Raw genomic sequence first — 71181 nt, 5'->3', positions numbered from 1 at the left:
GAGTATCTCCTTTGTTCGTCTATAGACAAAATACTGCTGCTAACGGCGGCAGAAATAAAGAGGGAAGTTCATGGAAAGATCATATCATATACCAATATAAAAGATATAAATGAATCACAATTCACAAAGCAGATATCGGACGAAGGTGTTTTGCACCATTTTTTTCACCGTTCCATTCGGCATCTTGGCCGGGCGCACGTAGTAGCTGTCGGCCCGCGGGGGAGAAATGGGCCGCGAAGGACATGGCCGAGTAGTGCACAAACTATTATTTTTCAATTTGCATATTTTTTCATGAATTGAGACTGATTTATTTGTCCAACAAATAAACCATAAACTAAAATTTTTTTACGAAAGAATTAGATGGAGGAGGAATTTAACACGGTGTCAATAGTCTGAAGGATCCAAGAAACATCAAATGGAATTTTTAGATTTCATAAATTTTGAGAAACGCTTACGCAGATGGTCCGTTGGAGCAAACATATAATTCCGCTTGCATGTTTATCAGATGGCCTGTTGAAGCTGTACAATAGTCTCACACTCTATCATCAATCTACTTTGTCTAGAAATTATATGAAATTTCTCGAACAGAAGAATACAATTTCTTTTAAAAAAACTGACAAACAACTAAAACACATTTCAGGTGAATCATTTGTATCTTATTTATTTTAGTCTAACAATTTTTTAGAATTTATTTGTAAGGAATAAATTCAATATGAAACAGATACAGGATTTCTAAAAAATGTATAAATTTGACAAATGCCTAAAAAGTTTTAGAAACTTCTGACTATTACTAGTTTGGAAACATATATTCACAGCAAAGTCTGATTTCTATGGCTTCCCTAGTCCACCTATTTTTTTATGAAACATTATTTTTAAAATTTATTCATCCAAAGAAGAAATTCTATTTTTTAAAAATATTCCAGATGAAATATTCCTCTATCGAAACACATAAAGTGCAACTTTCAAATTCAGAAATTTCTGACAAATGATATTTTATAATAACAAAGGCATTTAAATTTTATTACTTTATGTTGGAACCTGAAAATAAAAAATGCGGAAAAATTCATATTTATGCGCAATTACTTGTTCTTTCTACTTAAAATATATAGTGGCATATATTATATAATAATTAGGGTCGTATTGCAATGAATTCGAAATGATTTGAAGAATCAGTTGAATTCATAATTCACGTTGGAAGCTCATGATTCAGCTAACGGGTGCAGAAATATTGGTCAATAATTACTTTTCTAAATATAGTTCAAGCTAGAAGGAAAAACTCAGTTGATCGAGAAATGGTGCAGACCACCCATCGGCCATATAAATGTTAACACTGATGGAGCTTACACAGCTACAGACTCCTCAGGCGCCACAGGTGTGGTAATCCGCAGGACGGATGGCTCCTTCCCAGCTTTGCCACGTCGTCTGGACTCGGTTGCTTTTGCTTCGCTTACCGAAAAGCTGAAGCACTCTGGGATGGTGTTCGACTAATTCCTCAGGGGACACTGGAGCGGGTGCTAGTAGAGACAGATTCTCAGGAGCTTGTCTCTATGGCGATCACGTGGAGAGGATAGGTCTGAGTTAGTTGCAATCTTCTCTGATGTTCAGGATCTTTCGGCAATGCTTACATCTTTCGAGCTTGTTCATGTGAGGAGGTCGGCCAATAACGCTGCTCATTTGTGCGCTAGAAATGCATGTAATTCTAGTTCAGCTTTAGTTTGGGTCGAGCAACCCCCTAGCTTCTTCCAGCACTGCCTGCTAAATGATTGTAATGATGCTGCTTAATTAATAAAGAAGCAATATTCCCAAAAAAAGGCGACATAGACCGAGATGATGGGGAATTGAAAGCCAGCAAATTCAACTATTTTCCAAAATGAAAAAAACATCGGAAACAATGACGATATGTAGCAATTAATTCAATCATGTTCATAGCTCAGATAATCATGCATGCATCATTTGCTACTTAATTAAGGTTACTATAAACATATGGAGTTACTACACATGCCATAGGGACGCGCGCGCCGCCTCCCAATAATACCATTTCCCGTGCAAACAGAAACCAAAACATGAACTGATTTGCACTTGCACCCATGAACCGTGCTTACAGTTCAGTAGCCAAAGAAACTGCTGCCATGGCCGTGCCGTTCAGCGCTGCTTGGCGGCAGCGGCGGCGGCGGCGGCGGCGGCAGCAGCTGGTGACGATACTTGTGGTCGTCGAAGCTGAAGATGTGATCTATCACGTTCACGGCCGCCGCCCTCCTCCGCTTGTAGCTCTCTTTGAAGAAGGCCTGCCGCAGCTTCTTGGTCCGCTCCGTCAGCTCGATCGCCGGGTTCTCCTCCATGAGCGCGCAGTACGTCTCGAGCGCCGCCAGCTCCTGCTGCACCGCCGCCGGGTTCATGCCGGTGCCCATCTCCTGCACGCACGCGCACACGCATCCACGCACGAATAATGGTGACTGGCCACTCGGCATTCACGGCGAATCGATCGTACGTGTGGCTATCTCGCTCTGCACGCATGCGCCGGCATCTCGACGGACGCATGGTTCGTTCGTGGGCAGAGAAGAAATTAAGCGTGCGCGTTGCGGATCGGAGGAGGCGATCGATCGTCACCTGGACGTTGAGGATGAGGGACTTGAGGCTCTTCATCTTCCGGTGCGGCCACCGGGCGATGCCGAGCTCGCGGCAGCGCTTCTTGAGGACGGTGAGCCCCACGTTCAGCTCCCGCGCCGCCCTGGTGATGGGCATGTAGAAGTATTTCCTCAGCTCGTCGAAGCCGATGTGGTCCAGCCTCGTTTTCCCGTGTGCCGCCGGAGCTGATCGGTGGTCAACGACGCTCCTCTTACCGCGCGGCCGCGGCATTGACGGCGGCGGCGGCGGTGGCAGCACTATTGCCGCGACTGAGCTTGATTTTTGGTGCTCCCCATGGCGACTCATGGTCGTCTCGAAGGCAATGGCCCTTGGTTGGAAAGAGTCCGCGATGGCGGCCATGGGCTTCTGATCCGCGTGGCCGACGTCGTCGAAACCTGCATATTCTTGGCCGACGGTACGCTGACCTGCCGGCACGATCACCTTGTGCTCGTCGGCATTGTCGAAGGCCTCCAGGTCAATGTCCCCTAGCGGCAGCAGGAGCGCGTCGTCGAGGCCCACCGTTGCGCCGTCCACAGGTAGGGGTGGGAGCTGATCGGAGAAGTACGGCTCGCCGGTCAGCGGCGGTGCGGAGAACAACGGCAACTCGCAGTAGCTCTCGTCCCCCCTGAAAAAAGCTGCCGACTTGTCAGTTCATAATTTCTGGAATGCTGAACTACGAATCAATTCGTACGTGAACACGATCGATTCGAGCGAGACTCCATGATTGCTGGAGCAGAAGTACAAAGTACAAAGTACAAAGTACAAAGTGACCTCATCAGATTCATCAGAGCCGAGGACGGGCAGTCTGCCGGGGCAGCAGCGAGCGCGCCATGGCAAGAGCCCTCGATGAGTCTGCCGCCGTCGCTGCGGCTCAGATTACCGGGAGGAGCGGCGGCGATCGGCAGACGGCCGTAGTCTTCCGCGCTGACGTACGGCAAGAGAAGAGATCGAAATAGCGTCGATTAAACTCGCCGGAGGAGATAACGAAGACCGATCGAGCGCGCGACCGTTCTCCAAGAAATTAATCGAAGCTGGAGTCTGTACGGTACTGACCCCAGTAAGGCGAGCGGCGGCGGCGCTGAACACAGCGGAGGGAAGTCGTCCAGGCCGTACTGGGACCAGTCGTCATCGCGGCCGCCGTCGTCGCAGCACGGCGCCATCTCCGATGATAGCAAGCACCACAAGGATTCGAGCGAGCGAAGAAAAGCTTCAGATGGAGGGGAAGGATCCTCTAACGATCATGAGGAGATGAGAATGAGAGATGATGGGAACGGGAGAATGAAGTAGTGGCGCAGTTACTGCGCGGTGATATGATCTTGGGTGGATTCTGGCTGCGAAACGGATCCCGGCATTAAACTGGGGCATTGCATTATTAGGCATGCAGGCGTAGTGACAGTGGGAGCACGCGTGCGCGCGTTCCCAAAGCCGGCCCCGAGAGCGGGCGAGATCGAGCTCCCTCCCTCCGTTCACTCTCCCGGCGGCGCAACGCGCGCTAGCTCTCGATCGATCGATCGGATGGATCTCAGGCGATTCACTGCTCCTCCGGTGTTCGTGCGGATGCGCGCGCATGCATGCATTTATTGCTCGCCTCGTGGCGGTGGTAATTGTGTATTTACATGCGTGATTAACTCTCTCCGCGCCGCGCCTGGGGGCTGGGGCACGTGTTGATGACCGATCAAGTGAAACGTACACATCGTCTAGTTCATACTTCCTGCATATCTACGAGGGGACGTGACACCACGAGAGAATGAAACTTTAATAAAGTGCAACAAATAGCTCAAGCAGAACTAGACATAGGGTGTGTTTATATCTTTTTGGCGTAAATTTTTGGAAGAGAATCTAACAAACATCTTGTGAATGGTGATCTTGAAAAGCGAACTCCAAGTGATTACAGCAAGCACATCTCTGGAGAAATTGATTACTTGGACGAAAAAATGTGCATCGACCTATTTCTGTCATCAGGAGAAGTGCAAAGCCTCCTGTTCCTGACGATGCCTATGGTGAGGTGCCTAACAGTCGGCGGAAGAAGGCACTCAAGCAGGCAGAAATGGTTCTAAATTTGCTCATGACCCAAGCAGAAAAATGACATCAGATTTATCTGTGATTGATGGGCTTGCTCTGGATGGAGGATTCTCGACCTACGTTCTTGATGGCATTTCATCGACCAGTTGGCGGGTGGCTGGGCGTCATCCACTTAGATGAGGCAGGGACGGGGCTCCACCACTTCAGGGTGTTGGTGCTGAGATCTCGGATCCTTGGCGAGCAGGAGAGGGAAGCAGGTCGAGCGCACCTAGGCGGAGTGCGGCCACGCCGGCAGGAGGCTCGGAGACGCCGATCGCGGTAAGCCGTCGGCCGAGCTCGTCGGGATCGGCCATGGCGTGTGCAGGATGCGGGTGGGGAAGGGGACGGCCATGGCCCTGTCCGGTGGCGGTCCTGCCACGCCCTGCCCTAGTAGGAGGCTAGGAGGGAGAAGGGGACGGGAGGACCGTGGATGGGGGCTGCAAGCCTGTCTGCAAGAGAGGGGAGGGGCAGCGGAGCCTGGAGAGTGGAGGCTGCAGGACTGGGACACGTGGATGGAGGCGGATGGCCAGAGCGGTCGGCGGCCGGAGCCCCCTGATTCGGATGAACGGGGTCGTGAGCCCGGACTCGCGGCCATCGAGCAGCAAGCGCTACCGCGCGGCGGGGCAAGATGCAAGAGGGGAGGGAAAAGAGTGAAGAAATCACGCACCTTAGGGCATCCGATCGTGGATGTCGGCTCGGACGAGAAGGAAGCATCAGTAGATACGAGAGACGAAGGGGGCAGGTAAAAAACATTCGTCTTCTTCACTTTAACGTCTGCTGAGTTCTAGAAGAAAATAGAACCGGTAGATATATGTGGCTACGTTCAATCGGTTGATGTCGTTGGTATTTAATCTAACGGCCGATGAAAAATTGATGACGTGGCCATATGAGAAGCTTGCGTTTGGTGCGTGAATCGTAAGTAAACATATATTACTTTAGTGATGAACTTGTTTAATTCAATTTACTAGGCAATCATTTATAGAATAGATAATGTATTTACTTTACTTCATAAAGTGAACTGGGTGGCAGTTTTTAATTTCTAAACTATATACATAAGGATACTTGCAAAAATTACAACCAAAGCTAGAAACATGATCTGATTCTGAAAATTTTACACAATTCAGAACAGATACTCTAGAATTTGCAATAAAAATTTCAGGTAAAAACAGTAAGATATGCAGTCATGAAAAATGATTAAAACAAAACATGCTAGAATCAAACTAAATTTGTACAGAATGATATATAAAGTCTATAGAGCACAAAATTTTATAGCACACACTACACATTATATCCTAAGCACTGTAATTGTTCCAGAATTAAATTAAGCATATATCTCGAGAAATAAAATTGACAAGTAATACATCAATATACCAAGATCAATTTCTACAGAGAGCTATATAATGTTTCTGTATCTCAAACTTTTACCAGAGTTTAGTCTACTCCTAATCATGTTTCATTAAAAATATCAGCCATTATATACACCAATACATTTAACAGGAAATATATACACATGAGAGCATGCATAATTATTCGAGCTATAAACTATTAAGAAAAGTATTCCAAAATTTGTACACAGGATCAGGATACACATATTAAGCATAGGCACAGATATCTTAAGCAGATATGCAGATTTTAACTAGGAAAAAAATAACAAATCTAGCCATGTGATAAAATGCATAAAATGTAACTCAAGTTCTGCTCAACAAATGGATCTCAAATTTTACAGGCATGATTATATGACCAAAAGGGAGTACCACTAATGTTTCTAGATTTTTCTAAGAAGAGGAACTATTTATTACAATAAAGTGCTTCTTAACATGGATTAATTCAAATATATAGCTACACTGATCCAAACATTGCCAAACTTGCGCATTTGTAATAATTTAGTAACATGAACTTAGGGAAAAAGTTTCATGCATAGTATTCATGTATTTCTACCAAAACAATATATGAACTATACTAGTAGATCCAGGAAAAATTAAGTTTTCACCTAGTTACAGAGATCCAATTGAGTTCAAATATTTACCATGTACTAGAAATAGCATGAGTCACCATCTAGCTAAAACACAGCTAAAGTTACTGAGTACAACTCCTAGAACATTTATATCCTATTTATTCTTGTATTTCACATAGAAATAAAACTATTTAGATTCAATCAAAGTGGATGTCTATAAAGTTGTAGGTTTAAGTTCAGAGAGTCCAAAACATTTGAGTTTACATTTTTAGGATTTTTCTATGATTTTATATCGATTTTACAAGTTCACTGATTCAAATCTAAGAAGTTCATGTATATTTGCGTTCGGACCCCTAGAACAAGTTTTATATTTACATTCGGGTCCCTAGATCTAACATCCAGGTCCTTTTTGATTGCATATCGGCCCTTGGCCGGTGTACTAAGGCTCGTCGGCCTTGTTTCGGCGAGGTAGCTCGCCGCCGGCGGGGGCAAGGTTGGGGAAAAAGGATGAGGGGGTCGATCCACACCATTTGGTGCTCGGGATTGGGGTCGAGGAGGTCCGAGGCGGTGGCTCGAGGGAGACCGGGTGGCGGTGGAGGGCGGGACTCAGCTCCGGTGAGCTCGGGGCAGCGTGGTCTGGTCCAGAAGCTTCAGTGGAGCTTGGGGGGAAGGTGCTAGGTTCCTAGGCTGGGGCAATGTGGGTACGGAGAGGGGTTGTCGATGGCGGAGCAGAGCTCGCCGGCGTATGGGGCGCAGAGGAGGAGGAAACAGGACACACACGCGACCCTGGACGACGGTGCTCTATTTATAGGCGTGTGAGGCTTCGAGGCTAAGAGAACGGCGCCTAGGGGAGGTCGATTTGGGCCTGGGGGCTCTCGACGGTTAGGTGGCGGCGCTGGAGGACTTCGATGAAGGCGGCGTGCGGGCAGCACGACAACGCCTGAGCTGGCCAGGGCACGCATCGGCCTGAGGAGGCGATAGGGCGGAGTGGTTTGGCGCAAACCAGGGGTGGCGGGGCCACTCGATCGGCCGCGTGCGCCGTGGATGGTGTCCACCGGCGGCGTACGGCGCGCTGGAGAGAGAAAGGGGGGGGGGAACAGAGCACTAGGGACTCGGTTGTAATTTCTAGAAATATGGACATTACTGTAAACTAAAGTTTTATCTATCTTCCTGGACTCAAATGAAAAACTTTTGATAACCAATTTTGTATAGTTTTTCAAGATTTACAACTTTTGTTTCAGGCACTTTTTCATTTGAGCTTTAGTTTTTAAACTGTTTTGTAATTACCATCTTGCATAAAAGGGCCTCAAGATTTACACATTTTTGAATTGAATTTGGCTGAAACCACTATTAGGCACATATTACTAATGGGACCAAAATCAGCCCACAATTACTTTTGTAACTTGTTTGTATCATGATTTGGGTTTTAATAAATGATTTGCTCGCTCACATGAGTTATTCAAATTATGAGTTTGAATTTGAATTGAACTTTATTATTTTATTTAACTTCTTGCTCTCACATTTGTTATGTAATTTAATTTGATTTGCTTAATTGTTCTTTTTAAACACCTAGGGTGTCACAGTTGTTGTGGACCGTGCTGATTCTTCAGACATGGAAGGTGTCTTCTGGCGTAGAGTAGATTGCGGCATTTGTAAGCCGAGTGCTTGCCGCTTGGGTGCCAAGGGCATTGCTTGTGGAGGGATCACTCAAGGCGTTCCTGGGTGAGGGCAGCTTTCTTGCCCTACCACGAAAGTGGGGCAGGCTTTGAAGGGCCGGCTTTGGAGTCATGGGCACCTGTCTCTGGTGGTCGTTGATGATGCGGTAGTTGGAGGAGTGGCAGTAGGCCTCAGTCTCCTCGCATTCTTGGTGCTTGGAGATGATGATGGTGCGGACGTCTCGCTCGATGTTGATGACGTTGCGGAGATCATTGTTGGAGTAGTCGTGGGGCTCTCCAACATCTTCCTGTAGTCGATCGAGTAGTCGCTAGCGTCGTTCGACGCGCTTCTAGTTGCGGATCCTGCGGCGCGCCGTCTAGTCCACGAGGTCCTTGTCCTCCAATTTCACTGTGACCGTGATTGCTAGAGGGGGGGGGGGATTTCTGTATTCTGGGGTCTTTGCTTGGGTGGTGGCTGGGTCGTCCAGCATGTCTTCGTCGGAGAGGTACTGCTTGTAGTCTTCGGAGCTGTAGTCGTCGAGGTTGACTCGCTCCATCGAGTCGTTGTCGTCTTCAATTCCAGGAGACGTACCATGTTGATCTCTCCGAATGGATCCTTGGTACTTCTTTCTTCTCGTGGAGGGGGTAGCGCCGGTCCTTCTTGGTACGGTAGCTCCTCGTGGCTATCTGGCCAATTAGGGGTTTGGCCTCTGGAGGTTGGTTTTTTGTCGGGGAAGGACTAACGTGGTTTCCTTCCTCGTTGGTTTCTCCTGATCAGTTGCCAGAGCAGCGGGATTTCCGGAGATCTGCTCGTGCCCAATCGGGAGTAAGGGATCTAGATCCTTTTCTAATTTAGTTGGGAACTTAGATATGGCAGCCTCCCGGTAAACGGTGGTCGAGTTTTTTCACCCAAAAGGAATGCTTGGGAAATAATAAGTGGGTTCTGGAGGGGGAAGTCCCATCCTCGCCTGTGGTGCCATGTGGGCTGACGCGTGTACCATTTGTATGGTTGTAGGGTAGTTGCGTTGAGCAGCGGGTTGCGAGGAACGCTGCTGCTCGTGTTGTTCGTGGAGTTGGAGATCATCCCACATTTTTTTGGCCTTTGAGATGTGCCACAGTTCCTCGATCTTGTCGGGGTTAATCAAACTTTCCATGAACAAGTCGATGTCATCTGACCATTCTTCCAGGCCGTCGAACTTATCTGGTGTTTCAAAATTGTTTAGGTAGTTAATGAATTCCCGATCATCATTGGGATAGAGAAACTCGAGGTTTATCTGGATGGATTCTGAGGCGAGTGGCTCAAGTCCATTCATAAAGTTGTCAAAGCCCTTATTGAATTTCGCCTCAAAGGTATCTTGCTCCTTGGCATTCAGAGTGCTTTCTGCTAGGCTGATGCATTCTAGCAAGGTTTCGTCTACTCGGTTGACTTGATCGAGTAGATCGTTGGGCAACAGGTAGTGTGACCTCGTTATTCATGGTTTTGCTGTGCTTGGTGCACATTCTTTTCCTAGAGTGCCTTGAGCAGTGTTGATGCAATCTAGGAGGGAGTCGTCCACTCGATCCAGATAGCCAGTGACGTGCTCTGGTTGGTGGTGCACAGTGGGGGTCGTGACGTACCAGCGTTGGTTGGGCCAAATTGACGCATTTGGCAATCTTATCTGAGAACTGATCTCCTGTTGTGGCTAGATCCAGATTGTAATCATAGGAAGCAAGCGGCACATCGGGGTTAGCCCGGTATTTGTTGACCAGATAAGATTTTTCTCCTTCCTGGGGTCCTCAGGAGGGTTTCCTACGCCAGCTGCTGGAGCTACCGAGTTGTTAGGAAAATGCTGGTTGGTGGGAATGGGCTCTATAGCTTGACAATCATCTAGGTGGCTGATGAAACCACCCGATCCATCGGCGATGCAGGTCCATGACCCGAAAGTGAGAGCCATACCTTTCTAGATTGGGGGACGCCATCGAGTCCATTGGAGGATCGTCGGAGACCAGCCCTACGGTGGGCACCAACTGTCGGTGTTTTACTGTCACGTCTACCTAGGGCGGATATGCTTAGATAGAGATATGATCATGGGGGATCGCCGAGATCAAGAACACAATGTCACAAGCAACACAAGGGTTAGACAGGTTCATGCCGTAAATGTTGCGTAATACCCTACATCCTCTTTGGTTTGTATTACCTTGGATACGCGTAGAAAGGAAGTCTCTATGCGTTAGGGGTTTAGGGTGATGTCTAGATGAATGAAGGGGGTCCCTGCCCGTCCTTGGGGGAGCAGGGTTACATGGAAACCCTAAGTCAGTTTGTCTCCTAGAGTTTATCTCGAGTAGTTTCCATCTAATCCGACTGTTACAAGATACATCATGGGTGGTTACATGGTATATGATATTTCCTACCCTATATCTCACACAGGATCGTGCCACATGAGATATCCTGTGGCCCCGAGCCTGACAATCGATCCGACCCAGTTGTGGTGTTCGACTGTTTGAGGAAATAAACAACAAAATATCAAAATCTCATTGACATCCTCCAAAAGGCATGGGCTTGCTTCCTCAAATTACATATAGGAGTCACAGACAAGCCATATGATCTTAATTTTAAACTTAACTTTCCAATATGAATACATATCGTACATCGATTGTCATTTCTTTAAACACCATGAATATTTCATAACCCAACTATATATAGTGTTTGAGATAGGTGGAAGGAAACAACCTATATGACTACTATGTATGTGAGTTCATCCACACGTTTTGTGGTGGCACCAAGAGGATGACAAAAGACGAATTCGATGTATGTATAAAATTAATAACAATTTTCTTACATTTAATTATGTATGTATTGATTAAAAATATTGATGTTTGCATGTGACAGATTTAGAAAATGAAAGAGGACCTCATTGAACTAGAAAGATTTAGGGCAATTCAAGAAGCAATATGTTGATTCCTACTGGATTTAGTCATAAATCCAAGCGAGAATTTTATGCTGATAATAGGATAAGCATGGGTCACCTTGATTCAGATAGGGAAGACAATGAAGACTCGTAATATTTAAAATACTAAAAACAACTTTTGTGGATGGCTATTTGTAATTTTTGATCCCAAGTGCATTATTACCTAAAGTAAATGTAATATTTTAGGGGTATAAATTATATATATATTCTTTGCTTATCTAGATATAAATATGAATGCTAGATACGAATATGAATACGAATATGAATCAAATAAAAATTAAAAGAAAAAGAATAGAAATATAAGTGAACTAAAAATACAAAAGAAGAATTTAGTACGGGCCAAATCCTCGTGTGTGGCAAGCAGTTTAGTACTAGTCCTGCATTTAGTACCTGTCGAGGTGAACATACTAGACAGTTTTAGTACCAGTTATCCCAACCAGTACTAAATGCAGCCGTATTTAGTACCAACTAGATGCGGAACCGATACTAACCACTTTCGGTACTAACCAATTCCGGTCCGATACAAATGCTTTCTCTAGCAGTCAGACATGACCGAAGCTAGCTAGAGGCATCGTGGGGCGACTAATAGCTAACGACACACATCAAAAGTGGCAGCTACACAGCCAATTAGCTAGGAGGCTAGGACTTTGGCACCTGACGAACCCATCAAAAGGAAGCGCCGGACTGTCACCACACGGACCTCTCAATCTATCCGTCCATCCAGCACCCTGATCCGGCGCGAAGTGCGCCAGTTCCCCGTTGAATTTATTGGCAGATCCGCGTACACCCATCACGGACACACATGATCCAGATTGCAGCAGGCATCCATCATCTGAAACAGAGGAAAGAAAAAGGACCAAAAAAAAAAGAACAGGAACAAACAAGGGGAAATCTCGATCGGTAAATAAACCTTGTGGCATGGGGTGGGATGGGATGGGAGTGAGAGGACGAGTCAGGGCTTTTCACTTTGCTTAAAGGTAATCATGTCCCAAACATCAGAGACATTTGGTAAATCCCATGCGTGATGATGCATTGTTCCCAAGGTTTGTTTTTGTACAACTCTTTCCTAAATTGTACGGACGAGCACTTTCTTTGGATCTTGTTGATAAAAATTGTAGCCAAGAATTTATTTGTACGTTTCAAAGGAAAAAGGGATGTACAAGATAACAGTGTCATTTGCTGATAAGAAAAAAGAAATACTAATTCTTTTAGAAAAACATATTGATTGCGTGCTTGTGATGGAAACGAGGTGTTGATGTCTCATAAGGATGTTGGGGATTTTTTTCCAAAAAATTAGAGAAAACTCATGAGGAGGGCCCCATATGCATGGGGCAGAAATGATGGCCATGCACTGATGCACAGCAGCACAGGGATAGAAAGAGAAGAAAGGTGAGAAAGAAGAGTTCAGTTCAGCATCCCAACGAAATCTCATCCTTTGGAGCTTTTCATCACCTGCACCACAGTCGGTGTGAGTGAGCTAGGCCCATCCATCTTGACTGCTTAACCAACTGAAGAGCACCGAGGTAAACCGGTCCCTGTGGATGTCGTCCCTACCAAATTCACTTCACCCTGCTGCAGACTGTTCATGGCAGTTGATGTAGGGGTCACTTTGATCAGGACCTGATTAGCCGATGATAGTACACTGGAAGTGATTGCCACCATAAAGTGTGGACTGACTAACAGTGTACTCAAGGAGTCAGGACCATCCGATTTACCATGTTTGCCGCTCGTTCACTCACCAGTGTGACCACCCGGTAAAAAAAAATAGTAGCAGAAGCAGTCGTCGCTTGTCACATTGGCTTTGCCTTGAATTGCATTATTATATAGGGCTGTTCCGGCCGCTGCCGGGGCATCACCACAAGTCCACAACTACTTTGCTTGTTAAATATCCGTCGTGCTCATGACATGCTTGCCTTCTTCTTCCCCCCAACAAGGCAACAACGCATGGTCTTCTTCCCAGCGCGACGTTGAGTTCCTCCCCATCATTGCCTCTCCCCTACTTCGTCACAATCATCGAAACATTCTTCGCGTTCTTGTTCAGCACCTCTTACCTCAATTTGGCTCTGGTCTGGGATCAAAGAGGGAACCAGGAATACAGGCAAAACCAAAACAGAGGAGCTCGTTTAAGTTGGCAAGAATGGTGGAGGCCGTGGGTTCCTTTGGGAGCAGAGGCGCCGGCATTGCGGGGATGAGCAGCACGCTGGAGGAGGTGCAGATGCAAGAGACCCTCGTCTTCTCCGACACAATCGAGGTCAGCTCACCCTTCCTCCAGATTCGTGTTCCTGCATTCTTCTTCAACCCCTTCTTCTTCTTGTGTTCCTACTAGCCAATCCAACAACTGTATATCTTGATTGCCTCAAACAAAAAAAAAAAAATAACAACAACTATATATCTTGCTCGCATTTTGGTTGATCAAACAGATCATTATTAACACCACTCATTGCTGTCTCTAATTGCAGGATCTCAAGACTCTGAGGTCACAACTCTACTCCGCCGCCGAGTACTTCGAACTTGCCTACATGCAGGAAGAGGGGAAGCAGGCGTATGTGCTAAACCCATGCTCCATCCCTTCCATTTCCTACACGAGATCACCAAGCAAAACTCCAACCAGAATACACTTCCACTTAACCTTTTTGACTCGTTGAGGCTTATACTGCTCTGAATTTGCTGATAATCTGGATACATAGGGTGATGAGCAACCTCAAGGAATACGCCGTGAAGGCCCTTGTCAACACCGTTGACCACCTCGGCTCCATGTCATTCAAGGTCTCCAGCCTCATCGACCAAAGGTTCGGTGAGGTCGCCGACGCCAATCTCCGGGTTTCTTGCATCCAGCAGGTTTTAAAAGCAACTCATCCCGGAACCTGTATTAGTCCCATCATCTATCTCTCTCTCTCTGAATTGGTTTTAATAAAGTGGTTGGTTTCAGAGAACTCAAGTTAGCCAAGCCTGCATGGACAGAGAAGGCCTTTCACAGCAATCCTTGGTGATCACTGCCCCTAACTATCACAAGAGATACATCTTGCCAGGTAAAAAAAATATAGGAATCCTCACTTTTCAGCACACTCTGAAAGCAAGAGATGATTTATAATTTATTTTGGTGAGGTGCTTCAATTCCATTTCGCAAATTTCAGCTGGAAACCAGTCAATGCCCAGTGCCGTGCCCAACTTCAGGGAGATGAACAAGGTCACAAACAGGACTGCGCAGATGCACCAAGTATTCAGTGGTAAGAATGGACTCTTCATATCTTGCAATTATCCATCGTTTCAATTAACCAGTGTACAAAGGCCATACGTGTTAACTTCGTACTGACCTGAAATGTGTTGCATCAGCGGCCCAACCAAAAGCCAAAGAGAAGCAGCCATCATTCAGGTAAGTCCCTGATGTACAAACAAAAGCATGGAAACCTTTTCGCCTTGCCTCTCTGTTCGCAGCTAGATTGACAAACTGAAATTTCTAATGTTCGCAGCAAGTTGCGATCAATTGCCCGTGCACCTTCACAGCGTGCACGTTCAGCATCACCAGCACAGCGTTCGCATTCCGTGACACCATCTGAGACTGCTATACCCACCAACAGAGGTACAGCAATCAATACTTGAGCAGCTCATTCCAGCAACCCAGATTTTTTTTTTCGTTTATGAGTAATGAGCAGCCAGTTCCAGGACAAAATGGATCCTGGTCTGCTCATACAGTTTTATATGATGATGAATTGACTCATGTTTGGTGCTCAATGTGCTTACGGAAAGCAGATAGGCGATCAGATTCGCCAATACCTTCAGCAACTCCATTGACAAGGTCCGGATCAGTCTCAAAGAAGGCATCCTTGCTCAAGACGTCAAGTGTCAGGGTTCAGGTAATTACACGTGTTTGAAACGCAGTCTTCCAAGAAATGATGTACACAACACATGCATTTTCATCTCTTGTTACTGAAAATGCAGACAACCTCGCAGCCCAAGAAATTGGCACCACTGAGGTCACAAGTTGGCAGGAGCAAAGACACTATGGATGGTGAGCATACCCCAAAGAAGGGCAGGAAGTTCCTCAAGTCCATCCTCAGCAGGCGCAAATCCAGAAAAGATGAGCCGCTGCCCAGTTATTTCGATGACTACTGAGCCTTTACTACCAGATTAGGTGGCAACACTATCTCTGCATACTCCAGCAGCAGTGTTTTCAGACAAAGTGGTATATGTATATGTCCTCAATATAAATATTGTCATTGTATAGCAGTAGTATAAAGGTTGGTATATAATGTAAGGTGAACATGGGAAATTTCAACAAGACATCTCACCAACTTGCCTGGTTTCTGTAAGAGCAGCATGAGATCGCAAGTCTGTATTTGTTTGTAAGGCTCATTTTCGTTCGTAGAATTTAGCTGAAATTCATGATCAACAATGGTTCATGTAATGACATCATCATTTCGCCATAATATTACTTCTGGAACTCTCAACAAGATAAAGGAAATAGCAACACCTAGGAAATATATCATGAAACTACAGAAAGGCTGTAGAGCCGTAACAAGTACGTAGCACCAGTATAAAAGTAACACTGAAACAATATCAAGTGCAACAATTGAAGAATAAATGAACCAAGTATCCCTTGCACATTGCGTTAAAGCATAACTACAAGATTTCTTGAAATATGATAGATATATAAAAGTACAGAGTAGGAACCTAAAGCTTAATACCAGTGCTCCACTGCTTTGCATAACGAACACAAATACTCGTACTAAATGTATCTTGCCCAGCCATTGTACAGCATGAATCAGCCTGATTACCCAACAATTGTGTATTAAGTAAAAAAACTACAAGAATGTAGTTTTGGTATCTACCTACTTCTAGTTTACAATTTTACATCCTCCATCATAGACACCCTGGCCAGCAAAACAACATAACTGACTGTACATGTTTCCAGAGATTTGTGGACGACGCTGCCTTATGTGAATAGCAAACAGGCATTACCTCAAGAAAAACACCTAACGCCAGTATAAAGTACAAGAGGCTCCCATCAAATTGCTTAGATATTTTCCTGCTCTTACAGTCCATGCTTGCTATGCCATACTTGACATAAGCAAAACATCTGGACAAAAACAAATTGAATGATATCAAATGATTAACAGCGTTGGCCATGAGAAAACATTGTGTAACATGCCTCTTACCCCCTTCCACCTTGCTTGTTTTATTGTTGATGTACTACAGGAAGATCATCTTGTAGCTGAACGAGCTTCACAGAACCATCACCTCCACACGAAATGAAACCATGAGACAGCAACTGGATGTCTGTTACAGCAGCCTGCAAACATTTAGGTATGATTAATAAAAGAGATGTGATATAATACTCTTCTCATCATAGTTCAACCAAAATTTACTAATGAGGTGACAGATTGTATATTCCGTCTATAATATTACATACCCTAACAACACCACCAAAACCCCTGGAAGATGGTTGAAAAAAGGTGTGTCGTTCATGCAACTTTGGCCAGTGAAAGACCAGCTGAGAATTTTTCGCATCCCAAAGCTTTACATCTCCATCTTTGCTTCCAGTTAAGAACAAGCTCGTATTTGGGATAGCTGTTACCTTGGTGACACTTCCTGCAGATGGGCAATCAGATATCAGACAGAGAAATCAACTGAAATTTGAACAGTGCCATGCAGAATCACAGTTACCTAGATGAGCCTTTGGTATATGCCAGACCATCCCATTAGCAGTACCACCAGAAGTACCAGATTTGATATCTTGCCTGGCAGTGGAGATTCTATTATGCTGGGACATTCCAGTAGAAAGGAAGCGGAAATCATGCAAAGCTACATCTCCACTTTTCCCACCAGTTACAACCAGTGGTGAGATAGACCCACAACCTTTATCACTATCAAACACTGAAAGAGACCGTGCTCCTCCTGCAAGTTCAAGTCCATGGTGAGCCAACATTATTCTATGTAAAAGTGCACCACAGCAATATGATCAATAGTGACAAGTAGAAAATAGTCTTCCTGTAGGCATGAATCGCCATACCATTACAAGTCATAGGAACTAAAATGTAAATCTTTAAGAACTCAAAATATTTCCCTTTCTTTCACAGAAACTGTGGGGAAAAAATCCATTCTACATCCTGAACTGTGTAAAAGTCTGCTTAACTCCTAAACTAAAAAACAAGGTACTTTACCCTCAATACTTACAAAACTAGAGCAATGTACAAACTACAGTGGGTTCCAAAGAGGTTTAGCTAGGGATCCAACTTGGTGGTTTCTGCCACATCAGTTTCCGTAGATGAGGTTCCCAACAAGAGGGAGGACGAAGAGAAGAGGAAAGATATCGGAGAGAAATAGAGTGATCAAGAGGAAAGAAGTCAAGCATATGAATGTAATCATCCTCAAGTTACCCAATAAACAAACCTAGTGATATGGCTGCAGGTTGCTAATGTAAAAAAATACCACCTTCAGTAGGCTTCACGTCATTAAAATCACCTTCCAAAAACCTGGAGATCACAACTCACAAGCATAGTCAGGCTTCTGTACACAAGCCATGTGGATCCCTTATGGTTTACTATTCCACTGTCGAGCTTCAAGACAATTTCACCAGGCTGCCCATGTCAATTTGGTCTATTCATAACTAATTAATATTATGCAGCACTTTATTTAATCATATATGGATTTGACTTCCTGTTGGGTCACTAATGTGCACCGTTCACTTGATTGGGGACTAGTGCAGAAAACAACAAAGGGTTCAGATTTGGTATATATGGGTACCCACAACATTTTAAATTGAAATTGCATACTATAGGTTGATTATCTTTCTGTTCACCCTCGATTTAGTATCTTTTCTTCAACTTTCTTTTGTCTATTTAAGAAAGTATTGTGCTCCTGATAATAAATTTGAGAAATGCATGCATTCGCGGCATATAGTACTGTAGTGAGAGTTCTATGATGTAAGATAATCTGGCAATTTTTCCAACAGATGAACCTCACAGTTGGAGTGCCTATATTTGCATGATAAAGAGGATAAAGATGTGATAGGCCTTAGGTTCAAGAAAGGTGCATGTGCACTCAAGAACAGACAAAGAGATCATATATATACAGTTTGACCACTAACCTCCACTATAACATTTTATGAACTGAGTATGCAATATTAAGAAAATAATTTTCAGGACAAATCTACTTCGTGCTATCTGAAAGCAGAATTGTGGCCGGGAATTGTAGATTGATTAGAGTAGTACACGTACATATATAGGCAAGGAGTTTTATGGTTGGGCTTATAGAAGCAGGGCCCACACGTAAAGAAGTCCTTGCCTAATACTAATCCTCATACCAAACCAAAGAGCATGCACAGCACTAGGGCCGGTGACCAGCCTAGCCAAATATTACTTTTAACACCCCCCGCAGTCTGATCGTCGATGCTGCAAACATTCAAACTGGACCTGAACTACATGAAGGCAGAAGCAGGAAGCCCTTTGGTGAAAATATCCGCATACTGTGAAGATGTGGGAACATGAAGAAAAAGAATATCACCGATGGCAACCCGCTCTCGAATGAAGTGAAGATTAATCTCAATATGCTTAGTCCGCTAATGCTGGACTGGATCGGTAGACATGTAAACAGCATTGATGTTGTCACAATAAACCAACACAGCATGGCAAGGTGGGGTATGAAGCTCAAGAAGAAGTTGGCACAGCCAAGTGATCTCGGAAACTGCATTGGCCATGGCGCGGTACTCGGCTTCTACACCGGAGCAGGAGACTGTATTATGACGTTTGGAGGACCAAGACACCAAATTATCTCCCAGAAAGACTATAACCAGATGTGGACTTGCGGGTGTCAGGTCAGCCAGCACAGTCAGCATCAGAGTAGACCTCCAGTTCTTGCTGTGAAGACGGCCGGAAGATGAGTCCCAAATGAAGTGTACCGCGAATATAGCACCGAATGCGCTTAAGAGCAGCCAGATGGGGCTCACGTGGGTCATGCATATGGAGACAGACCTGCTGGACGGCGTAAGCAATGTCGGGTCTCGTGAAGGTCAAGTATTGCAGAGCTCCGGCCAGACTGCGAAAATCTAAAGGATCCTATACAAGGGCTCCAGTAGCTGCAGCAACCTTGGGATTCGTATCAACCCGCGTGGACATGGCTTGCACTCTAACATGCTTGCACGAGCTAGAATATCCAGCATATATTGCTGCTGAGAAAAAGGCCACTAGCTTGCCGCTGAACATGCATTCCTAGGAAGTGATGCAGTTTGCCAAGGTCCTTCAAGGAAAACTCCTACTGCAAGGCTGAGATGATTCGTCGAAGAAAGGCTAAAGCAGAAGCCATGAGAACGATGTCATCAACATAGAGCAGCAGATATCTTAACATCAAAGATGAATTTGAGACTAAATTTTATAAGTTTATTTAACTTTGTATATACTACAATATGATTAATTTTTTCTTTTGATTTCTTGAACTGCACTCGCCAACTTTCTTTTGGCCGTGTCAACATCCTTTTTGTGATCCATAAAAGATCGTGCAAAACTGGAGATAACAAGCAATCAGCAATGATCCTTTTCCTACTATGGCCCCGTTTGTTTAGCTTCTGGATTCTCGAATCTGGACCGGGAGTCATCTGACTTTTGGATTTCACAAAATCGGGCCTTAAAAATCGGCCATAAGCTGAAATAAATAGGGCCTATTTGCGACCAGATCCGGGTATGTGTTAACAGTCTAATTCAGCATAGTCTCTGACAGATTTACGATTTATCCCATATGCTAATCATATTACTTTTGCACTGCTATTTAAGATTAACGATTACTACTCCCAATACTCAACAGTAAATGTTGGTGTATATGTGAGCCCATGTATAGAGGCCCATCTAGAGGCCCATGTATAGGATCTATATATATCCCACCCTTCTAGGGTTTGGAGGAATACATCTGATTATTCTCTCCTACCTGGTATCATTTGTCTAGGGTTTCTTCTCTCTCCTCTCCTCCCTCTCTAGGTGCTGCCGACGCCACCCGCCCTCTCCCCCTCCTTCTCTCCCCTCCCTACCTCCTCCCCTGCTCCAGCAGCCGTCGGCCGCCGCCTCTTCCTCTGCTGGCGCTGGCGCCGCCTGTGCTGCTGCTGCGGGCGGGCGGGGCCTGGGCGCCGCCGCCCTTGGTGCCTCTGCCTCTCCGCGCCGCCCCCTCCATGGCCGGCCGGCAGCTAGCGCCGCCGGGGCCTCAGGGCTGGCCGCCCCGATTTGCCGCCGCCCTGGGCGCCGCGGGGGCCCCGTCGCCGCCCGATCCGGCGCCTGGACAGGGGGCGCCGCCGCCGCAGGCCGCTAGGCCCCCGACGGCGCGTCGGAGCTTCAGGCGCGGCTGGCCGTGGCCGTGCACACGCGCAACCAGTGGCTCGGCATGGCCCCCCTCCCTTTCCTCTGCGCCACCCCCCGCCAGCTCCCTCGGCCGCCCTCGCCGCTCCTGCGGGCTGGCCGGGCCTGGGCGCCGCTGCCGCTGCCGCCCAAGCCAGACCCGCTGTCGCGGCCTGCTGGCCGCCGGAGCCGCCCCACGTCGCCGTCGCCCTCGCCGCGGCGGCGCCCGCGGCCTACGAGCGTGCGCAGGAGATGCTGCGGGACCTCGAGGCCAAGCCGGCGCAGACGCAGGCCGTTGCGCACGCCGCGCAGGCCGCCGTCGCGGCCGCCGCCTCCCTCGCCGCCGCGCACGCCGCGCGGGCCGCCGCCTCCATCGCCGTCGCGCCCGCCGCGCACGCCGTCGCACCCAGGGACCCCGCGCGGGCCGCTGCCTCCCTCGCCGCCGCGCGCGCCGCGCAGGCCGCCGCCCCGGGCGCGTGGCTGCCCCAGGGCGCCGCCGCCGCCCCGGCCGCCGGATCCGCCTTCCCCGGGGCCCCTGGCGCCGCGCCCCTGCACGCGCCCGACCCCCTCCTTGGTGCTCCTCTCACCGGCCAAACCGGGGGTGGGCGAGGCCGAGAGCGTCGTCGGCGGAGGGGACATGGTGGTGGTGCTCGGGGCACTCCGGACCCGACTCCGGCTCCCACTCCTGCTCCTGGCCCTGGAGGTACGCCCTGACCATCCTTCCGCGCCCCATGGCCGGGGCGCATCCCGATGTGGCCGTTTCAGGGTCAGGGGGGAGCCCTTGTCCTCAGCCCCAGCCGGCGGCCATGCTCACCGCTGCTGCTCCCCTATTCGCGCCGTTCTGGACCCCACCCAGCCAGCAGCCGACCTGGCCTGGGGGGTGGGACCAGGCCGCACTGGCGCAGTCCTTCAGCGCCATGGGGCGGACGCTGCCGGTCAGCACCGAGTGGATCGCCGACTCGGGTGCCTCCTTCCACACCACCCCACATGCCGGTATCCTCTCCTCTGTCCGACCCCATACCCCTCTTGTCCTTCCATCATGGTTGGTGACGGGCCTTGCCTTCCTGTCACCGCCGTGGGTTCTGCTCCTGGCTCCTTTCGTCTTTCCAATGTTCTTGTTGCTCCTCAGATGGTTCATAACCTTCTTTCCATTCGTCAGTTTACAGCTGACAATTCTTGTTCCATCGAGTTTGATTCTTCTGGCCTCACTGTAAAGGATTCAGCCTCTCGGCGTCCGCTACTCTGGTGTGACAGCACAGAGCCCATTTACACCCTTCGCCTTCCTTCTTCCGCTGCACCACTCACCTTCTTCTTCGCCCTGGCCATCTTGGTCTGCCGCTTTTGCCGCGACGCCGTCTTCCACCACCTGGCACCGCCGTCTTGGTCACCCTGACCGCGACGTTCTGGCTCAGCTCAGTCGTAGTACCGATGTTCCTGGTACTAGGGCTCCTGCTGAGCCCCTCTGCCATGCGTGCCAGCTCGGTCGTCATGTTCGGCTCTCTTTTTCTTCTTCTTCTTCGCATGCGACACATGCATTTGATCTTGTTCACTGTGACCTGTGGACCTCTCCTGTTCTTAGCCTTTCTGGCTATAAGTACTATCTGGTGGTGGTCGATGATTTCTCGCACTACTCTTGGACGTTTCCTTTGCGCGCCAAGTCTGAGACCTTCCCCACCCTCCACTTCTTTGCCTGGGTGTCCACTCAGTTCGGCCTCACCGTTAAGGCCGTCCAGTGTGAGAACGGGCGGGAGTTCGACAACTCCACCTCCCGTTCTTTCTTCCTCTCACGGGGTGTTCAGCTGCGTATGTCTTGTCCGTATACCTCTCCTCAGAACGGCAAGGCTGAGCGGATGATTCGCACGACGAATGACGTCGTGCGCACCCTTCTGATCCAGGCCTCTCTGCCCCCGCGCTTTTGGGCTGAGAGCCTCCACACCGCCACCTACTTGCTCAACCGTCTTCCGTCCATTGCTTCTCCTGCTCCCACTCCACACCACGGTCTTTTCGGTACCCCTCCTCGCTACGACCACCTTCGGGTCTTCGGGTGTGCGTGTTACCCTAACACCTCCGCCACTGCTCCTCACAAGCTGGCGCCCCGCTCGACTCGGTGTGTGTTCCTTAGTTACTCCCCTGACCACAAGGGGTACCGATGCTTTGACCTCACCTCTCGTCGCGTATTGATCTCCCGACACGTCGTCTTTGACGAGTCAGATTTCCCCTACTCCACCTCCTCCACACCTTCTCCTGACCCCGAGCTGGAGTCCCTGTTTCCGACTGACCCGGTGGTTCAGCCACCTTTACCTGCCTTTCCTTTCCCTGCAGGTTTTCCTGACACACCGGCACCGCTTCCGGTGATCCCTGCTGCGCCACGCGCTGCCCTCGGATCTCCAGTTGTGCCGCGCGCGGACCCGGTGCCTTCCCCTGCACCTGCGCGGTACGCTCAGCCAGTGCAGGTGTACCAGCGTCGTCCGGCGCCTACTCCGGCGCCGCCGCAGTACGCTCAGCCGGTGCAGGTGTACCGGCGTCGTTCGGCGCCGACACCGCCGCCTCCTCCGGCTCCGGAGGCTCCTTCGACGCCTACACCGGAGTCGTCGCCGCCGCCATCTACACCGGAGCCGCCGCCGCCTCCGCCTCCGCCGACTCGCTCTCGAGTCGAGCCGGCGGTGTACCACCCGCCAGTCGTCCACCGGGATCCTCGGCATATCCATCCCATGGTGACTCGGCGGATGGCGTCTCAGGCCGCGACTCTCTCCGCCACCGAGGGAGAGCCGCGGGTCTCTCCGGTACCCTCCTCTGTCCGCGACGTCTTGGCGGATCCTCACTGGCGTCGCGCGATGGAAGAGGAGTACGCGGCTCTTCTTGCCAACTAGACGTGGGACTGATGGCACACTGGAGCGCTACAATGTGGTCACCAGCAAGTGGATCTGGACGCATAAGCGTCGGGCTGATAGCACACTGGAGCGCTACAAGGCTCGCTGGGTTCTCCGGGGGTTCACTCAGCGGCCTGGTGTGGATTATGATGAGACGTTCAGTCCAGTGGTGAAGCCTGCTACTATGCGCACGGTCCTCTCGCTTGCGCTCTCGCGCTATTAGCCTGTGCACCAGCTGGACGTGAAGAATGCGTTTCTTCACGGCACTCTGTCAGAGACTGTCTACTGCTCTCAGCCAGCGGGATTTGTGGACTCAGAGTCGTCCGGATATGGTCTGCCGTCTCAACAAGTCTCTCTATGGTCTGAAGCAAGCTCCTCGGGCTTGGTACTCTCGGTTCGCCACATTCTTGCTGATATTGGGGTTCACCGAGGCCAAGTCTGACACATCTCTCTTCATCTACCGCCGTGGGGATGAGACATTGCGCTGCTCTATGTCGATGACATTGTGCTCACAGCCTCCAGTCAGCAGTTGCTTAAGAGTGTCATCTCCTCTCTGCAGCAGGAGTTTGCTATGAAGGATCTGGTCAGCTCCACCACTTCTTGGGCGTCACTGTTGAGCCTCGCCCGTCTGGTCTTCTCCTTCACCAGCGGCAGTACGCCCTTGATATTCTGGAGCGGGCTGGGATGACTGATTGCAAGCTCTGCTCCATTCCTGTCGACACTCAGGCGAAGCTATCTGCTGATCTGGGTGATCCGGTGGCTGATCTTACTGCCTACCGGAGTCTAGCCGGCGCTTTGCAGTACCTCACCTTCACCAGGCCGGACCTCATCTACGCTGTTCAGCAGGTGTCTCCATATGCATGATCCCCGGGAGTCACACCTTGCTGCGCTGAAGCGTCTCCTCCGCTACGTCCGTGGCACTGTGGACCTCGGCCTGGTGCTTCACCGCTCGTCCTCTACTGAGAGGGTGGTCTACACCGACGCTGACTGGGCTGGCTGTCCGGACACTCGTCGCTCCACTTCCGGCTACGCCGTCTTCCTGGGCGACAACCTGGTCTCCTGGTCGTCCAAGCGGCAGCCGGTTGTCTCCCGCTCCAGTGCCGAGGCGGAGTACCGGGCTGTCGCTAACGGCGTGGCGGAGGCGTCCTGGCTACGACAGCTCTTGGCGGAGCTCCACAGCCCGCTCGCCAAGAGCACGCTCGTCTACTGCGACAACGTCAGCGCCGTGTATCTCTCCACCAACCCCGTCCAGCATCAGCGGACGAAGCATGTGGAGATCGACCTACACTTCGTGCACGACAGGGTCGCCATCGGCGATGTTCGGGTACTCCATGTCCCGACTACCTCCCAGTTTGCCGACATCTTCACCAAGGGACTACCCTCATCGACCTTCTCAGAGTTTCGCTCCAGCCTCAACGTAGCCGGTGGCTAGTTGTGGCTGCCGGGGGGGGGGGGGTATTTGCCCTTTGTACTCTCTTCTTGTCCAGACACCGTTGCGCCGGTAGTTCAGACTGCGGGGGGTGTTGGCTTTCTTGTTGTCCAGTCTTGAACACCGCTGCGCCGGTAGTTCAGACTGCGGGGGGGTGTTGGTGTATATATGAGCCCATGTATAGAGGCCCATCTAGAGGCCCATGTATAGGATCTATATATCCCACCCTTCTATGGTTTGGAGGAATACATCTGATTATTCTCTCCTACAGTAAATAACAAAGCCTTGCTCACACAGCAAATTACCTTCATGACACATGATAGAAGTTTGACATGTGCCAGGCGGAGACAAGGTATCCCAGATAACAACATTTGCACCATTTGAATTAGATCCAGCAGAAGTGACAACTGATCCACTTGCAGACACATAAGAGACATCCCTGTATCCAAAAAGAACTAATCTGTAAGATATTGAGATCTGTACCAAGCAGTAACTATTGCATGGATGGAGTTTGGTATACATACGAGGCATGGCTATCAAAGCATACGGATGAATCTGTAGAATGAACGTTGCTTCTTCCACCCACCTCAACTTGCCATGTACAAACGGTACCATTTAATGCAGCAGTGGCAAACCGCTGTCCGAAATAATCAAATTGAACAGCTGATATGGAAGCTAGTGGATAAGGTGGTGGAATGTTAGCAGCAGGCAGAACACCATATGTAGCCATGGCACTATCTTTACCAAACTGAAAAGTTAAAAGAATAAAAGGCATCAAGGGATGTTTAAACACGGAATATTCATATTGTTCCTAAATACTTCAACAGTAAATGAACTTGGTCCCAAGTTTTGTTAGTCCCAAGGTAGAAATCGTTCACGAAATATAACATGTTACAGGAATCTTACAAATTCCAGTAAAATGCTGATATAGATCCTAAAGAGATGCTTACAACCTACCAAGGTTCTAAAAAACGCTAGACGCTAGGCGAACGCTTGCCTATGGTTTAGAGTTTTTTGTGATTAAACGTAGATTGAACATGATTAAACATGTGTTGTGATTAAACGACACTGTGATTAAACGCAACGCTTGGCCACCGTTCAGCGTTTAATCAAGATTAAACGATGTTTAAAAATGTTTTTTAGAACACTGCAACCTACTTCCAAATCTAGGGGACAAACAAGTGCTTTAGAAAAGCCAATGCAATTCCAAACAGAGCTCTGGGAAGAAAATGTTTACCTCCCATAGATACACATGGGTATTGCTTGAACCAACAAGAAATAATGGTAACAAAGGATGTCGCGATAATGCTCTTGAATGGATGTTCTCAAGTGTTGCTGGAGGTTCGACGAAATCCTCAAATCCTTCAGGTTCACCCCACCCAAACCCAGAGGCCCCAATACCAGCATAACCTGGAATTCCAAATGCTCCGCCACCAGTTAGGTCTCTTCCAGGTTTTGCCAATGATCCCAAACCAATAGTTGCTCCACCTGAACTAAGTTGTGATCCTTTTTTTCTGCCAAGACCAACACCAGATGAAATGAAAGTTGGACTTGGTGTAGATTCGCAACCAGCCCAGCCATCTAATGGCCAATCAGATCCAGACCAGACATATTCTGCAAATTTCTTATAATGTTTCTTTTCACTCCAGTTGAAGAAAACAAGGCCCTGAAAAGTGGCTGACTTAGTTGATAGTGGTACAATGGTAACAGCATAGCAGCATAATTGTATGACTTAAGAGACAAGCAGCACCAAGCGTGTATGAGTTTGTTTGTGACTTTGTACAGATTGGTTTTGTTTCTGTTGGGGCTTTTTTACCCCTTTTCTTCTTAATATAAAGATACGTAGCTCTCCTGCATTCGAGGAAAAAAAAGACAAACAGACCCATACTCTACGGAAATAATGAAGAGAGCAGTAGCACTAGCCACAAAAAAAAAGGGCGTACCCAGTGCCGTAGGCTTCCCGCACTGTGCGGGGTCTGGGGAAGGGTTGTTTTTAAGCCCCAAGCCTTACCCACACAAATGTGCAGCTTTTAAAATGAGGTATGGACAGCAAAAGCGTTAAACATTTAATAAAACAAAGTTTAACATATTAGAAAAATCGTATATTTCATCCAATCCATGTACAACAAAGTTGCTCATTCAGGTTATGATGATACAAAACTCAGAAGTCTGGGCAATTAAAAAGATACCTTTCGGTTAGTAGCGATTGCAGCTTGTTTCTCATTGATTGAGTTAAGACATATCGCCTGTGGGACTAAAAAGGTCAAAATGCAGTAGCAGAAAGGGAAGCAATCTGTAACCTCTAAAGGGTCAATAGGCTGACAATAAATACCTCAAGAAGTTCACCACTTCTCCTTAGAAGTTCCAATGGGGTTTGAAAATCTTTGTGTACTATCAACTCCTTCCTTTTAGTTTCAGGAAAGACTTCTCCATTAGAAGAGGCTTCGTCAGAAAATCCCTGTCTCTGATCATTGTTCTTCAAGCGGAGTCCATGTTTATGTTCTTCTCCACTTCTTTGAGTACTATTGTTTTTGCACTCAACTGCAGTACCTCTTATATCCTTCCAAGATCTAGTAACATTTATGCTGCTCAATGAAAAGCAATTAACCCCTTCCTTCACAAAAGCATTACAAATATCCACAGGATTAACAGAAATATCCCACAAATTATCAAACAACACCTCCATATTCTCACTGTTTGCAAGCTGCAAAATTCTTGAAAGCTGATCATAACTATTGCTGTCTGACCATTTCTGAGATGAATTACACTCTAACCAGAAGAGCACGCTAGAATGTGAATTTATTGGTAAATTCTTCCTCAAGAATGATGCATGCAATTTTACTAACGAAGATGACACAAAATGTATGGAAGTCGTAGTAAACATTGCAGCAACTGAAGAGAAATGACCCTTGAACTCTGAATCATTACCACCAGTTTCATGTTCATGTCTCTCTTTTTCAACAAACTCCCTCAAATAATGTTGCATTACAGATGTCAACCGAATCCACAAAGAAGCACCTAACACATACCACTTCTCATCAATTAAATGACTCGAAAGTTCACTCTTTTCTAGCTGTATCTTATGAATTGAAGCGCTGGGCATTTCCCCTTCTGTATTCAATGCTACATCATGACTTATGTGGAGCATAGCATGCTTCAACCAATCTATTAGTACTTGAAAGGACTCTCCTTTAACAGAAGCAGCTAGGACTGGATTGATCATGATAAGCAATTCCTTTACGTCACAATACAGCCAAGAAAAGGAAAACTCTATAATGTACTTAAGTAGGTCCATAACCGTAAGCATAGGTGACCTGTTATCTAGAATATTGTTTCCACCATTGTCACGCCTTAGAAGCAACCTGCTGGCATTCAGGTAGTTTGACAATCCTGATATAATGTACTTGTCATTCTCTATAGGTGTGCATGCCGTAGTATTTGTGAGTTCTATATTCAGAATGAAACGCATGAAGGAGGAATAGACAACATGACGACTAAGAAACTTGCAGCTCTCTTTGAATGAAACCCATAACAGATAATTAATAGGACGGAGAGAACAGCATTCAAGACCATGACAATCAATGGCAACATCTGGTGATTTACACCCCCATAACAAAGCATACGCAAGAAACAATAAACCATCATGGCAACAAAAGATTAGAATCTGCAAACACAAAACAGCAAAATTTATGTTTAATTATTATGAAAAGTTCATAAAAAATGAAAAAAAATACTGTTATCTCATAGCATTACCTTCTCAGCTATGTCAGCAAATTTTAAAGAGAACCTTCTATCGAATACCGACATTACTGCTGTAACATCACGTGTAAGTTCTTCAATTTGATGATCGTCGTAATCATTAAGGACCTTGTCTTCAGATAATGATGCATTGCATTGTGAACAGAACAAGTGATTTCTCAGAAGGTGGGATAGATATTTTGAAGCCATAGTTATCTTAAGATTGGACTCAAAGTCACTAATGACAGATGAAGATAGCCAATTTTTAGAAGCAGAGAAAGGGTTCAGCATTCCATCAAAAATCTTGTGATCTCCACCAGAAGATGCATTTATGCTTTCCTTGCCATCTATGCCCAAATTAGTACATAGGCATTCAAGTGCTTCAAGCTAATAAGTGGGAAAAAGTTGAACATTTAGAATAATTGTAAAAGTTACCAAAAAATATGACCCACAGGGTCCAAAAGCAAAAGGTGGTCAGCTTGCATGAGGTAAACTTACAGGTAGTCCACACTTGTTCAAGGCACATGCAGCCATTGCAAATGAAAGCTTAGATAACTTTGCAGATACAGCTTCACCAACACAGTTTCTAAAACCATTTTTTGTTGAGAGAATTGCACAGTACTGACCCACTTCTGGGTCTGAAAACACATTTGGAGCACCAAGGATTTTGGACTCATCAATCTCCAACTTGGGATGGCAACCAAATAATCTATTGATAGACTGATAATAGTTCCCCAACATCCACTGGAAATTCAGATGAAATGTAGTTAGGCTGAAGGATTGTTACTTTGATTCTTGATATAGTAAAATCTAAATAAAAGGGCCACATTGTTATGACACACCTCAAGCAGACTTGAAAGCCAGTTGTCTCCTTTCTCAACTGAACGAGGAAGGATGACATTAGAAATGAGATTACGCTCCAGGGGCCCTCCGGATCCTTCAACAAGCCGACAAATTACAATAGCAAGCTGTTCATCTTGAAGGTTCTTTGCACAAACATTGACTGCTGATGAAAAATCATCACCAAGCAGGAAAAATGCTATAGCAAGCTCCCATTGATGCCTTCCCATTAGTACGTAAGCATTTTTTAGAGCAGCAGCTTTGTGTCTTTCTTCCTGCATAGATTCATCCCAATAATTGTGAAGTAAATAAGTAGCTTACAAAACAGAACATTATTTTAATATGTATGAAGTTCACTTTTTTGCGAAAAAGGCTCCTATGTTTTAAATCAATAATACATTAAGATATCCATTCAAAAATATATGTATAATATAGCCAATTATTTCGAAAATGTAGCCGCTCATCAATCTGTGTTGGCAATAGAACAACCCTATCTCAACCCACACCGCAGAAGGAGCCTGTTTTTTTTTTTTTGGGGTGGGGGGTGGGGTTGATATGCTGAATCACCAAATCATTTGGCAAATAGGCTCTAGAAGCACACAAGTGAAGTTAGCTGTGCTAGCTCCTCTAATCCTATGCAAATTTATCCATGGTAGCTCCAATATTTGAGGACACGTGGTTTCCTTATGTTCATGAAATGATGAAAGTAGATATAAAAGAAATTTGCTACAAACACATCATGTAGCAGATCAAAGATATCGATCGACTCACATAGGCATCCGAAATCCACAATCTAAATAAGATTATCAGTTGGAGCTATGGTTGAAATGTTAATCAAACGATTAGAGCAGTTTAGTACACTCTGTTTTCATAGAGGTGTTCATGCAGTGTGTTTTTTTTTTGGCCGAATGGCTTAGTGATTGCACCTTGTTCCCCTACCATGCAGTGACAAACTCCTGTCGCTAAACAGCAACAAAGTGACAGCTTTCGTGTCACCTAACAAATTGTCTAAATTATGCTATTTCAACAAAAATAAAGATCAGGGTAAATATTTTAAAAACAAATATAAAACATGTTATTGTAAAAAATAATCTAAAGTCCTTTCTATCATATGTATTTGGCTCAAGAGAGACTGCACTGCCAGCATAATGATATTCTGTTTGGATCATTATGATATATATTTATGAACTGGAAATAACATAACTAGCATAAAATCCTAGAGATAGCTCATATGAGGTGCCAATAACTAGCATAGTCATTTCCCAAAAGATAACAAGCATGAACATTGCACGTTAATAATAGGATCAAGTATGGGTCTGTTTGGTTAGTGGGTTTATTCTATCCTGGCTAGAATATAGAGCCAGGCTAGCCCAAGCTTGTTCAATATTAGTCATCAGTCCATGTTTGGTTTCTTGATCAATCCAAACCTGGCTAGTATAAAATTGTGTTTGGTTACTTGTACATCTGCTCTGCCGCAATAACCGTATCTAGGCTGTTCAGTGAAGTTGATCTCTTTCGCGTCTTCCTCACCCTCACTCCATCCACATCATTGTCATCCCCTAACCGCCGCCACAAGCGATGCATCGCCGCGGCGTTGAGGTCGAGCATCGGGGAAGCAGGATCCACAATTCCTAGTAAATCCTGCAATTAAACCTCCCCACCGGAGCTTCTCCATGGACATCATTGGAGCCAACGGTGGACAGAGAAATCTTGCAATTAAACCGCATTTGGAGTAGGATCGCGGGAATCTCAATTTGATGAGCTGCAATGCCATTGGAGGTGCTGCCCACTGCCCACCCACCGAGCTCCTCGACCTCCGCAAGAACCGTGTGTGCAGGAGCTCCGCCGCAACTGCACTTGTGGGAGCCGCTCGACTGGGGAGGGGTGTGGGGTTGGCTTCGACGCCGGTTGGGCTTGCCGGTGGGCGGCCGTGCTCGCGAGCAAGCGCCACGGCCGGGCGAGCGCCGCGACCGCGCACAGGGAGCTCTACCGCGGCCGTGTGGATGAGATCTGCCCCCACATGGTGGAGCACTGCCACCGGCCGCGAGCGAGGAGTGGAGATGGAGAGCGGATCGAGGCCGGAGGCGAGGATGAAGGGATGCAATGAGCGGAGGTAAGAGGAGGAACCGGGGCGGAAGTGAGAGGATTCACGTGTGAAGGCATCAATGCGCTAGCGCAAGCCTGGCTCCACTAGTACGCGGACTGCGGCCGTTCAGGCGGAGCCAGGCTAACAGGCCGAAATGGCTTATCGGGGCCTGGCTAAAAGGCCTGGCCACCCAACCAAACCTGGTGAAGATGGTTTATGGGAGCATGGCTACGGGTTAGCCACCCAACCAAACACACCCTATATGAAATAGTTAGGCACAACCACATAATTACGAAGTCACAAATTGAGGTACCTGGAAGTTCCTCCTCTTAATGAAAAACGTGCTCAGGCACGGTCGCTAAAAAAAAGAGGTACCTGGAAGTTCCTGGAGAGAAACTCATATAGACGTTTATCCTTTTCATCTCTGCTAATCTTGAAGAGACCCACCAACACTTTTATTCTGTTCAATGCTATGTAGAGCAGAGCGCAATCCTTGGGGTCCTTGCTTTTAAGATATTGCAACCTTGCCAACTTTTCCATCTACAATTTTCAGATATACCAATCAGCACAGGTGATTATCCAGACAACTGCAAGTGTAATATTTATTCATTATGGTGTTCAGATATAGGGGAAAAAAAAGATCAACAGTCATCGCTACTTAATCTTAAAATCTGGAAACATTACAACAATGACAAAAAAGTGGCCCATCGGTTGAGAAGGTCAGATATAACATCATAGACAAGTCAAATTTAATAGCTTTGATGGGAGAAAAAAGCATGTGGGTTCAAATGAAAAGGTACAGCTGCAACATAGCAGTCCAAGAAGGATCCATGACTATGTGTTAGTTCAAATTGTCTTATTAGAATGTGTAGGCTGCACTAAAGAAAAAAAAACAAGGAGCCCTTTCAGGGGTTGAGAACATGGCACATTTGATGTGCATAGTAATGGCTTTGTTAGTTAACTAAGACAATGCTGTAGTTTAGAACTCCTTTTATATCCATTTTGCTTCTTAGCAAAACCATATGAAAAAAATACATAGTTCTATTCCCACAAAAAAAAACCATAGTTCTGAAGATAGTTCTATTCCCACAAAAAAACCAATACATAGTTCTGAAGCATCTGATTGTTGGTAACCACATACCCATGTCCTTAGCTGGGACACATTTGTATACCATAATCCTATACCAAGCTTTTGCATCTCTGACCAAGTTGGCTCCAAAGGAAGCACAGAATTAAGTAGATCATCCTGACAGTCAGATTGGAAGGCCCATGCTATCGAAGCGGAATCAACAAGGAACCCTTCACTACTAGATGAATATCCAGATCTCCTAAGAGCATGAAGCTGTCGGAACTGCACAGCAACCCAGAACCTTGAGAGAAACAAAATTGTCAATTAACATAACTTCAACAAAATAAGGAAGCATGAGCCCTGTCCAACACTTACTCCTCTAGATTTTAGTAATATAAGACCAAGGAATTTCCATAAGTTCATATTTTAGAGTTGCCATACCTTCTTCCTGCTTCATCAAGGCCTTTGTAGGGAGAGGAACGGCTCTGATCTGTGATTTCTGACATAAGATCAGAAATTGCAAGTATCTGAGTTCTCTCAGTGTCACTTATGCCATATAAACTGAAGTTCTTATCAAGGAGGTCAACTATCTCTGATTTTTTAGACGCACTAGTGGTAGTGCTGATACCTAAATTACCATCCCCATAAAGAAATGAATTTGAAGGTGACAGCAAATTAAAGGTTGTGTTACTTCTGTCTTCACCCCACAGAAAACCTTTGTTAGAAATGTTGTTGGACATGGTTGCTACAAAGTATTCAGATAAAGGAAGTTCTCGAATACTATGGCATGATTTACGGCATGAACTGCACTTTGATGTGATCTTTGATGCTTCACTTGCTTTCATGGATTGAATAAGATGCTGCAGAGCAGCATTCACACGTTTCCATTCACCTACACAAAAGCAACAAAAGAATCAATGACTCAGCCATCTTACATAATTTCCACAAATTTGCACAGGATGCAACGGGATTTGTAAATAAATTGTTCAAGGATACTGCAAATCTTGTGTCTTGTCGAATGAAATAATCGAAGACTATGGTAATATCATAACAAAAGAATTCCAAAATTAGCAGTTAGCTGTCGACTAAACCAGCTGTAACTGCAGCATTCGGAAACTCAATCACAACCAAACAACTTAGCTCAGAGCAATTTAATCCAAGGAACGATCAGAGAATCTTCATGCCTTTATTGTTGTATATATCTTATGGAAGACTTGTCACAATAAACCATAACAGAGTTGTTTAATGGCACCATCTTATCATGACACAATAACAGCTAGTATATTTGTATATCAGAGGGTTCAATAGACCACACGAATAATATCTGTATATCAGATGGTTCAAAAGATCACATAAACAACCTAAACCTGTTTATTCTGATTTATGATCAATCAAGCTTACTTACTGGGACATTCCAGGACACAGAAGTTCCATTGAGGTCAGTGTCTGGCAAACAGGCAGGGGCCAGCTTTTCGAGCTAACATAATCAGGCTTAGTCTGGCACGGCAGTGACTTTTCGGTCTGCAGTTATATTTTATCATTCTCTTTTTGGGTACATTACACAATACTATTTTTAAGAACCACATAGTTAAGGAATTTCTATAGGACAGCAATTCGTCCGGCGATGTTATACGGTGCTGAATGTTGGCCTACAAAAAGGCGACATATCCAGCAACTGAGTGTAGCAGAGATGCGGATGTTGCGGTGGTTTTGCGGGCACACAAGGAGGGAAAGAGTCTGGAACGAAGTTATTTGGGATAGGGTCGGGGTGTCACCAATTGAGGAGAAACTTACCCAGCATCGGCTGAGATGGTTTGGACATGTCCAACGAAGGCCTCCTGAGGCGCCGGTGCGTAATGGGGTTCTTGAGCGGGTCGATAATGTAAAGAGGGGTAGAGGTAGACCTAAACTGACGTGGGATGAGTCGGTTAAGAGAGACCTTAAGGATTGGAATATCTCTAAAGAGATAACTTTGGATAGGAGCGCTTGGAGACTAGCTATCAATGTGCCTGAAGCTTGAACTTATTTCTTTCGGGTTTCATCTCTAGCCTACCCCAACTTGCTTGGGAAAAAAGGCTATGTTGTTGTTGTTGTTGTTGTTGTTGTTGTACATAGTTAAGGAATATTTCTAGATTCCACATAGCATCACAGCGCACCCAAACAAGACCTAGATCTCAAAATTCAACCGCGGTTAATGCTAATATCTTGGAACTGTAAGTTAAAGTTGCACTAAAAACATTTTATCATCTTGCTTGATATTCCCTGGTCACAAATAAATGGCCTCTTGGACAACAACAGCCTCAAAAACCACAACTATGGCTACTAGTTTCGGATTTGTCATATTTATACAGCCTAGTAAAATTATAAAAATAGGATAGTACATTCCCATGTAATCTGGATTATCACTTTCATATGTATAATGCAATCTAAGTATTCAAAGAGATATCTATCACTAAAGTAAAAAAGAAAAAAGTTTGTGCAAGAATCCCAAATGTCACTTCATTTTATTGGATAGGTTTAAAAAAATAGAACTCTATTCCTATCAAATTAACAAAGCTTGCGATCACTGTGGAATTGAGAGAAAAAAAAATTCGAGGTAAATACAGAAAACCCACACCTGAATAAAGATACTGTACAAGTGCTCTTGGGTTATACGATGCCACAGGTCCGCTTAGTTTATTAGCTATATCCAACAAGTTCCATAAACTATGAGAACAGGAACTATCATCTTGGTCTGTTCGCAATACACCATTGCTACCAATAGTCCTGCTACTGTAATTTTCTGGTAACTTGAATTTACCGAAAGCAGTTTCATTGAAATTGTTTGTGCATGGTAACATCTCATGCACATCTATTGGGCAAGCACGTATCTGGGTAGTGTACTCATCAGCTCCTGTTACTAGCCATGAACTGAAGAGTGAAAGATGATTCTCATGAACAAGGGTGATAGTTGCCTTTGGCCCCCAAAGAAAGCCAGCAATGTCATGGTGAGAGTGGGATAATGCAATACAGCTCCAAAGATGCTCTTCTTTTGAATTATCACTGTGCAGCACATTCTGGAAGGAAGGGTGCTTATGAGAATATATACGCAGCTCGTTACGTAGATAAACTGCAAGTAGAAATCGTCCATCACCTAAGGATAGCCCCTCTAAACCAACAATATAGTCTTGCAAGATTATTACATCTTCTAGCAGAAAACTACCATCCCCAATGAGTTTAACTGCTTCCCAGATATGAATAGAGGTGCTATTCTTCTTCAAATTTCTGCAAACAGTAACAACTCTACCACAATTTGATAGTACAACCATACTAACTGGTCCTCGGTGAGCACCATACATGCCTACTAGTTCCCAGAGGTGTCCCTCTTTCTCAGTCTGCAAAGAGTTATCTGCACAAGACATCTTCCAAAGTTTCACAGTGCCATCAGAGCACCCAGTAGCAATATGATAACCAGGAACAGTTCTGTAAGGTTCATGTTGCATAGGCAAGACTGTATTGTTCAGCGGCACTACCGAAATGCAAGTGGGATATTCTCCCTCCAGGCTAGAAGGAAAGACTGAAGAACCTTCATAAATAACTGCTGAAAAAGTTTCACTGTCGAAGCAAGTTACATGCCTCACTTGGTTTGTGGTAGAAAGAGAGCTCTCATCAAAACCACATAAACATCTTCCACCGTCAAGTTGATTTTCCGAATGCATGACTACTTTCCATGAGAAAGCTTGGAAGCTCTTCCTCCATATGCATACTACTAGGAAGCTGTTGTTAACAAAACACCCACTGCATTTAGAAGCCAATGGTATGGTATGAATGCTGTCAGGTAGTCCTTCTGCATTTCTCTCTCCAAGGAAAGGGATCGTGAAAATCCTATGGCATGAAAGAACCTCTTTCTTAATACTGACTATGAAACAGTCAGCTCCATTTTCACCTCCAAGTACAACAAATCTATAATCACGACTAACAGATGGCGCCCAACACAAGCATGTGTACTCCACATCTTCAGAACTGTTATGCAAATCAAATTTGCACAAAGGCTTCCATAAAGGATATGTAGGTGCATGCAATGTTGGTATGAGAGTTGAAAAGGTTGACAGAGACCAGAAAAATAACATTCTGTTTGAATCCATTGAAACAGCTATCGGTATTTCGCAGCTATATGGATGGACAGAGACCTGTCTGATGCTACCCTTATGCCCATCTTGTTTGACAGGTTTTGTCAAACAACATGATATACTATTAGCTGATTCACTTGAAACATGGGTCCTCAAATCTGGTAACAAACTGTTGGATAAAGCTGAGCACACGAACGAATCATCAGGCAGCAAATGCAGCAAAGAGCATTTTGTAGGTGGGTCAGAACATAGCCTTCTTGATATGATAGCATCAACAAATATTGACTGCTCTAGAGATTTTGGAGAAGCCAATTTAACATAGGACTCCCACCAGCCCTGCAGTTTGCTCTGTTTCCATAGAGTAATCCGTGGGTACCTTGGTTGTGGAAATACATCATCTAGACAATGGACAGCCCAAAAGTTAACAGAAGGCCCTGGGCCGACACTAACAAGCCACTCACATTTGCCAACTTGGCTCTCCCTCGAATCACCTGAAAACAACTCAATTTTACCTTCTTCATCTCTCGACACAACACTGCCAGATTCCATAGACCATCTAACAGTAATATCAACTCCAAGGTCTCCATTCAGAGTGTTGTTCACCTCGATTACTGCAATGACGCTGAATGATATTTGCAAACCACGTCGCTTCTTCGACTTGACCAACTCATCCTCACTCCAAAGCCGGACAGTGCCATCTAAGCAGCAAGTCATAAGGACCTCTCTCCTGATCTCAGACTGATCACTGACACATAACGACCAAGGTCGCCACTGGATCATGCAAACAGGCTGCGGATGCACAAGCTCAGCTTGCTCCAGCCCCCTTTTGGCATCATTCAGAAACACAAGAACAGGCATACTGCACTCAGCCAGAACAACAGCTGCGACCGTCGCCACAGGACCCTGCACAAACCGGGTAGAGGAGACAAGCGATTGTGGCACCTTCGGAATAGACCTCCAGGCAAGCTGCCAGGAGGACTGCACTCTGGCCCACATGGACACACCTGCACCAACTGCCACAATGCCGTCGCCCGCGCCCGTCCATGCCATAGCGGTGATAGCAAATGTCTCGGTGATGGAGCATCTCAGGAGCCAACCAAACGAACCTGCAGGTTCCAATCTCCAAACACTGAGCCGTGCCACAGAGCAACCGCGTAAGCTAGCTAACGATGAGATGAAAATTTGAGAAGCTGGCTAGAGAGCAAGAGCACAGACCTGGGGAAGAGGCGGCGGGCGCCGGCTGGAAGATGGAGACGGAGTTCTCTGCGGCGGCGGCCACCTCTGCGCTCCCGCTACCACACCAGGCAACGGCGGACACTGGAGCGTGGAGGTCTATGACCTGGCGGAAGAACGGGGAACAGCCGTCATCCCCGACGCCGTCGCTAGTGTCATCCCGGGAAGGGGAAGGGAGGTGGGATACTACGAGGAAGGATCCCGCGGCGTACGCGACCCAGGGGAGGCCACCTAGGTCGGGGAGGAAGGCGATAGCGCGGGGGTCGTGGGTGGGCGCCGGCGGGATCAGATGCGGCGGGCCGAGGGCGAGGGGCAACGGTGGAAGCGTGTCTCGCTCCCCCATCGTCGCGCCGGCTGCAGCATGCACCGCTGCGGCGGCGGTGGCAGTGGTAGCTTGGAGCTGTGGATCCCCTCACCGCCGGTTGCCGCGGCCGATCTCAGCCAACCGGCGACAACTGTGTGCGCGGACGTGGGCAAGAAACGGATTGTTGGGCCACGACGTGGGCTTTCTGTGCTAATTGTGCTGCTGTTGGGTATTATTTGGTCCAGCGAACATCTCCGGGCTTTATTATCACGGTAGGGCAAACCCTTTCAAAAAAAAAGAAGATAATAACATCATTACAAATATATAATATAAAACAAACTGAAATAAAATTATCAATAGATAGTTCATATAAAATTTAAGTTTGAATTAAATTTTTGGAACGAGAAATTACACATGAATAGTTGCGGGTTAGTTACCCCTGCAACTATTTACATTGTTGGTTTCTCTTTTATGTTTAAGCTCAAATATTGCAAGCACATATATGATTTATTCCTTTATCCATATATATTTTTAAAAAAAATGTTCAGACACTTTTATATGTACTTGTAAGTGCATTTGGCCCCCTAAGTGGGTTTTGATGATGATGACACGCACAATTAAGGAGCTAATGTGTTTATTGAGTTATGAGCAGGATTTAAAATCATGAAATTGAGAAGAGCAAGTATCGACGCTAAATTCGCTAAAGGAACGGTGCATGAGCTTCATTGACGAGTTCTATTTTGAATTTGAGTATAGGATGCACCGCACTATTAAGAGGGACGCGAAACTACGGTCTGGAGATGCTATAGTGTCTAGAAAAGAAACCATCCATCCATTTCTTGGCACAATGCACACACGGGCACTAAATCAGAAAATTTCAGTAGGGGTCAGAAGTTCCGACCCCCTCGGAAGTCATGTGTTTCATCCGACAAAGGGTCCTCGGCCAGCAGAAAATAACCGAGTCGAAAGTTCCGACCTATGGTCGGAAGTTCCGACCCTCCCTTCGGAGGTCCCAAGTAGTTTGCGATAAAACCCTCTGGGCCGCGTGTTTTTGAACTGGTCGGAAGTTCCGATAAACGCATAAAATCTCAGCAACGGCTAGTTTTTGAGGTGGCTCTATAAATACCCCTTCACCTCTTCCATTCAGTGCTGCTGACTCCCCAAGAACACACTCCTTCCTCAAGCTTCCAAAACACTCCCCCAAACCCTAGAAGTGCTAAAATCTTGAGTGAATTCAAGCAAGGGCTTGGGTGAGACCTAGATTCAAGTGAGAGCTTGAGTTCTTCACAAGTGTGAGCAGCCACGCTCTTCTCAAGGCACTAGAAGCATCTCATTCAATGATTCGCGTTTGTTACTCTTGGAGCTTGCTCCTAGACAGTTCGGCATCGCCCGCGGAGCGCTCTCTCGTGTGTGAGCGCCCCGGGAAGTTTGTATTAGCCCGTCCTTTGTGGACAAGTGTTAGTGAGAACTCAATCCTCCTAAGTGGTGGATTGGGTGAGGATACAGGTTATAGGGCAACCCGGCTCTTTGTGAGCTCCTCAACGAAGACGTAGCATTCTTTGTGGGTGTGAACTTCGGGAACAAATCCTTGTGTCATTTACTTTACTTGTTCTTGTTGACCTAGAAGTTAATTTGACCCGATCTACTTTCTTGAGTTGTTTTAGTGCACAAGATCACTTGTAGGTTGCTCTCCTACGTACTGGTGAACTTTTGATTCATATAGTTTTTACAATTTCGTATTTAGTTTTGAATTTCGTTCAAACCATAGTATAGGGTCGGAACTTCCTACAGTGGGTCGGAAGTTCCGACAGGATTAATTTCTGCGAAGAATTTTTCAAGTTTTGCAGGTTCGCCTATTCACAACCCCCCTATCCTCCTCTAGGCATCACCAAGATCCTTTCAGTACTACCCAGTTTTTTGTAATACAATAATATCACAATATCGAACACGTTCACATTTTGTATGTACTCCTACTCTCAAACTCTCATATCGGAACTTGGACCTTGCAAGAATTTTGTTTTGCTTGAAATGGTATTTTATTTTACTTTCCAGAATTTTCTATGTTAACTGATATAGTTTATCCTCAATTATAATTCTTGAATTTTAATTAACTAATTAAATTGCCTTATATGCCACCAGGAAAGCTATAATTCTATTTCATATTAGCCATCTTCAACTTAAAACCGATAACCCTTCAATACCAATTAGAATTGTATTTTTATTTTTATAATATCTTATATGGAGACATTTCAATATCTGACACTCAGTTCACATATCTCACTCAATTTGACACTCAATCACATGCCTTTTGAAATTTGACACTAGAAATGTGAATTATTTCAATTTGGTTCAGAGGGTGGGATTCTAGTGAGTTACAAGGTAGGAGTCCTGGCAGGATTACAGAGTCCTAGGAGGATTACGGAGGAGTTCTAGTTGGAGTCTAGTTTCTTCTTTCCTTGCGGACACCCATAGATCTATCTTTGACAAGGAGGGGTGAATAGTTGAAACTAAAAAAATCAACACTTTAAACAATTCTGTCAGTAACCTTCGGAGTTTCTGAATATTTGTTCGGAATCTCTAGAAGTTTCCGGGATTCCGAACAAATCAACAGAAGTGAACTACGACTACTCAAACCTCAACCAAGAGTAGATCAGGCGCATTTCCAATGTTTATGAGGTCTTTTCAACTGTTTATCTCCAAGTACCTGCAGACAAAGCCTTTCCGGCAGGTAGATCCAGAGTAAACCCTAGAAAACGAGTTTTAACAAAGAACTTTAACATATCACAAGAAACAAGCTCAAGCACACAATAATTTGTTTACCGGTTCGGCCGGTTCCAAAGAACCTACAACTTTGTTGAGGCACCCAAGAAGAACACTTACTTCTTGAGCTATCTAGCCTCTCCTTAGTAACCTGAGTTACTAAAGCTACTTACTCAATGTTGAGGTCGTACAAACTTCCCGGGGCACACCACAATTTAGGGTGCTCGACAAGCAACACCTAGCTAGCTAGGAGCTTGAAGCTCCAAGAGTAAAAAAAACACGAAATCCACCAGCTTGATGAAGAACGAGGTGCTCAAGAGATGGGAAATCAGCGTACTAGCACACTCGCTCTCCCAACTTTTTCCCTTCAATCCTGCCTACAAATATTGAATGGAAGTCAAGGGAGGAGTGAAGCTGTGGCGGAACCACCCAAAAGATTGGGCCCGGATGCACTGATATTTGTTGCTAGGCAACTCTGACCCAATTCAGCACGCACCGGTAGTTCCTCGAGTGAAGCCTCGATAAAATCCACGCTCTTCCCGAATAGCACAGACAACACCCACACAAAGGTGAGCCCAGAGATTACAACACAGATCATCTCATACATATCAGAGTTTGCAGTGGAAAAATAAATTTATTACAAACCATATTCAGAGTAGCAAAGTACTACAGAAGTCCCAAACTACACAAATTATTCATGTCTCATTATTGCAGCGGAAGAAGTAAACGACGACTAGCAAAACATGTGACCCATCGATAAAGTCCGTATGAAACATGTCACTCAGTGGGGGGCTGGGCTGATCAGCACCAGCTGAAGGGCCATCCCACTCAACAGACCAGCCCGGAGGCAAAGTACACGGCCAAGTCAGACTCGCAATCATATCCTCGAAGTTAGTACCTGAAAACTGTGCCACAAGCAAGGCTGAGTATACTAATACTCAGCAAGACTTACCCGTCACCATATATAACTTAGTCCGATAACTAGACATGCAAGACATTTTGGTTGGTGGGGCTTGTTTTGCCAAAAAAGCCGCTAAAAGTTAATCCTTATCTTCATATTTTAACTTTGCTATTTTCAGTTGAATTAACCATTCTAAGTTTGCATCTAACTCTACACAAACATGGTAGAGCAACCAGCTATTCATCCAGCCGTATTATCATCATCATATTCCACTTGTTACTCTATGTGACCGAAATTGTTAAGCAATCTTATGCCGTGAGAGGCGGACGATTCCGAATCAAATTTCAACCTAGCCAGGGGAACCTAACGCACACGCATGGGGATCGACTTCGCTTTTGCCCACGCTACTGTTCCCCTTTCTTTCCAGTCCGTGGATCCGGGACACCCTCTCCGACTACAGAGTCCGACCACTCTGCACCCGTATGTCGCGACAAAAATAAACCCTACTTCCACAAAGAGGGTGCATAGTCGTTCCACTCGCTGGTCCAATCAGATACTTAAACTTACCGATTACCATATTTCTCGACATGTGGCTAGTACGTTTAAACGCTTAATGAAATGAGCCACACATCGCGACCTTAACCAATTTCGACTACCCCAGCGGGGTATCACAACTACACAACACCGCCCGTTGTCCTTATATTTCAGCAGTAATTAAAGTTAGTAAACTCCTAATTTTCTCGCAAAAGGCAGGAAACCTCTCTACTTCTACTAGTTGACGCCCACTAACGATCATTTTCAGGCGTCAACTTGATCGGAAAATCATGAGAATTTGCATTTCTTACACGCATCTTTATTCAAATAAATCCCTAAATCACACTTTAGCTCCTAGAATATGCAAGATGTGTTTTTGAGCTAATATGCAGGTTGCAAGCACACTTTGGTCCGGTATACAATCACAAAAAAATATCAGAGCATCGATTCAAGCTCAAATGAACCAAGTGTAGCCCAAGAACCAAGTTCAGACCACTCAAGACAGGCCAAGACTAACATGGATTAGACAAGACAGCCCAAGACAGCCCACTAGAAGAAGTTGGGAGCGGTTTGGCGCCCTGGGCTGGTCGACCGACCACCCTGGTCGGCCAACCAGGCCCATGGGCCCCACCGCCTCAACCTCGACACATGGCGCCTCCCCATTGGTCCCTTAGGTCGGTTCAGCAGGTCTCAACCCGTGGCTCCCTCCTATAAATACAAGGGGAGGGGATGAGAATAGAACAGACACACACACCACACTCACCTCTCATCTCAAGCATCTTGTGTAGTCTATAGGCTTAGTGGAGTTTAGGAGAAGTTTAGGAGTCATCGAGTCCCGGAGTTGCTCGAGAGTTCTAGTATGGGTTCATCTCTAGCTCTCTCTTGTAATATTCGATCGTTTGTAATAGAATCAAACTATGGTTACCGATATCTGCTAGAAGTTTATTCTGAGCTATCGGATATATGCTTCATGATCTTATTGCGTTATCATTCGATGCTTGCATTGCATGATCGCACTGTGCTTGCGATGGTTAACATATTGGCTTTAGAACTCAATGAACTGCGCCAGTATTCGTATGTTTGCTCTAGTATGATGTCTGTCCATCCGAAGGGTGGGGGCTCCGCGCGGGATACTAGAGTATCGCTTACTAGTGTAGACGTGTCTAGATTAGCTAAGTGTTGCTGGATGTCAACCTTTCTCGCGGTTTGTAGAGGTAGCCGGCAGGTGGTGATAGCCCTGTTCGAGCCCTAGTAATCCTCCACATTCGGATTGGGGGATAGGAGGTACATAAAGCCGCTGGGGTGTACGGGCTCCTCTCATTGCTTCGATAGCGGTCTCCCGGTTGTATAGTTTAATCTCTGACAATCTAACCATAGGATAGTATAGATATAGCTAGCCTAGCACATCTGACTCGAGCTCTAACTTCTACCTTGCTCCCGGCCTATAACATCTTTCTTGTTTATTTACCTTGAGGGTAGTTTGTGTGTGTGTCACACTACCTCCTACCATGTTATTTATCTTACCCCTGTTTATGCAATTGAATATCCAATCTAGATAAAGTTCATTAACTAGCCTATGTTCCTTCAACCATCGCCTTCCCTGCGGAAATATAAATGACACCCCAGTTTACTCCAGGTTTAAATGCTACATCGGTATTCCGTGCGCTTGCGGATTTATTCGTGGTTCATGAAATACTGCCACCCCCTTGGCGTTTGTGGGCATCATCGCTGTCCCGCAGAGAGTGATGCTGGTAGGCACCAACAAGCATTTTTGGCGCCGCTGCCGGGGAAGGCATAGATTGAAGTACATAGGCAAAAGTTCTGAACGATATTGAAAATTGGTATTCGCTTGCTAAACAGGCTAACTTGGCTTTGTTTTCTGTCTTTGTTGATGTGAAAACAAGGTAGTGTATGACCGGTTTCGACTTGCCGCAAAACTTTTATTCCGATCCAGAGTCACTTTTGAGAAGGACTCGAGCTCGTCTCGTATCTCCTCGGAGTTCACTCTCGACAGCCGTACCAGTCATTGCATCATCGTCAGCTCCTCGAGCTATGACTCAGAATACACTCCGTGATTACTCAGCCCCATCTGCTAACCAGGTCCCCATCGGGCCCGAGGTTAACACCGGAGGAGAGAATTTTGAGATCAAGACGGGTCTCATTACGATGGTGCAGGCCAGCCCTTTCTGTGGCAAGGCCAATGAGGATGCTAGTGCCCATCTCCAACAGTTTTTGGAACTCTTCAGTACTTTTGTTGTCAAGGGAGTATCTCAGGATGCTATCCGACTCCGATTGTTCCCGTTCTCTCTTCTGGGGAGAGCGAAGCAATGATTTTATGCTAACAAGACCGCTGTGGACACCTAGGACAAATGTGCCAAGGCATTCCTTGCGAAATTCTTCCCGACTGGCAAAACCAATGCACTTCGTCGAAGGATTTCGAACTTCCAGCAGGCATCTAATGAGTCAATTCCTGAAGCTTGGGAGAGACTTCAGGAGTACATCCTTACGTGTCCGCACCACGAGATGGACAATTGGGTCATTCTTCAGAATTTCTACAATGGGTTGACTCAATCTTCCCGTGATCATGTGGATGCCGCTGCGGGTGGAGCTTTCTTCTTGCTAACCATTGAAAGAGCTACAACATTAATCGAGAAGATGGTGTCCAACCAAGGTTGGAGTGACGATCGTCTCCAACCACGTCAGCGAGGCATGCACTCCGTCACATGCTCGCGATGAAAATTGATCTCCTCCTTAAGAAATTTGAGGATTATTTTCAAGATAAGGCTCAAATGCAGACATTACAAGCCTTGGAAGCTCGCATGACATGCGAGGTCTGTGGGAATGTTGGACATTCGGGTGATCATTGCCCGAAAACCCAAGAAGAAGCTCTATATCTTAATGGAAACAACAACGGGTTTCGTCCACAAGGAGGTCAAGGGTGGAATCAACCACGCCCGTACTATCAAGGAGGTAATGGGTACCCGAATTCTTTCAATCCTAACCAACCTACCTTGAGGGATCTTGTCTACGGCCAAGCGAAGATCAAAGAGTCCCTTCAGATGAAGTTGGCCGCTAATGACAAATCCGTGGAGACCATCCATGTTAAGATGGACGGCTTCTCCACTTCCATCAAGAACCAGCTGAGTTTCAACAAGATGATTGAGACTCAGCTAGCTCAGCTGGCTGCTGCTACACCTGCTGCTGAAATAGGGAAGATTCCGGGGCAACCCGAATCAACTCTAGAAAGCGTGAATGTCGTAAATGCTATGTGGGAAAATCTGCCTAGCAAAACACCCTTTAATAGCTATGCATAGAAGCTCACACGTCCTAGAAGGAGCGCATGGGGCGAACTAGCAGGTACAATACGAGAGGATCTTGGAACCGCAGTGATCAGTTGCTCAATCTTTGATTACAACTTCGATCACGCTCTGTGTGACCTTGGAGCAAGTGTCAACATCATGCTCAAGGTAACGTTTGAGAAGTTAAGCTATCCGGCACTCTCCCCTACCACCATGTGTGTACAGCTGGCGGACTCTACCGTGAGGTATCCCGAAGGAGTTGTGGAAGACCTCTTGGTGAAAGTCAGGAACACTTTCATACTCGCGGACTTTGTGGTCCTCGACATGGAAGGGGATCTTGGAATCCCGCTCATTCTTGGGCGGCCATTCTTGAGAGATGCAAACGCCAGAATCGACGTTGGGTCAGGGAAAGTCAGCCTCCGCATCATGGGCAAAACTATGAAATTCAAGTTTCAAAACAAGAGAGAATTGTTCTTGATTCATGAGGATAGCTAGAATCAGGGGTTATGGGCAGAACCCAGATGGGAGAATTGGGACGTTCATCATTCACCATCCAAGCCTGCCTGGGAAGATTGGGAAATTCATACTCCCCCGACTGAATAGGTAGAAGACGTCCAGAAAATTCCCGATTTCATCACCAACATGGCATGGGAAGATCTGGAAATTGTCTATCCTACACATAAGGATCCTACTCCTGCGTCATCTATGCCACCAAAGAAGACCAAGAAGATATGGCGCAAAAAGAAGAAGACGTCATCGCCCGCTACTACTTCTCCAGGTACGGACGAAACAACCTCAACCTGATCAGGTATGGAGAAAGGTCCTGCTTTTTGGACCCTAAACCAAGAGCTAGCTTGGGGGAGGTCCCCTCCCCTAAGTCAACTGTATCCTTTACATGCTTTTGAATAAATCTGATAAAACTTCCAAAACAAAACAAATATTTACCGCTTTATTTCCCTTTAACATGCGCGGTAAGAATGTTTTAACTTCTTATGAAATTTGAAAGGATGAGTTTTGCTTTGCTGTCTTGTCTGTTATATCTGGTCTAGCAAAAAAAGTTCTCTTAAGTTTAAGTCTGTTGGCTATGTAAACACTTTGCCAATGAACCTGAAGGTTTTGTGGGTTGCATATGCTTGTTCGAAGTCTAAGTTGTTGCGAGTATAGATTTGGTGAATGAAGTCGTACAACCTTGTTTCATGTGACGCTTGAAATCTAGAGTCTTTTGTTTTCGAAAAGTTCAAAAAGGCAAGTTCTTCAGTGATAAGAAAGTTCTACCAGAGCCATATGCCATATACCATGAGAAAACCTTACACATTTGCTACTTGCCATCCTGTTGAGTTTTGTCAAATTTTGTGATCCTAGTGAGAACCTTTTCATGCTTTTCTCGATCAATAAGCACATGCACGTTCCTATCCACTTGCAATATTCCTACACTGGGAATTAGCACCAACATCACCCATCAATAAATGCTCCATGCTTTGGTAAACTCTCTCTTAGACATCCCCGAAATAAGAGGTTAGATTATGGTTGCCCCAAAAACAGAAAAGATGGCATGCTAAAGAAGCATGGCAAAAAAAAAAGGGGGTAGCCATGTCTCAAAAAAAGGGGGGAGATGATAAAAGAGAGAGAGAGAGAGAGAGCCAATGTTTTAAGGAGTAAGCCATACCTCCATACATCCATCCATCCACACACTTGCACATCTTTGATCGAGATTGCATGACTTGTTTCTCCATGGATCCTCTATTTGACTTTACAATATATGGAATGCAAGTATGCCCTATTCTTACCCTACCTTGAGCTCCACAAAGGCTTTATATAGAATAGGGAAGACTGAAGGCAGATACTGCCCTGGTAAGGATAATAAAAGTTGAGTGCTTTGAGAGAATCATTTTGGGGAATTTTGCCATGTTTTCGAAAATCTTATTTAAAAAAATTATTACTCCAGAGGGATCGCAGATCTGTAAATAAGTGAGCATGGCCTTGTGCACCACTCTTACTCTTAACAGCCCAAAATGAGGAGACAGCTAAAAAGCCCCATGAAGGAGTAAGGTACTTGAGCAAAGGTATGAGTGCCAACTCATTTAAACTTATAGATGGACATCTTTGCTTGAGACCAAGACATGATAGGCAGGTAAGAATCAAAGTGATTTTTTGATCAACAACCTGATTTGTCCTGCTTTGCTCGGGATGAACAAAGGACAGCTTGGGGGGATCTTGTTAACGCTCACTAACAATCATTTTCAGGCGTCAACTTGATCGGAAAATCATGAGAGTTTGCATTTCTTACATGTATCTTTATTCGAATAAATCCCTAAATCACACTTTAGCTCCTAGAATATGCAAGATATGTTTTTGAGCTAATATGCAGGTTGCAAGCACAATTTGGTCCGGTATAAAATCACAGAAAATATCAGAGCATCGATTCAAGCTCAAATGAACCAAGTGTAGCCCAAGAACCGAGTTTAGACCACTCAAGACAGGCCATGACTAACATGGATCAGACAAGGCAGCCCAAGACAGCCCACCAGAAGAAGTTGGGGCTGGTTTGGCTCCTTGGGCTGGTCGACCGACCACCCTGGTCGGCCGACCAGGCCCATGGGCCCCACCGCCTCAACCTCGACACGTGGCGCCTCCCCACTGGTCCCTTAGGTCGGTTCAGCATGTCTCAGCACGTGGCTCCCTCCTATAAATACAAGGGGAGGGGGTGAGAATAGAACACACACACACACACACACACCTCTCATCTCAAGCATCTTGTGTAGTCTATAGGCTTAGTGGAGTTTAGGAGAAGTTTATGAGTCATCGAGTCCCTGGAATTGCTCGAGAGTTCTGGTATGGGTTCATCTCTAGCTCTCTCTTGTAATATTCGGTCGTTTGTAATAGAATCAGACTATAGTTACCGATATCTGCTAGAAGTTTATTCTGAGTTATCGGATATATGCTTCATGATCTGGTTGCATTATCATTCGATGCTTGCATTGCATGATCGCACTATGCTTGCGATAGTTACAGGACTAACACAAAGTTCCAAAAAAAATCTAGATTTTTCCACACACAGGAACTATATACCATGAATTAAGTTAATCTAATAAGCATTAAACAGAATATATAGCAAACTGGACCTAAAATTTCTAAAACTTATAGATCAGCAAGAGTTCAGTGGCATGATCATCCAGGAAAAATTTCAGAGCTAACCCATGCCTAGTTTCACCAGCATTAGAACATGGAGTTAACTAGTAGATCTAGGAATCTTGCCCTTTTGAGGAAGTAAATGATTTCAAACAGAGCTCATATTTATACCAGATGTTTCTAACAGTACTAGCATCAACATATCCAAAAATCAGATCCAGCCAGTGAACCAAACTACCAGAACATTTATGTGCTATTTAATCTATTCTTTTTCGTAGATTAAAAAGGAGAAACATTCTAAAGACTTGCATGTAACAAAACTTGTAGATTTCATTGCAAAGATTCCAGAACATATGGATTTATATTTTTCCGATTTTTCTACAATTTTCTACACATTTTTAAATTTCACTAGATTCTTGTTCTTGAGTTCATGTAACATTTATGATTGAAACCCTAGAATCAAGTTTTTCTATTACAAATAGGTCCCTGGACGCGTGTACTCGCACGGAATCCAAACGATTCCGGCGAGGTCCGTCGCCGGCGGCGAGGGAGAGGTGGGGGAAAAGGTTCAGGGCTCGCTGGCGAACCTCGGGGTGGTTGGGGTTGGGCTGGAGATGGTCGGAGAAGGCGGCTCCACGGCGGAGCAGAGGCGGCAGAGGTGTGCGTCCAAGTCCGGCGAGCTCGGGCCAGCACGGCTAGGCCTGACAGCTTCTCTAGAGGTCGAGGAAGGCGAGATGGGGTCCGGCCGAGGCAATGCAGGGGCGGAGGAGGCTCGTCGGCACGACGCAAAGCGTCGCCGGCGATGGGGAAGGAGGCGGAGTAGGGGAAGTGGCGAGGTCGCGCGCGAGGGCTGTCTCTAGGGTTTATATAGGTGCGAGAGAGTGTGGGGAGGCGAGTTTGCTTTGCCTGGGAGGCAATGCGTAGCCGGGGGAGGGCGGAGCTATGCTGCCGGCGAGGTGGCGGCTCTGGCGGGCGGATGGGGTGTCGTTGCGGTGTTTCAGTCGTCCAGGACGCGTGTGCGCACGGGGAGAAGCCAAAGGGGCAGGACGAGTGGCACTGGTGGGCTCTCCCGGGTCCACTTGGCCGCGGACGCGCCGAGGACGAGGTCCACCTACGGCGTATTGGCGGGCGGCGGCGGAGCAGTGTGGGGAAAGGAAGCAGGGTCTGTTTTGTGATTTCCAAAAGTTTAGGGACCTCTCGGTAAACTAAAATTATCTCTATCTTCCTATACTCAAATGAAAAAGTGTTGAATACCAATCTTGTGTAACTTTTCAAGATCTACAACATTTGTTTTAGGCAAATTTTCATTTGAAGTTCACATTTGGAACTATTTTATAATTACAAACTTGCAATAAAGGGCTTTGATTTTTGAGTGGATTTGGCTGAAACGTGAATTAAGCACATGTCATTTAAGATACTTGTTTCAGCCCAAACTTGTTTTTGTGCATGATTTAAAACATGTTTTTGAATGCATTTTAAATATTCTTGACCTCACATTCAATATCAAAAAGGTGTGATTGAATTGTATTTGACTTTTTCCTTCTTAATTTAATTTCCAAATTCCCTTCTATGGTTTAATTGAATTAATTGGACAGATTTTTAGTGTACAGACACCAACTAGAGGTGTCACAGAAGTTAGGGTTCTTGAATGCTCCGGATAGAGGGAGGCACGAGTTTCATCGGAGAGAGGTTAGTGTGAATGGGGTAAGGGGGTATTATACCCTAGGCCTCAAAACTAGCCATTGAACCGTTAAGTTCCGAAGATTCCGAAGAATTGTTTGAAAACTCCGGACACTGCTTCTCCGAAGACTCCTGAAATGTCCGGATACTCTGAACATCTCCAGGGACTACTCAACATTCCGCAGAAACCTAAAGTTTTGGAAACTCTGGAAAAAACTTCTGGAGATTCCGGACCTTTCTGCAGAAAGCACTCCAAATTTATCCCATGTGATGTGCAAGTGCAAAGGTATCTTTCATAGGTTTGTTGGATCATCTTAAGCACATTATTTTATGCAAGTCAATAGATTTCCTGTTCCTCTTGATAGTACGACATTCCTAAACTCAATTTCAAAATATAAAAGAATTTAAATCATAAATTGCCATTTTTATCCTTCATTTCCTTTTTAGTGGTCCTCTCCATGACTCAACTCATATATTCTTGCCGACACCTGCTTATCATTCTCAATAAAGGCATTAGTTCCATAAAGCATGCATCATTAATCAACCAAAACCCAATAAACGGGCCTAGATGTTTTTTCAGAAGATGTGTCTCATCTCGTCCCAAGCTACAATGCCACCGCAACCATTACCAACGATGGCTGGAGCTACGGTCTGAGTTGTTGGGCCAAGCAAGGTAGTAGAGGGATAGCATGAGAACAGCTGCAACTTCCACTTAGGAGAAGAGATTCAAAGAAAGTGGCCAAGAGGGTGTGTGCCGGCAAATAGCAGTTGTGACAGTGGTGGCCAAAGAGAGATGGGGATGACAATGCTTCTAGTTGGGAGGACGAAGGGATAAGGTAGCTGAGGGTAAGTTTCCTCTCACATGAGCTTGAAAAGGGAATTATGTGGAAAATAGAATAAGTGAGAGAAACACCCAATCAAAAGAATTCTTGTTTGTAGTGTCAAATTTTGGAAGGCATGTGAATTGGGTATCAAATCTAGTGAGGCTTGATTTATGCGAATTGTGCATTGTCCATACAAAACTTTAGATATCTAAATTGTGGAAGACCTTACCTTGGCATTCTCAATCAAGTTACTGTTTATAACATCAAACTCAATGTTGAGGAGCACTCAGCTATCCACTAAGATTCTTTGTTTGTAGATCCACCATCATCACCAAGCCTTTTTTTTACGTATTCAACATAATCATCAATGTATGCATTCTTGTCCCCAAAGTCCTCCTTATCGAGATCATTATTAGGTTCATAAGTAGCAGTAGGAATAGCTTTATCATCCAAAGGAACCTCTTTCCTTTCACTAGATCCATCTTTGGGATTCAGAGTTATTGTTCAACTGTACTCTAGTAAAAACTAATTCTTTGGCAGAGAGAAATTTTCCTAGAGTAGATCCAATAAGTCTTACCGCAGGCCAAGCCTCAACCTTGTTAAAAATCTTTGCCATCATCCCGGTAAGAATCACCCTTGTCAGAGGACTATTTGTTAGCATCACTATGGGTCTTCTTTGAGGATTCAGTTCTCATATTCTTAAGACTAGGCTGCCCCTCAGGGTTCCCTACCTTGGTGGTGGATTTCATATTGGGTTAGTGTAGTGACTGGGGCTTCCATAGCCGCCAGATACCTCCTGCACGCCCTTCTGGGATGAAGATTCCTACTCCTAGGGTGGCCGTTCTAGTGTCTTAGGCTCAAAAAATAAATTATATATGAACATCCCTATATTCCCTTTAGTCGAGGAACCTGTCTATGACCCCTACAAGCAATTTTGATTCTAATTGCTTGAATCTGACTTTTCATCAATAGCATATATTTTTCCCACTAAACCACCAAGCTTAGCAAAAGTTCTAATGCCTCTCTGGTCAACAGGTATTCAACTTACTTTCAACCCGGTATGCTGCCGCTAACCTTTTGCACCCATGGAAGAATTCTAGGGCTCAATGACCATCTGGGCATCTCCATCCTTCTTACCTAGCTTGAAATTGCTCTAGTCTTGAACCATTTTGGTATTAGGAGATCTCATAGCGAACTTATTGTATGCAATCTGTTTTGCAGACCATTATTTCTAAATCACTACCAGTGATATTTTTGAACTCAACTTCCATCTGTTTCACAGAAAGTTCACCATTTACTACTAAAATGATAGCAGTACTAGACTTATCATGGGAGGCTTTTGTGTCAATATGTTCATCAATATGATAGAAACTCTGGTCAGGCACTTGAGTTGCACATAATTCGGAACCAGATTCCAAAAAGGTTCTCTCCTGCAATCTAAAGTACTATGATGAGCAAAGTCACACATCTTACATAATTCCTTCCTCCTACACTCCTTGGTTGAATGATTCTTAAGCCCACAAAAATTACAGCCAGTTTCCCAAAAAGAGTTTTTGTTGGATTTACCTCATGGTACTGATGGTGGGATGATTCCTTGTTTACTTCCATATGTTTCTTCTCAGGGTTTCTAAGTTCCCCATCTTCTTAGCAGAGTTGTCGTGGGACTGTCTTTGCTGACCGACCTTTATGGCTTCACGTTGAGCCGCTCTATCCCAAGTAGATGAGGATGATCAACCGCCAACCTGGTCATCATCAATATCTTCAAATTTGGGATTATCTCACCATCTTTTCAGTCAGTTTGATGGTCTCTATGATCGTAGAATTTTTCATCCTCATCCTATCTTCTATCATCCATTCACCGACCCTGGACACACTGGCAGACATTGTTTTTGGCATTTGTGCAGCCCGCGTGCCCAGCCCAGCCTCGAATCCTTCTCTTCAACGTCGCCCCCCCCCACTCTCACTGTCTCCCTCACAACTTATGCATATGATTTGGAGGTGGTGTTAGGGTTAGGGTTGTGAAAAGGATTTGAGGAACTATCCTACGAATTTGGAGATGCACTTGAAATTGGAAGGGGGAATGGCTGGATTGGGATTGTCTCCAGCCATCTGATTTGGATGGATGTTGGCATCATGTTAGATTCCGACACAGGCCCTTCCCAACTTATCCCCATCCATGACATTGTCGCATGTTGCGGAATATGGATCAATGCCCAAAACTCCCTCCCGAATTAGGCAAGGAGGAGGTATCCAGATCGGGTGAAGAATTTGATCCTAGAATCCATGCCTTATCCTTCCTCTGACCCACAGATCTCCAACGGAGCTAAATCGGCATGAACTTCAACTTCATAGAAGTTCTGTCAAGCTTCTCGAGAGGGAAATCCGACTCCGATTTCACTCTGCGGAGCGCACACGAGAAAGAATAGATGGTGAATGAAAGGTTCCCCCTATCGCCCTCCCATAATGCGGAGCTCTAAATATAATCCTCTCAAGGCCTTGTCTCCATCTAAGTTGATCCACGTACTGCAACCTACTTCACAACAAATAGGAGCTTATGGAAAAGCAACCCGGTAGCTAACCTTTCGATATGGGTTGAGAGGCCTATAGAGATACTCTCCTTGTATACAACTGATGTGCACTAGCTTAGGAGACGTCCTTAGGATGCTTTGAATTGATTCTATTGCCTACCATCAAGTCTCAAAGCCAATTTGGCTTTATCATCTTTAGCGCACAATTTATGGAATGTTTTCATACATAGTATACATGATATTATACATTTATTCGTGTGATCAACCTAACATGAATTAGATCTAGTATCTTACTCGATCGTAGACTCCAATAACTTACCGAGTAGATTAGACTGCCGCACAATCAAATTAAATATTTCCTAATGAAAAAGCTAAGCTGTTGTGATGTGATTGGTTGGCTGGTCCGAGCCGAGCCCGGATCCCAAGATGCGAGGTGAGCATGATTGGTTGGGCGAAGCGGCGACTGGGCCTAGGCCACGCGACGCATAATGAACGCCGTAGGCCATAGCCTGGTTCCGTAGATGCGTATTTTTTTTTTTGTTTTCGCCTAGCCTGGCTGGCGCGCTCCGTGGTTCTGTGATAGAAGCATCGGTGCAGGGAAATGCGCTGAGCATGCTAACCAATCAATTTCTCAGCATATCCTTGTCACCTGCAAATGGGCAACCATTCAACAGCCTATGTATCCATTGAGCCTAGCCAACAAGGACTTGGTTTGCTGGTACGATCCCAGCCAAACTGAACTAGAAAGACAAAGTCCTAAGGTAAACTATAGAAAAAAAATCTAATTTTTCTCCCTCAACTATCGCAAAAGTCTAGTTTTCATCCCTCGAATATAAAACCGGGTATCCAACCTTCCCCAACTATCAAAACCATTTGTTTTACCTCCCTCGGCGGTTTTACAAGCAGTTTTACATTTTTTTCATAGATTTTCCTTCTTCTATCTTGTTTCACTCAATTGAGATAGCAAATATGGATAAACAATTATAAAAATTGGCATAATGGTAGGGGAGAGTATAGAGAACCCAATTTTGCAACTTTTTGAAGTCATCCAAACAATTTTGAATTTTGAAATTTAAAGAAAGAAAGAATTCAAACTTCATTAAATTTTTAAAGCATCAAGATGAGCTCCATCTTTGATAAAATTTGAAGCGTGTGATACATATTATAGGTGCATCATTAGAGGAATTTTGTGAGTAAGTTAGGTTCTATATCAAAATTTTAAGTTTCTTAGGAAGGGTTAAACTTGAGCCAAATTTGATCCTTTTTATTTATTTCATAGAATTTAAAATCTACTCAATCATTTGCATAATGAGTACTCCCTCCAGATTGGTAAAAGAAGTCGCTTAGGACATCAACACGGATTCCAAAAATAACTTTGACTACTATATTTTTACTATAAAAAATTTATAAAATATAGTCAATATATACTTTTATGAAACTACATTTCAAGATGAATCTATTTACTTCACTTTCATATTTTCAAACTCAACCTAAAAAAATATTTATAGTCAAGTTTAAAATGTTTGACTTCAGACAAACTCAAAACGACTTCCTTTACCAACAACGGAGAGAGTAAATTTTAAATTATGTGAAAATATATAAAAAGTATAAAATTTGGCTCAGCTTTGACCCTTCATAATAAGCTTCAAATTTTGCTATAGAACCTCACAAAAATTCTCTAGTGATATACTCCCTCCGTCCTAAAATGTAAGGTATTGAAGGGTTTAAAATTTGTACCCAAATGTAAGGTATCCTAAAACTTTTTGGACAAATAGTGCTATTCTCCTTAGTTTTAGTGCTAGTTTTGTAAAATAAATTGCGTTGGGCCAGTGGAGTGAAAAAGTCACGATAGTCTCCTTGGTATTGGTGCTGGCACTGAAAATTAATCAAATAATTAATTGAGCAATGCACTAATGAGGGGTACGGGCGTATTTTCTCTACCTCCGTAATTTGTTAAATTATGCAAAAATTCAGGACACCCTACGTTTCAGGATGGACGGAGTACCTGTAATATGTGTCACACAATTTAAATTTTGTCAAAGATAGAGCTCATCTTAACGACTTAAAAATTCAATAAATTTTGAATTCTTTCTTTCTTTAAAATTTTATGCTTCAAATTTCTTTAGTGAAACTTTGCAAAATTGGTTTATGTCTACCACTATGCCAATTCATGATTTTTGAACCACATTTGCTACCTCAATTGCGTGAAAAAGAGATAAGGTAGAAAATTCATGAAAAAAATGTAAAACCGCTTGTAAAATTACCGAGGGAGGTAAAGTAAATAGTTTTGATAGTTGCGGAAGGCGGGATATCCGGTTTTGTGGCAGAACCACTCTGAATTACACCAGCTAGAGTATGCTAAACATCTAAGCGCACCTTAACCAGTATAATCATTGGTCTGTCGGGTAATATCCTGATGAAACCACTGAATATCCGATCGAAACACAAGTATATGTCCCGCACGAAGGCGAGTCAGAGATACAACATTCCACAATATTTTACATCACATAGATAAGAGGTGTGATTTACATCAGAGTTTTGAAGCTAGTACATTAAAGTTCTAGCTTTTTACAACTTATTTAGAAGAAAAGAGATAAAAGTAAGCTATGCTTACTTTAGAAGTTTTGCAACGGAAAGGAAAACACAACTTTGCACAAACGTCGAAGGGTAGACGCCATGATAAGCTCGAGCATGTCATCATTCATCCGAGTCATTGCTGGTCGAAGATGGTTCCCATTCCATGGACCAGTCAGAAGGTAAAACACTAGGCCAAGTCAAGCAAGTGTTTGGATCTTCCAAAGTCATTCCTAAAAACAAAGTCACCACAAGTCTGAGTATACTAATACTCAGCAAGACTGACCCTATTAGGGGTATACAGTAGCCCCATATCTACCGAAGGAAAGGTCATTACTCTGAGCTTCGGACTCTGGACCTTCATGCTCAGAGTCAAGATCAGAAACTCCTTCAATCTCTTCTGGATCTTCTTCTTCATTTCCCGCTGGCTAATTCGGGTCATCGGGTGGCATCGGGTGTTCTTGGAGGTACTCGATATAAGCATAAGCATCCTCAAGCTCCGAAGTGAGGTCCTGAGCTTGTTCCTAAAGGAACTCTATCATTGTGTTGCGCAGGCTGATAGTGGCTTCGCTCTCGACGATTTGGTCCTCTCGGTGGCCTATTGTCTACTCACGTTGAGCTATCACCTCATCTCGGGCGATAACTGCTGCCTAAAGCTCTTCCTCCTGAGTAATCTGCCTGTCCAACTTGCTATGAGTAACCTGTGCCTCACTCGCCAAGTGGATAATCCCGCGGCGCTGTAACTCCTGATGGCGAAGCTGGGCGTTCATAAATCTGATCATCATACGTATCGTATCTCCCGCTGAGTCACCAAGTAGATGTGCACAGTGCTCCACCCTAAAAGACCACTCGGGGTCGTGGTAATCAACGGCGGAGAAAAGGCCGATAGGATACTCTGCCACTTCATTAGGATGCTGCTTGCAAAAGATAGTAATAGCCTCTAAAGCGGTAGCTTCGATAGTGTCAGCGAAGCGGTACCCAAATGCCTCAACCTCTATGGGCTGCCAGTGAACTCGAAAAGGGTGCTGTGGTATGGTCATCTTCACAGTACAACGAGTAACTCCCTCTGCTGTATATGTGAAGCAGTCGTACTGTGGTGGCTCTGTGTAGAAAAAGAGTTGGAGAGACTCCCACAGAAGACAAGGAAAACCCTCCCAGTGGAGTCCGTTGGTGTGGGTTTGGCCCGCACCATCCAGAAGAGTGCCCAGAATATCAGCCATCTGAAACAAAATTCAAATGGTAAGATGTCGCCAAAAAGGGACACAAAAAGCTGTAAGGTATGATTCAGTGAAACGTAAAGTTTCAAAAGAATCAAGAAGGATCGAACTATAAACAAGGCTAGTTGATCACTTGAACATTCCTTGAATAAAAGATCAAGGATGCAAGACTCGATCTAAGCACAAGTGGTTTACCTCTCCTAAGGTCAGCTAAATCTAGGTTTTAGAATGAGACACTCACCAATTTCCAATCAATCAAAATAAACACTCTAGAAATCCTTAAAAGATGTTCAAGCATTACTAACTTGAACAAAAAGCAAACATTCAAGTTTAAAACAATGCATGCATGCTCTATCATCCTCACAACCAAAAATAACTGCCAAATATATTTGGTCTTATGTGGTTAGTTTCGGTGGCATAAGTACGTCACTCTCTATATTATCTAGTCGACAGATCCTGACCGCTCTTAACCTATTGAACCTTATTTAGTGTAACTGCAGAAAACATATATAACTGATGGCCACCTTATAATACCCATAAGATCGTCACCCTAGGGCTTTACAAACTAAGCACAATCCTTAACAAGTCCAACACAGTTTTGTAAACACTTTGTTGAGCACATCTTTTATTTGAAACTTTTCTAAGGCTTGTTGTACCATCCGGTTTATACTTGCCTGCTCTAATACCAGCTGTGGCAGAACCACTCTAAATTACACCAGCTAGATTACGCTAATCATCTAAGCGCACCTTAACCGGTATAATCATTAGTCTGTCGGGTAACATCCCGATGAAACCACTGAATATCCGATCGAAACACAAGTATATGTCCCGCACGAAGGCGAGTCGGAGATACAACATTCCACAATATTTTACATCACATAGATAAGAGGTGCGATTTACATCAGAGTTTTGAATCTAGTACATCAAAGTTCTAGCTTTTTACAACTTATTTAGAAGAAAAGAGATAAAAGTAAGCTATGCTTACTTTAGAAGTTTTACAGCGGAAAGGAAAACACAACTTTGCACAAACGTCGAAGGGTAAACGCCATGATAAGCCCGAGCATGACATCATTCATCCAAGTCATTACTGGTCAAAGATGGTTCCCATTCCATGGACTAGTTAGAAGGTAAAATACTAGGCCAAGTCATGCTAGTGTTTGGATCTTCCAAAGTCATTCCTGAAAACAAAGTCTCCACAAGTCTGAGTATACTAATACTCAGCAAGACTGACCCGATTAGGGGTATACAGTAGCCCCATATCTAGACATGCTAGGCTTAGAAAGGTCCTGGGTTTTCTTTTGCTGAAAAGCCACAAAGAGTATGTCCTTAATTTTAAATTTTAGCTTCCAAATTCTAGTTGTATTAATCAATCTAGGTATGCACCTATCTATACAAACAAGGTAGAAGAATTATTTTCATCCAACCATATTTGGTATCTTTATTGTTCTACTTCTTACTCTATGTAGCAAAGGGATCAAGCAGTGTAAATCATCGTGAGAAGCAGACGATTCCGAATCGAATACCAACCTTGCAAGGATAAACCTAGCACACACGCTTGGAGGATTGTCGAGTCACTCCCAAGCAACCTTTTGCTTCTCATTCCGGTTCATGGATCAGGGCCACTCTCCTGGACTACAGAGAACCACCACATCTTTGTAGTCGCGGTGTTGCAACATAATTTATCTTCCTATCTCTAAGAGAGAGTGGGAGGTATGTCCACTTGCCGGGCCGATCAGTTACTAGGCTTACCGCGTACCATATTTATGGCATGTAGCTAGTACTATCAAACACTTAATCACCGCTACAACACACTACGGCCTTAGTGGTTTATCAACATAGAAGGATTTCATCTATGAAGCTTGTAACCGACCCGTCCATGATCCTTATAGTGATTGCAAGAAGGTAAACAATCAACTCCTATAAATCTCGCGAGTGACAGGAAATCTGTAACACCCGATTTATAAAAGGACATAAACCGAGCAATCATATATGTGCCAGGATCAAGTCACACATATATACAACAGAATGAACAATATATCACAGCACATATCACGTAAAAAGATATAATAAAGCGAGTACGAATGTTATTCATTACATTAATGACAAAATATCTGATATAACAGAAGCAGGGCGCCACAGGGACATCGACTGGGAGACGAACGCCTAGAAGTCCTCGTACTCCTGGTAGCTCCGGGTGAACTCCCTCGCGTCGGCAGGAACTGAGAAGCAGTAGAGTATCCCCAAGAGGAAAAAGAGTAGAGTAGGCAAGAGTGAGTACACAACTTGTACTCAACAAGTATAACACAAACTATGAGGCTCTAAGGTTGGCTGGCTCAACTGCATTAGCTTTTAATCTTGGCAAAATTTTATTAAAGCTATTTACTACAAATTGATGAATTACCATAAACCCAGTTACATAGAAATTAATTAGAATTAATTATGATGCTACTGAAAACCAAACCAAACCAACCACCCGGGGAAACCCTCCTAACCAAAGGAAGATAACCCCACTAATCAAAAGGAGGATCTGGGCCACTCATGACCGTGAGCACGGCTAGTATACCAGTTTTACACTCTGCAGAGGTTGCACATCTTTACCCACAAGTCGTGAGCTACGCTAGTTGTTCATCACACTTCCTTAGGTGAGATGACTAGCAAACTCACTACGAGGCCGTTACAAAGGATCACATTGGTAAGGTGTAACCGCTAAGGAATCAGGCTCCGCAATGATGGGGCCCACCTCGAGGGGGTACAAGATAACACAAACCAAGCCTTGTAGCGCAGGGACCATTGAAGCTCACCACCCCTCCTGCCTCGTCGGTAAGTTACTCGCGAACCAAAATGACCTAATTAGTAAGCCAAGACCGTCCCATTCCAGTCTTGTGGTAGCGCTGTTATCCCAGGTTGTCGCTCTATGAACCGATCCTTATGGAGAGTGGCCAACCCAGCAGTAAGCACCGTGCTGGCCCCCTAAACCATGTTTCTATAAAAACCAAATTTTAACGAGACGTGAGCCCCTCAAGCGGGCCACTCCCAGAATTAAGTTGCATATACCATTAATCAAATTAATTAAAAAGGACCATAATGTGTGAGAGCGCAGCAACCTAGCATAACTAACCAAAATGCAACCCAAGGGATATATATAAAGGATATAAAGTGGCTAGGAAATCCTTATAGGCATACAGTATTAAAATGCAGTATGAAAGTGTATTTAAAAGTGATAGGTTGTTCATGTTATACTTGCCTTCCTCAACCAGCTCTTGCTGCTGATCAAACTGCTCAGAAGATGGCTGCTCCGGGTACTGGTACTGGGGCTCCTCAGATGGATCAACGTCTACTCACGAACACATGGCCAAAGACAATACATAACATAAACATACATGCAAACAATAGCATATACTAAGAAACAGTACAACAATATATGAAAAAACAAACAAAACTATGCTAGAACTATTCTACGCATTACAATGATCGCATGGACATAAAGAACGCCTAAAACGGAGCTAGAACGCAAAAACTAGGCCTAAAACAAGATCTAGGGGCTAAACTGTAAGAAAAATAGAGTTCCAGGGGCTTCTGCGCAAAAACTAGGGAGCTAAACGTAATAACTGAAAATATCCAGGGGCTAACATGTGAAAAAGCCAGGGGTGGACGACGGGTTCAATTTCTGGAGAGCTCAGGGTTTAAAACGTAAAAGCAGGGGCTTAACTGGAATTACTTTTAAACTAGGATGGACTGCGGGTTGATTTCCAGAAAACCTAGGGGCTCTTTAGCAAAAGTGTTTGGCTGAAGCGGTACGCGTGGATATCGTCCGTCAGATCTGGATCTGGTGGCTCAGCTTTGATTGGATCCGAAACTAATCTTGCTCGTCGATCTGGGATCGCACGGGTGGAATCGACCCTTGCGCGGGGGCGGGGGCGCTCGCCCGCCGGCGGCTCTGTTCCACGGCGGCGCGGCTGAAGCTCGCCGGAGTTCGCTGTAAACGGCCGTCCAGGGGTCAAATCGACCCACTCTTGGGCCTGGGACGTTCTACGCGAGATGCGTGATCCACCTGGGCCAAGATCTGGGCATGAGAGAGTCTGTGGCGGCGCGAGCAGTGACGGCGGCGGCCCTGCGCGGCGAGGCTCGCCGGCGCAGGCCGTTCGGGCTATTCTAGGGCCTGTTCATCGGTGCAAAGGGTGCGCGTGCGTGGGCTGGGATAACACGAACCCGAACTAGGGATCGCGCGGGCTCGGGGGTGCTCTGCCAGGGGTGTGCCACGACGGGGTCATGGTGTGCGCAGCGGCGGGAACGCCGGCGTGCGGTGTACCGGTACCTAGGGTGCGCCACGGCCGAATTTAACTAGAGCAAAAGGACGGGGAGGTTCTAGTGGTGCTCACCAAGGCTTGGAATCCAGCAGGGAGGCCGTGCAGCACGTCGGCATCGATGGCGGGCGGCGGCGCACGGGCGGAGCGTCGTGATGGGGTCGCTGGAGTGGAGTTCCGACCTTCTTATCCCCTCAGTTCGACTCCGGGAAGACCTGGGACGGTGCAGCTAGGGTTAAGGAGGTCCGTCGATCAACGGCGACAAGGAATTGGGGCGGCGGCCGAGCTCACCTGAGGTTCGTCTGGATGAAAATTCCGGCGAACCCACGGGCTGGGGTCGGGGCCAGCGGCTTGGGGGCGGACCTGGTGTTCAGATGGAGCTTCTGCGGGGCTTTGCCGGGGCTGTGGTGCAGCGGGGCGCCGGGTTCACGGCAGCGCAGGGCCTCTGCCACGGCGATGGCGTGGCTGGGTGGATCTCGGGTGCAGAGGCGGCGGCGGAGGGGCGAGATAGGGCACGGGGAAGTGCGCGGGGGCTAATTAAAGGCAGGGTCGGTGGTTTTGGGCGTGCGGGCGAGGGAAAGGGATCCCCAGCGATCTCGCCGGCGATCTCGGACGCGAGCTGGTGCGGGGGAGAAAGGAAAGGTGGAGGGGATGGCGCTGACCTGTGGGGCCTGCGGGTCAGCGAGAGGAGGCGGGGATGCGGGCGACGCACGCGGGTCTGGTGACGCGGGTCTGCGGGAGCGGGCCGTGCGCGCGGAGCGTGCGAGTCGGACCGAGCGGCATGTGGCTCGCTGGGCTGCTGCACGGGTGGGGACTGGGCCGCGCGCTGAGGGGAGAGGGGGTCGCGGTTGGGCCCGGGAAGAGGAGAGCTGGGCCGGTTGGGATGGGTGGTTTCTGGGTTTGGGTCCTCTTTCTTTTTATTTGCTATTTCAATCTAACTCAAACCAATCAAACTATTTGAATTCAAATTCAAATTTGAATTCAACCCTAACACTCAAACAAATAAATTAATGCACCAGCATGAATGCAACAACAAAATTTTAGCATTAGACAAAATTTTAATTACTTGTGATGCAAAATTAGATTAAATGCAAGACTAATCACAATAAACCTTAGAAAATTAAATAAAGACAATTAAATTTATTATTAAATGCTGAAATTTAAATTAGGGTGTTACAGACCCTACCCCCTTATAGGAATCTCGACCCCGAGATTCAGCTGGACTAGCTAGCAAAGAGATCTGGATATGTCTTCCACAGCTCATCTTCTCGCTCCCATATAGCCTCAGCTTCACTGTGATGACTCCACTGAACTCTGGACATCTTGATGTGCTTGTTCCGTGTAACCCTCTCTGATGTCTCCAAAATTTTCACCGGATGCTCAATATAGGTCAGATCTTCCTGCACATCTAACCCATCCAGTGGTGCCTACTCCTCAGGTACTCGCAGACACTTCTTCAGCTGAGAAATATGGAAGACATCATGCACCCCAGAGAGATCAGTGGGCAACTCTAGGCGATAAGCAATTTCGCCTTTCGTCTCCAGCACCCTGAATGGACCAATGTACCTTGGTGCTAATTTCCCTTTCAGATTAAACCTGTGGATTCCCCGCATTGGTGACACCTTCAAGTACACATAATCATCCACCTTGAAGGTCAGGTCCCTCCGTTTGCCATCTGCATAGCTCTTTTGCCTACTCTGTGCAATCCTCAGATTCTCCCGCATAGCCTGTACCATCTGCTCTGCATCTTCTATAATGTTAGGGCCAAAGAGCTGCTTCTCACCAATCTGATCCCAATAAAGAGGAGTCCTGCATTTTCTGCCATACAATGTCTCGAAGGGGGACTTCTTCAGACTGGCCTGGTAGCTGTTGTTATAGGAGAACTCAGCGTACGACAAGCACTTATCCCAACTGGTACCATACTGAATAGCACAAGCTCTCAGCATATCCTCCAACACTTGGTTGGTTCTCTCTGTCTGCCCATCTGTCTGAGGATGATAGGCGGTACTGAAACGCAGCTTCGTATCCAAAGAGTCATGAAGTTGCTCCCAAAACCGTGAAGTGAACTGAGATCCTCTGTCAGATATGATCTTCTTGGGCACACCATGCAAACAGATAATCCAAGAGATGTACAACTCTGCAAGTCTAGCACCGGAGTAAGTAGTGTTCACTGAAATGAAGTGAGCAACCTTCGTCAGACGATCCACTACTACCCATATAGAGTTGTACCCTTTCTGAGTACGAGGCAATCCAACGATGAAGTCCATAGTGATTTCCTCCCATTTCCACTCTGGAATCTTCAAAGGCTGTAACAGACCTGCTGGCCTCTGATGCTCAGCCTTGACACGCTGACAAGTGTCACAAATAGCCACGTACTCTGCCACTGAACGCTTCATCCCATACCACCAGAAACGTTCCTTGTGGTCATAATACATCTTCGTGCTGCCCAGATGAATAGAGTAAGCTGTATCATGAGCCTCACTCAAAATCAACTTTCTGAGATCCTTCACATCTGGCACACAGATCCGGTTCTTGTACCACAAGGTACCATGATCATCCTCTCTGAAATGAGGAGCCTTGCCTTTCTTGAGAAACTCACGAATCTCCTGCAGCTTCTCTTTCTCCTTCTGATGTTGCCGGATCTCTGCCTCTAGAGTGGGTTCTGCCTTGAATGTCGCACTCGAAGTATGATGCAAGAAACCCAGACTCAACTGCTCAAACTCCTCACATAACTCTGGAGGCATCTGGAAAGCAACGGCCATGCTGACATAGCTTCTTCTGCTCAGTGCATTTGCTACAACATTGGCCTTACCCGGATGATAGTGAATCTCCAGGTCATAATCCTTGACCAACTCTAACCATCTCCTCTGCTGCATGTTCAGCTCATTCTGCGTGAAAATGTACTTGAGGCTCTTGTGATCAGTATAGATATCACACTGCTGCCCATACAAGTAATACCTCCAAATCTTTAGAGCATGCACAACTGTGGCTAGCTCAAGATCATGAGTGGGATAGTTCAGCTCATGCCGGCATAACTGTCGTGAAGCATAAGCTATCACTCTGCCCTCCTGCATCAAAACACAACCAAGACCATCCTTTGAAGCATTACAATACACCGTGAACCTCTTGCTCTGGTCTGGCAGAGTAAGGACTGGCGCCGTAGTCAACCACTTCTTCAGCTCATCAAAGGCCATCTGACGCTCATCAGTCCATATGAATGCCGCATTCTTCTCTAGCAAAGAAGACAAAGGCTTCGCGATCTTGGAGAAATTCTCAATGAATCTCCGATAGTATCCTGCTAAGCCCAAGAATGACCGACTTCCTTCACTGTCTGCGGTGTCTCCCACTCGAGCACATCCTTCACCTTGCTCGGATCAACTGCAATGCCTCCCTTGGAGATGATATGACTGAGGAATGGAACCTCGTCAATCCAGAACTCGCACTTGCTGAACTTAGCATATAGTTGATGCTCCCTCAATCTCTGCAACACGAGCCTCAGATGCTCTTCATGCTCTGCCTCTGTCTTGGAGAAGATCAGAATATCATCAATGAAGATTACCACGAAGACATCCAGATAATCCATGAAAACCATGTTCATCAGATGCATGAAGAAAGCCGGGGCATTAGTCAAGCCGAAGGACATGACCGTGTACTCATACAGCCCGTACTTGCAGGTGAATGCCGTCTTCGGGATATCCTCAGGGCGGATCCTTAGCTGAAAATAACCCGAACACAGATCAATCTTCGAGAATACTTGAGCGCCTCGAAGCAGATCAAAGAGATCCTCAATACGGGGCAGTGGATGCTTGTTCTTAATAGTAACTGCGTTCAGCTCCCGATAATCGACACACATTCTCTTCGAGCCATCCTTCTTATCTACTAGCAACAATGGAAAAGCCCAAGGAGAGAAGCTGCGACGGATATAGCCCTTGGCTAGCAACTCATCAATAGTCTTCTTGACTTCCTGATGCTCTATAGGTGCCATGCGGTAGGGCCGCTTTGCAATAGGAGCTGTGCCAGGCAAGAGATCAATAGAAAACTCGATGTCGCGTTCAGGCGGCATACCTGGCAAATCATCCGGAAAGACATCCGGGAATTCAGACACCACGCGAATACCATCCGTGGGTCTAGCCTCCATCTGATGAAGAAATCCCGAGGGCTCTGAAGCACTGACTATCACCTCTTGGCCATCAGATGCTGTCAAGTGAACTGCCCAATGAGCACAATCAATTCTGACTCCCCACTTGGCAAGAGTATCCATTCCCAGAATCACATCAATACCCTTGGTGTCTAGCACCCTCAGATCAGCACTGAAATTTACCCCCCTTATGGCTATACTGACTCGAGGGCTAACAATATGGGATCTCAACTCCCCTCCCGGTGAAGAGACTAGCAGACACTTCTTTAATGGGGTGGTAAAGAAACTATGCTGCTCAACATATGACTTGGTGATGAATGAATGAGTAGCACCAGTATCGAAAAGCACTATAGCTGGATGGGAGTTGACCATGAACGTACCAATAACCACGTTAGGAGCCTCGGCCGCTGACTCGGCCGCCACGTGGTTCACCCAACCCTGAAGTGGTGCCCTGGGCTGGGCTGGGCTGGGCGCCCCTGCTGTCCCGCCTGCGCCTTCCGGGGGCAAGAGTTGGTGTAGTGCCCCGGCTGGCCGCAGTGAAAGCACGCGCGAGGAGGTGCCTGCTGTCCGGCAGGAGGAGCTGCCTGCCGTGGAGCCTGAGGTACTGGCGGAGCTGGTGGAGCACGAGCCGGAGGTGCCGGTAACCTCGGGCCCTGACCTGCCTGCTGCTGCTGTCGAGGCGGGTACTGCTACGGCCTTTGCTGGTATTGCTGGGGCGGCTGGAGGCGAGGACGGGTGTTGCTGCCGGAAGCAACGAGAACAATCTTCCTCTTCTTGTTCTCCATCTCCAGGTGCTTGCGCTCCGTGTTGAGCGCGCTGTCAACCAGATAGTTGAAGTCGTCGAAGCGGATGTTGAGCAGCGCGTACTGGATGTAGTCCTCCAATCCCTCCATGAAATGCTCCTGCTTCTCGCGATCATCTGCGACCTCGGCAGGGGCGTAGCGAGCGAGCTAAAGGAAACGATCACGATACTCCGTGACCGTCATAGTTCCCTAAAGTGAAAAGGATAGATGTATGACGAATGATTAGCTCATGCTTCAGAAAGATAGAACAAGGGGGATACTAGCTCAAAAGGAAAATGCTGAAAGATTATATATGAGCTTACCTGCTTAAGTGCAAGGAACTCCTTCTTTTTCTTCATAACGCCTGCGGGGACGTTGTGGCTGCGGAACCGCTCCCAGAACTGGATCCAGGTGAAAGCCTCGCGGTCCTGAACTGGGTGGGACTCCCACCAGTCCAATGCTGCCCCTCGCAGCTGTCCTGCTGCGTACAAGACTCGCTCCCGATCATCGCACTGGGCGATGTCCAGCTGGCGCTCCACTGCACGGAGCCAGTCGTCTGCCTGAAGTGGGTCAGACGTGTGAGAGAACGTCGGCGGGTGACCCCTTAGGAACTCAGCACGCCTGTCGCGGGTCTGCGGCGGTTGAGGAGGTGGAGGCTGAGTGTGAGCCTGCTGAAGTGCTTGAACGGTGTTGTTCAGAGTAGCCATCATCTGCATCTGGAGCTGGAAGTACTGCTCCGGGGTCAGAGGCGGAGGCATCGGGATCCCAGTACCCTGGTTGTTCTGCCCCTGCTGGTCAGAACCACGCCTGGTGTTCACCATCTGATTTTCGGACAAAAGATTTCATGAGTAAGGATATTGCAGAAATAAATTCAGATGGATACGATATTTTTCTGCAAGAAAACTTGGGCATGATAAAGTAGACAGGACAGAGTGGATGGTTTTACCCCCAACGATCTAACTCATTTTATTAATTAATTAACTTTAACTTAAAACTGATTTTCATTAAACAAATTTAACTACTAAACTATGTAATCAACCAAAAATCCAAATCAAACAAGTAGCATAATAACAAGCATACAATTTCACAACTTAGCCGAGTTTAACACACGACTCGACTAACACTACACGTCGCAGAACGTGCTATCGTATTATTATAAAGGGGTCATCTAGTTTATACCTATGATGGTCAAACGATTTTTTTCAGGCCAGAATCTACGGAAACTATTCTATAGAGAGAAATCAAGGCAGGACGAGTAAAAATCTTAGAATTCAAGGAGTATAATAGCAAAATAGTTTTAGCAGACAAGGCTGAGAGAGAAAAAGACTTAAAACTCGACCAGTTCTATCTAGGCTTTCATCCTACACTCGATATAGCTCTGATACCACTCTGTAACACCCGGTTTATAAAAGGACATAAACCGAGCAATCATATACATGCCAGGATCAACTCACACATATATACAATAGAATGAACAATATATCACAGCACATATCACGTAAAAAGATATAATAAAGCAAGTACGAATGTTATTCATTACATTAATGACAAAATGTCTGATACAGCGGAAGCGTAAAAACATATACGAGAAACTCTCGGAAGCAGGGCGCCACAGGGACGTCGACTGGGAGACGAACGCCTAGAAGTCCTCGTACTCCTAGTAGCTCCGGGTGAACTCCCTCGCGTCGGCAGGAACTGAGCAGCAGTAGCGTAGAGTAGAGTAGGCAAGAGTGAGTACACAACTTGTACTCAACAAGTATAACACAAACTATGAGGCTCTAAGGTTGGCTGACTCAACTGCATTAGCTTTTAATCTTGGCAAAATTTTATTAAAGCTATTTATTACAAGTTTATGAATTACCATAAACCCAGTTACATAGAAATTAATTAGAATTAATTATGATGCTACTGAAAACCAAACCAAACCAACCACCCGGCGAAACCCTCCTAACCAAAGGAAGATAACCCCACTAATCAAAAGGAGGATCTGTGCCGCTCATGACCGTGAGCATGGCTAGTATACCAGTTTTACACTCTGCAGAGGTTGCACATCTTTACCCACAAGTCGTGAGCTATGCTAGTTGTTCATCACACTTCCTTAGGTGAGATGACTAGCAAACTCACTACGAGGCCGTTACAAAGGATCACGTTGGTAAGGTGTAACCGCTAAGGAATTAGGCTCCGCAATGATGGGGCCCACCTCGAGGGGGTACAAGATAACACAGACCAAGCCTCGTAGCGCAGGGACCATTGAAGCTCACCACCCCTCCTGCCCCGTCGGTAAGTTACTCCCGAACCAAAATGACCAAATTAGTAAGCCAAGACCGTCCCATTCCAGTCTTATGGTAGCGCTGTTGTCCCAGGTTGTCGCTCTATGAACCGGTCCTTATGGAGAGTGGTCAACCCAGCAGTAAGCACCATGCTGGCCCCCTAAACCATGTTTCTATAAAAACCAAATTTTAACGAGATGTGAGCCCCTCAAGCGGGCCACTCCCAGAATTAAGTTGCATATACCATTAATCAAATTAATTAAAAAGGACCATAATGTGTGAGAGCACAGCAACCTAGCATAACTAACCAAAATGCAATCCAAGGGATATATATAAAGGATATAAAGTGGCTAGGAAATCCTTATAGGCATACAATATTAAAATGCAATATGAAAGTGTATTTAAAAATGATAGGTTGTTCATGTTATACTTGCCTTCCTCAAACTGCTCCTGCTGCTGCTCAAACTGCTCAGAAGATGGCTGCTCCGGGTACTGGTACTGGGGCTCCTCAGATGGATCAATGTCTACTCACGAACACATGGCCAAAGACAATACACAACATAAACATACATGCAAACAATAGCATATACTAAGAAATAGTACAACAATACATGAAAACAACAAACAAAACTATGCTAGAACTATTCTACGCATTACAACGATCGCGTGGACATAAAGAACGCCTAAAATGGAGCTAGAACGCGAAAACTAGGCCTAAAACAAGATCTAGGTGCTAAACTGTAAGAAAAACAGAGTTCCAGGGGCTTCTGTACAAAAACCAGGGACCTAAATGTAATAACTGAAAAGATCCAGGGGCTAACACGTGAAAAAGCCAGGGGTGGACGGCGGGTTCAATTTCTGGAGAGCTCAGGGTTTAAAACGTAAAAGTAGGGGCTTAACTGGAATTACTTTTGAACTAGGATGGACTGCAGGTTGATTTCCAGAAAACCTAGGGGCTCTTTAGCAAAAGTGTTTGGCTGAAGCGGTACAGGTGGATATCGTCCGTCAGATCTGGATCTGGTGGCTCAGCTTTGATTGGATCCGAAACAAATCTTGCTCGTCGATCTGGGATCGCACGGGTGGAATCGATCCTTGCGCGGGGGCGGCGGCGCTCGCCCGCCGGCGGCTCTGTTCTGCGGCGGCGCGGCTGAAGCTCGCCGGAGTTCGCCGTAAACGGCCGTCTGGTGGTCAAATCGACCCACTCTTGGGCCTGGGACATTCTACGCAAGATGCGTGATCCACCTGGGCCAAGATCTGGGCATGAGAGAGTCTGTGGCGGAGCGAGCAGTGACGGCGGCGGCCCTGTGCGGCGAGGCTCGCCGGCGCAGGCCGTTCGGGCTATTGCAGGGCCTGTTCAGCGGTCTAAAGGGTGCGCATGCGTGGGCTAGATTAACACGAACCTGAACTAGGGATCGCGCGGGCTCGGGGTGCTCTGCCATGGGTGTGCCACGGCAGGGTCATGGTGTGCACAGCGGCGGGAATGCCGGCGTGTGGTGTACCGGTACCTAGGGTGCTCCACGTCCGAATTTAACTAGAGCAAAAGGATGGGGAGGTTCCAGTGGTGCTCACCAAGGCTTGGAATCCAGCAGGGAGGCCGTGCAGCACGTCGGCGTCGATGGCGGGCGGCGGCGCACGGGCGGAGCGTTGTGATGGGGTCGCTGGAGTGGAGTTCCGGCCTTCTGATCCCCTCAGTTCGACTCCGGGAAGACCTGGGACGATGCAGCTAGGGTTAAGGAGGTCCGTCGATCAATGGTGGCAAGGAATTGGGGCGGCGGCCGAGCTCACCTGAGGTTCATCTGGGTGAAAATTCCGGCGAACCCACGGGCTGGGGTCGGGGCAAGCGGCTTGGGGGCGGACCTGGTGTTCAGACAGAGCTTCTGCGGGGCTTTGCCGGGGCTGTGGCGCAGCGGGGCGCCGGGTTCACGGTGGCGCAGGGACTCTGCACCGGCGATGGCGTGGCGGGGTGGATCTCAGGTGCAGAGGCGGCGGCGGTGGGGCGAGAT

General features: G+C 45.9%; 3 protein-coding genes and 1 non-coding gene across 7 annotated transcripts; 1 reads left to right on the top strand and 3 right to left on the bottom strand.

Moving 5' to 3' along the window:
- Window positions 1–2105: 2105 nt before the first annotated feature.
- Window positions 2106–3785, bottom strand: LOC120674777. Its single transcript, XM_039955902.1, has 3 exons — window positions 3679–3785; window positions 2608–3250; window positions 2106–2411 (listed from the first exon to the last, which is right to left on the bottom strand). Exons 1-3 carry the CDS (start codon window positions 3783–3785, stop codon window positions 2106–2108), a joined length of 1056 nt encoding a protein of 351 aa, XP_039811836.1.
- A 9304-nt stretch (window positions 3786–13089) lies between these two features.
- LOC120673178 (putative protein ABIL2) lies at window positions 13090–15553 on the top strand. 2 transcript variants are annotated; one of them, XM_039953906.1, is made up of 9 exons: window positions 13090–13494; window positions 13703–13785; window positions 13931–14081; window positions 14173–14272; window positions 14378–14470; window positions 14577–14616; window positions 14714–14823; window positions 14994–15097; window positions 15195–15553. In XM_039953906.1, exons 1-9 carry the CDS (start codon window positions 13144–13146, stop codon window positions 15354–15356), a joined length of 1194 nt encoding a protein of 397 aa, XP_039809840.1. In that variant the 5' UTR covers window positions 13090–13143; the 3' UTR covers window positions 15357–15553. The 2 variants fall into 2 exon arrangements, with proteins under 2 accessions (XP_039809840.1, XP_039809839.1); XM_039953905.1 differs by having other exon boundaries at window positions 13091–13494; window positions 15183–15553.
- A 268-nt stretch (window positions 15554–15821) lies between these two features.
- LOC120673177 lies at window positions 15822–38415 on the bottom strand. 3 transcript variants are annotated; one of them, XM_039953903.1, is made up of 17 exons: window positions 37917–38415; window positions 35210–37807; window positions 33034–33484; window positions 32665–32893; window positions 31899–32063; window positions 29440–29712; window positions 29096–29341; window positions 28613–28984; window positions 27192–28523; window positions 27049–27105; window positions 26097–26525; window positions 25384–25607; window positions 25165–25298; window positions 16908–17138; window positions 16654–16832; window positions 16400–16533; window positions 15822–16320 (listed from the first exon to the last, which is right to left on the bottom strand). In XM_039953903.1, the coding sequence occupies exons 1-16, from the start codon at window positions 38275–38277 to the stop codon at window positions 16420–16422; spliced, it is 7395 nt and encodes a 2464-aa protein (XP_039809837.1). In that variant the 5' UTR covers window positions 38278–38415; the 3' UTR covers window positions 15822–16320; window positions 16400–16419. The 3 variants fall into 3 exon arrangements, with proteins under 3 accessions (XP_039809837.1, XP_039809836.1, XP_039809838.1); XM_039953902.1 differs by having other exon boundaries at window positions 15822–16533; XM_039953904.1 differs by having other exon boundaries at window positions 15822–16533; window positions 35210–37830; window positions 37917–38404.
- Window positions 38416–44852: 6437 nt separating this feature from the next.
- On the bottom strand, window positions 44853–44958 carry LOC120677047. The gene has a single exon (XR_005676111.1). It is a non-coding gene; the product is annotated as a small nucleolar RNA R71 (small nucleolar RNA).
- Between the last annotated feature and the right edge of the window lie 26223 nt (window positions 44959–71181).

This window comes from Panicum virgatum, chromosome 5N, assembly GCF_016808335.1.
Source record: "Panicum virgatum strain AP13 chromosome 5N, P.virgatum_v5, whole genome shotgun sequence".
NCBI classification, from domain to species: Eukaryota; Viridiplantae; Streptophyta; class Magnoliopsida; order Poales; family Poaceae; genus Panicum; species Panicum virgatum.
Note: the sequence above shows the minus strand (reverse complement) of the source record. Positions and strands in the feature narration are given on the sequence as shown.

Bases quoted from the DNA above. Each gene is read 5' to 3' on its own strand.
- LOC120674777 (XM_039955902.1), bottom strand. From the start codon at position 3,785: ATGGCGCCGTGCTGCGACGACGGCGGCCGCGATGACGACTGGTCCCAG. The intron at 3,251-3,678 runs GTCAGTACCGTA...AGCTTTTTTCAG, and splicing joins CCGCCGCTCGCCTTACTGGG to GGGGGACGAGAGCTACTGCG. The intron at 2,412-2,607 runs GTGACGATCGAT...GCGTGCGTGCAG, and splicing joins CCCTCATCCTCAACGTCCAG to GAGATGGGCACCGGCATGAA.
- LOC120673178 (XM_039953905.1), top strand. From the start codon at position 13,144: ATGACATGCTTGCCTTCTTCTTCCCCCCAACAAGGCAACAACGCATGG. The intron at 14,471-14,576 runs GTAAGAATGGAC...GTGTTGCATCAG, and splicing joins GATGCACCAAGTATTCAGTG to CGGCCCAACCAAAAGCCAAA. The intron at 15,098-15,182 runs GTAATTACACGT...CTGAAAATGCAG, and splicing joins CGTCAAGTGTCAGGGTTCAG to ACAACCTCGCAGCCCAAGAA.
- LOC120673177 (XM_039953902.1), bottom strand. From the start codon at position 38,277: ATGGGGGAGCGAGACACGCTTCCACCGTTGCCCCTCGCCCTCGGCCCG. The intron at 28,985-29,095 runs GTAAGTTTACCT...CCCACTTATTAG, and splicing joins TGAACAAGTGTGGACTACCT to CTTGAAGCACTTGAATGCCT. The intron at 16,833-16,907 runs GTAACTGTGATT...GCCCATCTGCAG, and splicing joins TATACCAAAGGCTCATCTAG to GAAGTGTCACCAAGGTAACA.